At 51.3% G+C, this 62,500-nt stretch overlaps 2 protein-coding genes and 1 long non-coding RNA gene across 3 annotated transcripts; 2 read left to right on the plus strand and 1 right to left on the minus strand.

Annotated features, from left to right (window-relative positions):
• Positions 1-8,626: 8,626 nt before the first annotated feature.
• Positions 8,627-15,863, plus strand: Trnp1 (TMF1 regulated nuclear protein 1). The gene is made up of 2 exons (XM_052717066.1): positions 8,627-9,554; positions 15,124-15,863. Exon 1 carries the CDS (start codon positions 8,741-8,743, stop codon positions 9,410-9,412), a length of 672 nt encoding a protein of 223 aa, XP_052573026.1. The 5' UTR covers positions 8,627-8,740; the 3' UTR covers positions 9,413-9,554; positions 15,124-15,863.
• A 1,701-nt stretch (positions 15,864-17,564) lies between these two features.
• Positions 17,565-27,985, minus strand: Tent5b (terminal nucleotidyltransferase 5B). Its single transcript, XM_052718254.1, has 2 exons — positions 26,028-27,985; positions 17,565-20,714 (listed from the first exon to the last, which is right to left on the minus strand). Exons 1-2 carry the CDS (start codon positions 26,289-26,291, stop codon positions 19,695-19,697), a joined length of 1,284 nt encoding a protein of 427 aa, XP_052574214.1. The 5' UTR covers positions 26,292-27,985; the 3' UTR covers positions 17,565-19,694.
• A 10,788-nt stretch (positions 27,986-38,773) lies between these two features.
• Positions 38,774-45,735, plus strand: LOC128097751 (uncharacterized). Its single transcript, XR_008213972.1, has 2 exons — positions 38,774-41,145; positions 45,246-45,735. It is a non-coding gene; the product is annotated as an uncharacterized LOC128097751 (long non-coding RNA).
• Positions 45,736-62,500: the final 16,765 nt, after the last annotated feature.

Raw genomic sequence — 62,500 nt, forward strand, 5'->3', positions numbered from 1 at the left:
AAAAATCCATGTAGTAAAGGCAGGCCTCAAACTCATGGCAGTCCTTCTGTCTCATCCTCCTAAGTGCCTGGATTATAGACATTAGCTACTAGACCTGCCGTCTTTGTCTTCTCTGTTTGGAGATCGAAGGATCAAGCCTTTAATCCCAGCATTTGGGAGGCAGATCTCTGAGTCTGAGGCTAGCCTGATCTACAGAGCGAATCCCAACACTACCAAGGCTACACAGAGAAACCCCGCCTCAAAAAAACCAAAAATAAAATAAAACAAAAACATGTATTTACTATTGTGTGTTGGGGGGTGAATGCCATGGTGCTCATGTGGAGGTAAGAGGACAGTTCTATGGAGTGAGTTCTCTTTTCCACATTTTCTTGTGTGTGTGTGTGTGTGTGTGTGTGTGTGTGTGTGTGTGTGTGTGTGTGTGTGAAACTCAGGGGGTCAGGCTTTTATGCAGTGTTACTGGAGCCCACTCACTGGCCTATATTGCTGTGGTGATATTTGTAACGTAAGAAATAAAGCTTGCCTGAAGATCAGAGGACAGAGCCAGCCACAGAGTTAAACATAGAGGTCAGGCAGTGGTGGCACACACCTTTAATCCTAGCACTCAGAAGTCAGAGATCCATCTGGACCTCTGTGAGTTCAAGGACACACTGGGCTACATGAGATTGATCCAGTCTAGGAGAGAAACAGAGCCAGGCAGTGGTAGCACACACCTTTATCCAGGTATTTGGGAAATACCATGAAAACCATTTCACATATGCCATGAATCCCAGCACTAGGAAGGTTGAGATAGAAAGTGAAATGGCTGGGCGGAGAAAGGAATATACGATGTGAGGAACTAGAGAAGAGCACCCTTTCGGCTGAGGACTCAGAGGCATTCAGTCTGAGGATTCATGGAGACAGGAGCTTCTCTTTTCGGCTGAGAAGTTGGCGAGGTGAGAAGTAGCTGTGGCTTGTTCCTTTGTCTCTCTGATCTTTCAGCATTTACCCTAATGTCTGGCTCCAGGTTTTTATTATAAGACCATTAGGATTCGTGCAACACATTGCCTTATTTCTTTTGTTGGGTTTCATCTTTCCAGGTTAGACTGGTCCGTAATGAACACCATTTTGGAAGCCAGATACTCCTTTTCTGGTGCCCAGTGACTCAAGAGTTTTATCTGACCTGAACTCGTTGTGTAAACTAGGCTGGCTTCCTTCAAATGTGAAATCTTTCTGCTTCCATCTCCTCATTGTGTGACAGGGCAAGACAGTGTAGAGCAATGGTTCTCACCCTGTAGATTGAGACCCCTCGGGGATCCCATGACCCTTTTCACAGATTGCTTAAGACCATCGGAAAACACAGATGTCTACTATTCACAACAGTAGCAAAGCAAAATTACAGTTATGAAGTAGCAACAAAAATAATTGTATGGTTGGGGGTCACCACAACATGAGGAACTGCAATAAAGTGTCGCAGCATCAGCAAGGTTGAGAAGCACTGCTCTGACCTGGGTCTGGTGGTCTCTGGAGTAACAAGTGCTGGGATTACGGTGGGCCACCACATCCCAGCCCCTCCTGAAAGCTGTTTGCTGCTTTCTGTATACCACGCCGTTAGCCCATGTATTTACATCGTGGACACTAACTACTCACCCTCTCCCAGGGACAGGGTCATGCAAGGCACAATGTGCGTGTGGAGGTCAGAGGTCAACCACGGAGTTGGTTCTTTCCTTCCACCTTCACACGGGTCGGTTCCGGGGATGGAGCTTGGGCCATAAGGCTTTCATGCAAGCGCTTTTACCTGTGGAACCATCTCATCAGCCAGCCCTAACATAAATTCTTGACCTTGATTTCTCCCCCGACCCTGTTTTCCTCTCTCTACCAAGAACACCATAATCCAGCTGCTGTTTTTCCAGCAAAACTAGAGATCCTGCCCCAGCCCCACCCTCACTAATCCGTTCTCAAGTGCCCTCCTTTCCAAACTGAACCCTAACCCATCCTCTTCCACCCTTTGCCATTAGGTCTGCCGCGGTCCCCTCTCCCATGGATTACTGCAGTAATCTCCTAGCTCATCCCTTGCACCCCTCCCTTGCCCCCTTCCAGTCCAGGCCCTTCACACTACCTAGCCAAAGCTTCATCTTTGAGAAACAAATCAGAGCACGTTAATCCCCAACCTAATGGCTCCATCCCAGAGCTCAGTCGGTCCTCCCACTTCCCTGCAGGCTCACCAGATAAATGAGCCCACTGACCTTTCTGCCCCGGGTCTTTGCACACCCTATTATTTTTTTTCTGAGAAATTTCTCTCTCCAGTTTACCCATCGTAATTTTTCAGGTCTTAGATTAAATGTCACCTTTGCAGAGGAAGCCCTCACTGACTCCCTTCTCTAGGGAGTCTCTAGTTTCTTCCCCAGTTTCCCCAGGAAGCAAAGATGACCTGGGGTTGGTTCCAACACTCCTTGGCTGTGACACCCATCACTCCCCTCTGCCTTCTGTTGTTTTACCTGTGGAACACCACACACAGCAGCATCTCTAGGAGCCATTCCTGGCGCAGAGGGAACATTCCGGAAATATCGTCAGCTATTTCATTATCTTTAAGGCACATTTCCTAGGATTTGTTATTATTTTTTTTTTCCTTCTGAGATTTGTCAAACAGGATCTATCTGCTAGCATCACACCGTGGCTGTTTATATAGGAAGTGTTTAATTGGGTTGATGAATGAGTACAAGAGAGGAGGCGTTTTATCACCCCTTTTGTCCTGGTTATCTTTCAACACCAGGCTGTTTTAGTGATGTGAAAACTGGAACTCTGCCTGGGGAGGAAGCTCAGTGGTAGAGTGCCTGCCTAGCATGCAGAAGGCTGAGTTCGATGCCCAGCCCTGCCAAACAAAGAGGCAATAAAAAACAATGCCCTCCCTGGGTGGAGGAGTGGGGATGGGAAGAAAGAAAAAACAAAAAAACTCCTGCGATCCTATTGGGGCATTTGAGGAGTGCCTGCAGAGGGGAGGAACATCTTGTCAGGAATGTGACAAGCTATCAAAAGCATGTGGCACCTGCTGCCGCTATTGTGAACAGTCACAGCCTTTTATTCCAGGAAAAATAAGTAGGGCAGAATTTTCATCGCAGAAGAGATTAAAAACAAAGAAAGCCTGAGCTCCCTGGATGCAGCAGCAGGCAGATGAAGGCTGTAGGCTAGATGACATTGGCGGTGTACTTGTGGCTTGCTGGGAAGACACCCAGTCTCCTGTCCAAGTACCCTCCTCCCCCTGACATTTAGGAACCGGAGGCTTCATATTACCAATGCAGGAACAGAGAGAAGGGCCGTGCTCAGGCCACGGTGAGTGAAACCCAAGGCAGGAGTCCTGTAAGCCTTAATGGACTGAAAGCTCTTCACAGGAGATGGAGAAAGAGCAGGGGAGAGAAAGGAGGGGAGAGGGGGAGAGCAGGAAGGATGAAGTGTCCACTGGCAGGTGGGGGTGCTGACAGGTGTGCAGGGCAACCAGAGACCTTGGGGACATGTACAGGAAAGGGGAGCTGGAGGCTGGGGCCGGGCGGCCTTATTTTCAGAACTGCTATCTTTGTCTGCATCTGCTAAATTATTAAACTGCTATCACATCCTCGAGGGTGTCAGGCCAGCTTGCCAGGAAGATGCAAAAGGGGAAAAAGGGGGAGGGGGCCTGGAGCTTTGTGCTGGGGCCTCGAATCTTCTAAGCTGGAATAGAAGCAAACTCCTCGGGCCTTGATCCCTTGTCCTATCCCACGCTCAGCTGACTGAGGGACCTGGCCGGGGCCACAGCCACACTTGCCACACCCCACCCCACACAACCTCCTCCCTGTAGGTTCATCTGGGAGAGACTGGTCCATACTGGGTGGGACTCTGGAGGCTAGTCTGATGGCTCCTTTGCCTCCAGTGTCCTGAACTCAGACCACAGGCTTTAAGCCAGGTAGACAGGAAGAGCCACAAGGTCTTGAACAAATCCTGAGTCCTTGTCTGTGCCATAGGCACTTCCAGTTCTCAGACAGGACCTGGAAGTTGAGAGAAGGTGCCGTCCTCAGCGTTGAAGAGCCAGGGAAGGACTGAACCCCATCCAAACAAGCTCCCTGCTCCTCTTTTCTCTCGTCATTATTTTTTTGTTGTTGTGAGATAATACTTGTTTTGAGACAGAATCAACTCTAAGTAGCTAAGGATGACCCTGAACTTCTGATCCTCCTTCCTCTACCTCCTGAGAGCTAGCATTACAAGTGTGTACCATCCTACCACCATACCCAGTTTTTGTTGAACCCAGGGCCTTATGCATATTAAGCAAGCATTCCAGCAACTGGTTTATAGCCAATCTTTTTTGTTTTTTTACTTTCATTATTCTCCATTTTAATTTATTATTCTCTACTTTCCTACAAGAAAACTATAATCTTTATAAAGATCCGAGAAAATGTAATAGTCGTGATAGGAAAAAAACGCAGTTCCGAGCCGGGCCTGGTTGCAAACATGGTCCTTTCAGCACTAGGAAAAAGGAAGTGGGGGGTCAGGAGTTCAAGGCCAGCTTCGTCTAGCATAGGCAAAGCAGCCTGCGGTACATTAGACCCTGCCTCAAAAAGACAAACACAAGGGAAGTTTGTTTTTGTCTTTTTGATCTGCTAGCATCACACAGTGGCAAAGCACTGGCTGTGTCAACCTGACGACCGGAGTTCAGTCTGCGGCCACATGGTGGAAGGAGAGGCCCAGCTCCTACAAGTTGTCCTCTGACCTCCAAATGAGGGCAGTAGTACGTGCACACACCACACATACTCATGTGCAAGCATGCGTGTGCGTGAAAACACACACACACACACACACACACACACACACACACACACACACAGCAAATAAATAAAATTTTACCTCTTAGAGCTTTAACAATAATTAAAAGTCACTTTGTCTGGTTGGGTATGGTGACACACGCCTTTAATCCCAGCACTAAGGAGGCAGAGGCAGACGGATCTCTGTGAGTTCAAGGTCAGCCTGCTGGTCTATGTAGTTAATTCCAGGCTACCAGAGTTGCATGGTGAGACATTTTTCTTGTCTCAAAAAAGAAAAAAAGAAGTGTCGTCCTGGTTTGAATTACCTCCTGAATGCTGGGACTGTAGGCTTTGTCACTCACTATACCTGGCTAATGTGTTCGGTTGATGCTGGGATCTAACCCAGGACCTCAGGCATGCTAGCTGGGCACTCTCCCAACTGAGCCACATCCTCAGGCCCCAGCTTCCTCATTCAAAGTACTCAGCTTGTTGGACTAGCAGTGTTCTCATAGGTGGTTGGCTGTGATCCCTGTCCACTCCTGGGAGTGTGGCGTTAAACACGATGGCGAGAATATGGGCATTGCCACCCTCTCTCTCTGCTGGTCTGCACATGGTAGTCCTATCCTGAACCTGCCCCCACCGCATCTCTGTGTTATTCACGTTGACTCATCCTGCCGCTCTCAGTTGAAATACCACCTCCTGCACCTCATCCTCCCCAGCTGGCCTCATTGGGCAATGTGTTCCTGCACTCTGCCTGTCTCCCATGCAGGTACAAAGGGTACTGAACTGCCATTCAATCCCCCGTCTGTGTGCCACGGCCCCGCAGTCACCGCCGCAGGACTTACCCCATTATGGCTGTACCTCCCATCCCATCAGTCAGCCCAGCAGAGGAAGAGATCGTCAAAGTGAGGAGGGAGGGAGAGAAAATGAAATGAAATGAATGAATGAATGAATGCAGAGGGGATGTCTCGGTTCTGATGGTGCCTGCTTCCATTGTTTCCCAATTCAAGCAAATGTTTACTATGGTGGTATAGCTCTGTGGTAGAACTCTTGCCTAGTGTTCATAATGCCCCAAGTTTCACATATAGCACATAACACACACACACACACACACACACACACACACACACACACACACCATGGACACCACCACACAATCACTTGTTCTCGGCATCTTCATCAGCTGCGGTTCTCTGTTGCAAAGAAAAGTTTCTTTGACAAGGAGAGAGAGCTGCACTTATCCGTGGGGAGAAGGATAAATATTTAGAATGCAGTTGGAAATTCTGCTGGTTTAGTAAAAGGCAGTTGTAGACTCTCCTCAACGGTCTATGACCTCACTAGCCTGAGGTCGCTGGCTAGGTTTCCAGAAAGCTATTGCTTCCGCCAAGATATGTGTGCTACTACTGCGCCCTTAGTGTTAACAGTCCTCAGGCATCAGAGCTGGATAGGACTGTTGGTTTCTTCCCTCCCTTGGAAGCTTTCATGGGACCTTCTGGTACCATGAAAGTTACTTCTCAGGGAGGAGGATTTCGTGTCAGACTTAGCTTGGATATTTTGGGTCCTGTGTCCAAAGTGCAAATAGTGCCCTCAGAATAGTGACTTACCTTCAACCCCTTGGAAGCAACCAAGGGCAAAGGCTATAGCCTACAATGTTTTAGGAGTCTCTGGGACTACCCTGACCAACAACTCGGAAGGAGCTTCTCAAGCTTAGTATTGGGGTATTTGTTAGATCGTCTATGACTCTTGGGATAGCATTGTCAGACCAGGTGGGAAATTTTCATTTAAACTATGTATGTATATATGTATGTGTGTAGATACATAGACTTATATGCAATTTTAGATAAATAGAAAATATGATTCTTTATTACTGATTTTAGATAGCCTTACCATTACTGTGTCCTCCTCACTCTCTCTCCATCTTTATTGTTTGTTTGAGACAGAGTTTCTCTGTTTTGTTCTGACTGCCCTGGAGTTCACTATGTAGACCAGGATGGTCTCGAATTCACAGACATCCTTCTGTTTCTGCCTGCCAAGTACTGGGAGGAAGGGCATGGGCTGCCATTCCTGGCCTTTCTCTCTTTAGCCAGGGTTTCATGGGGCTCAGGTTGGCTTTGAACTCTTGATCCTCCTGCCTCCACCTTGGAAATGCTGGAATTACCGGCTTGTGCCACCATAAAGGAATGGGGGTGGGGGTGGGGGGTGGCGTAATAAGGGTTTGTCCACCCCTCACCTCCATTCACCTGGGGAATTGGCAGCAGATATTTACCTGATGCAGAAAACACCAGTCTAGCTTCTCCGGGTGGGGTGCTTTTGCACGGAGAGACCCAAAGTTGTTCTGAAAAACAGGCCCATGTTTAGGATGCCACCGTGGGGGAGGGAGGGCATTCCTTCTTGCTGGGGACAACCGGACAGTCCCTGAGCCCCCCTCATTCTCGATGAAGTTCCCATGTTCTGGGCTTCCCTGTCCCCACTGTGCCGTGCCCCACCCCCGTCTCTATGTCTAGGCATCGATTGGCAGCCTTGGGTCCTGTTACTGGGCTGAACTCATTGAGCTGAACGGTCCCTGCCCCTTCCTCTTCCTCTCGAGGAGACATCTTGCCAGTCTGTCTCTTCTCTGAGAGCTACTCCGGTTCTCTAACACCCTTCAGTACCTGTGAGTCGTCCCTCTTCTCTGAATCTAACTCCCCTCACCCTCTCTCCCTTCTCCCTCACTCCAGGAGCTGACTCTCTGGAGACTTGTTGTCATGCCCACGGGTCTGCAGTAATTCAATCAAAAGGTGCCTGTAAGCACTTAGAGAAGAAGGTCAGGGGAAGGGAGGGCCCGAGGCTTTTCTCCTCCCCTAGCCAGACTCCTCTTCAGATTCTTTGAGATTCAGGATGCTGGCCACACCTTAGGCAGGTCCTCTGAAACCCGGGGGGCCCGCTGCAGTCTTTCCTAATGGGGTTCAGAGCTGCTTTCTCGCCCTGCGGACCTTGCTCTCTCCCACCACCGACCCCTCCCCTCTTTGATGGCACATTCAAACAGATACCATCATTGGGGTCTGGGCCAAGGCGAGAACAGCAGGGCTACTTCTGTTGCGGGCAAAGAAATTGGGCAGAGCCAGGATGATTACAGTCCTAGATACGGAGTCGAGCACCTGGGGGAAGGGAGGAATCCAAGCATCAAAGGGCTCTGATGAATGGCTGAGCTTGTTCATTTCCGTCCAGACTCAGCCGCTATCCCGCAACGTGACCTTGAGCAGGGCATCACGGCTTCTCCTGAGTTTCCCCCTCCACGTAAAAGGTATTAGGGAGGTGTCTTGTGTGCTGGTAGGTGCACACACAGGCAGGAGTGGAGCTGGAAAATAATTTTGCACACCTTGGGGGTTCTCTAAGGGCCCCACAAAGGTCGGCGGACCCAGCAGCAGCGGCTGTGGTGCCTTCCTGCTGTGCAACCAATCCAATCATATGTCCATCCTTCTATGGACGCCTTAATCACCCCACAACCCCAGAATGATGGGGGAGGGCGTCCTAGCTAGCCTAGTGGCCTAGGAGACCCTGAGCGCTGAGTTCTAGGCCAGGCTCTCGCTGTCGTGCGAGCGAGAAGGGGGCGGGGGTGACGCTCAGCCCAAACCCTCCTCTGGGTGGAGACTGAAATGTCTGACTTTTAAGCATCACTTCGAAGTTTACCGCTGCGAGAGTCCAGGCGAGGAAAGTGACCCGCCACTGATCCACCCAAAATTTGGGGTGATGCCCAGATAGGGCCAACCTGGGAGACGGAGCGGGAACCCGAGGCTCTTGGGGGGACACGCTTCTTGGTGGAGGGCAGGGCCGACTGAGGACATGCAAGCCTCGGATTGGCTGAGCTGCCCATGGCCCCGCCCACGCACGCGCTATAAGTTGCTGGGCGGCGCGTGCGGCCTGGGTGTGGGCTCTGCGGCCGCCTCTCCCTCGTCCCGTGCTCCGCGTCTCCGGTCCCTGCGTACCGACCGCCGGGGGCCGCCGCGGGGCGGGGGATGCCGGGCTGCCGCATCAGCGCCTGTGGCCCAGGGGCCCAGGAAGGGACGGCAGAACCGGGGTCCCCCCCGCCGCCACCCCGGGAGCCCCTGCCGTCCCTCCAGCCCCCGCCCCCATCGCCGACCTCGACCCCGACACCCACTCAGTCACCGCCGTTGCCCGAGGCGGCGGAGACACCGGCGGAAGGGCAGGAGCTGCAGCGCTGGCGCCAGGGTGCTAGCGGGGGCCCCGGGGGCGCCGGACCGGCGGGGGGCGCGGGCGCGGCGGCAGGGGCGGGGGGCCGCGCGCTGGAGCTGGCCGAAGCGCGGCGGCGACTGCTGGAAGTGGAGGGCCGCCGGCGCCTGGTGTCGGAGCTGGAGAGCCGGGTGCTGCAGCTGCACCGAGTCTTCTTGGCTGCCGAGCTGCGCCTGGCGCACCGAGCCGAGAGCCTGAGCCGCCTGAGCGGCGGCGTGGCCCAGGCCGAGCTCTACCTGGCGGCGCACGGGTCGCGTCTCAAGAAGGGCGCGCGCCGCGGCCGCCGGGGTCGGCCCCCCGCGCTGCTGGCCTCGGCGCTCGGCCTGGGGAGCTGCGTGCCCTGGGGCGCGGGGCGGCTGCGGCGCGGCCACTGCCCCGAGCCCGACTCGCCCTTCCGCCGCAGCCCGCCCCGCGGCCCCGCCTCCCCCCAGCGCTGACCTCCGAACCCCGGACCCCTGGGCTCCCGAGACAGGCGGAAGGACGGAAGGACCGACAGGTCTGGGTGCTGGCTAGATGGACGGCGTCATCTACGCGGAGGAGACAGTCGGGGGGCCGGGGGGCCCTGAAAATGAGACTGAGGTGAGGTGGTGTTGACGGGTGCTCTCTGGGGTACGGTGTGTCAGTGTCGAGGGGTGCAGTGCCCGGGATCTCCCATCTCTGGGGCCCTGATAGAACTGTCCGTTTTGTCGTGGCTTCTTCTCTCATGCCGGGTTAGATGGCAGTGCCCAGTCCCCTTACGGAGCGGAACTAGTGGAGGGTGGTAGGCTTCAGGAAGGATTGGGTGGCAAACTTTAGCCCGCTGGAGCCTGCTGTAATATCGCAGCATCTGCCACCCTCACCTGCGCTTGTGTGGCCTCTCCTGGGTCCCCTGGGACCGCAAGTGAAGTCCTGCCCTTGAAGCTGCTGGCTTCCACACAGCTCAGCTCCACCTCTTTGGGGAGGGAAGAATAAGGCCCCAGGATGGAAGAAGGGGCTGCCTCAGGGCTGTATGACCGGATTCTCCTCCTCTGAGCCCCTGTCTCCCATTGGAGGACGACAGAATCCCATAGAGGTTGAAGATTTGTACCCATCGTATGTAGGCCTCTCTGTTTCTAGGAAACAGCTTTTCTCATACTCCTAATAATTTTGTTACCTGTGTTTGTAGCCTGATGGAGATGACCAGAATGGAATGTTTATCACCTGCTCACCTAGCAGCCCTCCCCAACGTATCTCTAAGATGGCTCTGCCAGGGATGGAGCCAGGTGACACTCTTTAACAGCCCCAAGGGGGCAGGCATGGCATCAGCATCCAGAAAGGGGGGCCTTAAAGGGCCAGCCTGGAAATGCCACCTGCTTCTTCCTGACGAGATGCCCTTCAGGCCCCCATTCCTCTGTCCCTACCCATTGGCCAGGCCTCAGCCTTGCTCCCTGCATCTGGTGGCAGCCCCCTCGTCAGTGGTAACGTGGGTATATCTGCCTCTCAGGAGAGCTGTGGGGAGGCTACCACGGGGCATAGGATTTTTTTTTCCCCCACTGTAAGTCATGGTAGGATACTTCACTCATTTAAATCACACATACAGATGGGTGCTGCCTGGTCTCGGGAGCTAATTTAAAGTCTTCATTTTACCGGGCGGTGGTGGCACACGCCTTTAATCCCAGCACTCGGGAGGCAGAGGGAGGCGGATCTCTGTGAGTTCGAGGCCAGCCTGGTCTACAGAGCGAGATCCAGGAAAGGCGCAAAGCTACACAGAGAAACCCTGTCTCGGAAAACCAAAAAAAAAAAAAAAAAAAAAGAAAGTCTTCATTTTATAGAATGGAAAAGGGATTTCTCAAGGTCACATGCCAGAGAGAGCGAGGGAGCCTGATCCTAGGCCTGTGTGTGTGTCCTTTTCATTGTATTAGGGACAGTTAGGGAGAGCTGACCTCTATTCCCTGTCTACAGCGGCCCAAAGCAAGGCTGCCCCCTCTCTGAGTCATTCTCTGAATATTGTCCCTCCTGTCAGGCTTGAGAAGGGAGTGAAGGAGGAAGATGTCAGAGTCACAGCACTTTAGTCCTGCCATTCAGGTATATTGTAATAGGCAGGGGTCCTCAGCTGACCCTACCCCCGTCAGGCCTTCCCCTCCAAACCTAACAGACTCCTGGCTGGGACCAGTGTTGTAGGACTCTGGCATGTCCCGGCCTCCCCAGATAGGAGGACTTATTGAGGCCTCTCAGGTTATCTAGAGTGCTGAGGTCCAGTGAACCCAGGACTTCCTGGAGGTGATATAGCCGGTGTTCAGGCTGCGGCGCTGGACTGCCGCCAGGACCGCCCAGTTTCTGGTCTGCAGGGATGGCAGCGGATCTGGAGACGCTTTTAGCTAATGGCAGAGAGTGCTTTCTGCCATCACAGTCTCTGGGAGTCACTGTAATCAGCTTTGACCTGATTTAGAGGTGGGGTGGGTGGATACATAGAGAGACACTTGCTGGAGAAGGTGGATGGGTAGGTGGGGGCACAGGCAGCCATGGCCCCTCCCTCCACTCCCCTTCCAGATGCCAGGCTCCCCCCCCCCAAAAAAAAAATTATGAGCCAAGGCACACAGAGCTCACTGACTGGAACCTCAGGTTGTATGTCTGCTGTGTACTTTTCAACAATTAAAGTCACCTTCTCAGCCTGCCTGGCCGTCCTAGGGCCCTGTGTACGTTCCAAGGTCTGACTCCAATCTCTCCTCACCTAGCACACCGATTCCACTTACTTCGTGGGTTCAGGAGGAAACATGCAGCAGAGGGTCTCCACTTTAAAGGGCTTGCTTTCCAGACCTCCTCCAGCAACCTTTCCCTGGATGTCACCATCCCAGGGGACCTAATTGGGGCCCAGATTACTTTCTAATTTTATTTTTTGAGACAGGTTTGCCTTAACCTCCATAAATAGCTGAGGATCACTTTGAACTTTTTTTTGACTTTTCAAGACAGTGTTTCTCTGTGTAGCTTCGCACCTTTCTTGGAACTCACTCTGTAGCCCAGGCTGGCCTCGAACTCACAGAGAATCACCTGGCTTTGCCTCCCCAGTGCTGGGATTAAAGCCGTGCACCACTGCCACCTAGCGACTTTGAACTTTTTCTTTCTTTTTTCTAGACAAGGTTTCTCTGTGTAGCTTTGCACCTTTCCTGGAACTCACTTTGTAGCCCAGGCGGGCCTCAAACTCACAGAGATCCACCTGCCTCTGCCTCCTGAGTGCTGGGATTAAAGGCGTTCATTACTTATTTGTGGGTGGGTGAGGGGCATGCCTGTGCCAGAGTGCTGTGTTGAGGTCAGAGGAAAACTTGCAGGCATCCATTCTGTCTTCCACCAAGTGGGTCCCAGAGGTTGAACTCAGGTGGTCAGACCTGGCGGAGGCATCTTTACTTGCTGAACTACCTGTCTGGTCCCAACTGTGAACTTCCGATCTCTTGCCTCCACACCTCAAATGATGGGGTTTCAGGCGCATACCCCACCATGCTGTATTTATGTAGTGTTGATGTTGGACCCAGGGCCTAGTCTAAGAAGGGCAGGCACTGTGTCGACTGAGCTACATCCCCAGCCCCTGGAAATTGCGTTTTAGAGTCTGGCTAATATTACTCTACCCCTGAGCAGAAAGCACTCTTTTTCACATGACTTCCCAACTTCTTGAACACTTTTTTTTTTTTTTTTTTGGTGAGACAAGGTTTCACTGTGTAGCTCTGGCTAAATACTTTCTTGATGGCCCCAAGCCTGCAGACTGGGCGAGTTCAGGGACCCTGGGGATCTGTGCAATGAGGACACTATGTCAACCAGTGAATCTGGGTGCTCAGTAAACAGATAGGAGAGGAACATAGCCCCTTTGCTTCTTGGCTGGTCCCAGCAGCTGCCATAGCAGTGCCACCAGAGGGCAGTGTGGAGCTGCTCTGTGAGAGTTGGGGGCGTGGCCTGGAGCGTGTTCTGTTTCGGGTGCCCAGTCCTCAATTATCCCCCTCCCTGTGGTCCTGGGGCTTGCTGGCTTCGGGCTGTAAGGGTCTGCAGAATAAGCAGTGATGGCTCCCAGCGTGAGGAGGCTGGGGTTCTCTGATCTGCATCCATCACCCCTGGGAGCACAACTCTAGAAGAGGCTCAGAGGGGACCCTGACTTCAAGGAGAGAATCCAGTAGGAAAGACTTCTTGGAAAGAGGCTTCCACTGTTGACTGTCCCCACCCAGTCAGTTCTGTATTTACAGATTTGTTACGCTGATGACAGAACTGGATTCTGCCACCACCCAACAACCAAGGTGGCTGAAGTGACAGGTCTAGACTCAGGTGTCCCATTGGGCAGCGTCTTGTGCCGACGGCTTGATTCCATGGGAACCACTCAGGTGCCCTGGCGGCTCAGCTAGAGAGACTCTAGGCGGGGGAGGAAGTGTTTGGGAAATGTGGGAAATCCCCAGCCTATTTCTTCCCCCATTATTCCTTGACTACACCCTGGTCAGAAGTGATGAGAGAAGAGAACCCTTAGTTCTGGGATAAATGAACCACTTCCTTCACACTGGGCGCCATGCTAAGCATTCTATACCCATTGTTCACATTCTCTCAAACACTCAGCAAAGCAAGACTCTTATCCCCATGGCCACCGATGAGTCTGAGGGCCAAGGTGGGCAGATGGCTTCCTCAAAGGTGTAGAACCTGTAAGTTCAGTGGGCTAATGACAGCACCATTTGGGGAGACTTCTGAGTTCTCGTTTCTAATGGGTCCAGTCCTGGGAGAGAGGTATAAGTTGCTGGAGAGGTGGCGAAGTGTGTCTTGTACCCCGTCCCCCAGGACTGGACACACCCTTGGTAGGTTGTCTGGGTTCTGGGGGTGAGTCAAGCTGACTCAACATACCTGGCTTATGGCAAGGGTGGGCCAAGGATGTTCAGGGCTGTATGCACGGCTGAGGATTGCCTCCAGCTGTCTCCCCTCCCTGAAGACCTGGCAGGATGTGTGGTGCCAAGGGAGCAAAGAGCCTGGGTGGCAGGAGAGGAGGATGACATGTTCTATGACAGGCAGAAGGGCCCAAAGCAGAACAAAACAGACCTGAAATTTGGTCCTGGGTGAAATGAATTGTCTCAGCTTGGGGCAATGACTTTCCCTTTTTAAGTCTTTTGTTTTTTGTTTTGTTTTGTTTTTGGAGCCCTACCACTGAGCTAAATCCCCAACCCCTTTTTTGAGACAGGGTTTCTCTGTGTAGCCTTGGCTGTCCTGTAACTTGCTCTATAGACCAGGCTAGCCTTGAACTCTTATCTGCCTGCCTCTATCTCCCTAGTGCTGGGATTAAAGGTGTGGATGATCACCTTCTGGCTTTAAATCTTTTTTTTTTTTAATTTTTATTTTAAATTTTGTGTGTGCATGTGTGCGTGTGCGCGTGCAGGTGCCCTTGGGGGACACAAGTGTGGGGTCCCCCTGGAACTGAAGTTACAGGCATTTGTAGGCTGTTTGATGTGGGTGCTGGGAACTGAACTTACATCCTATACAAGAGCAGTACATGCTCTTACCCTCCATGCTCTTACCCTCCGAGCCATCTCCCCAGCTCAAGGAACACTAATGGAGAGCTAACTTCTGGGTATAACAAGTCCTACTCAGTGCCTCATAGTGGGGCTGTGAACGGTTGAACCACTCTGCCTAGGACAGGAGAGAACACCGAAGAGAACATTCCATCAGAAGAGCAACGCGGCCTTGGTGGCACCAGAGCAGGGGTTCTCAACCTATGGGTCTCGACTCCCTTAGGGGTTGCCTAAGACCATCGGAAAACAGATACGATTCATAGCAGTGGCAAAATTACAGTCATGAAGTAGCAACGAAAATAATTTTATGGTTGGGGGTCACCACAGCATGAGGAACTGTATTAAAGGGTCGCGGCGTTGGGAAGGTTGAGAACCTCTGCTCTAGAGCATCACCATATTGGGAATCTCTGGAACAGCCCTGGGGAGCTCCGTAGAGGAGCGGTGGGGGAGGGGCGGGCCCTTCATTCCTGGAACATTCCATTCCAGCTGCTCAGACTAGTGGGGATCCCAGCCAAGGACAAAGACCCAAGGGAACCTCTGCTTCTCTGAGCCCCTTTCCACAGCAAACCCCAGGATAGTCCCGGAGGATACAGCTGTGGGAGGTTTGGGTGGGGTGGGGCAGCTTCTGGAAAAGGTAATTAAGGCTCTTGGCATTGTTCTTCCAGCTCCCCAGTGCCTCCACTTTATGGGTCTGGACTTCTGCATTCTGCTCCTTCTCTGGATACCGCCCTCAGGAAGACTTCCAGGATTGACTGTGCCCAGTCACCCTGGGCACCCTCGGCACCCTCCTCTCAGGAGCCCTTACAGTGGCAGGGGCCTGGGGCCTGGGAACTTGCTATACTCTGAGTTGCTTTCCATACACCGCATTTGACTTTGCTTATACGGGGACCTGTTACGTTGTCAGTTAGCCAAGAGTGCGGCACACATGGCCGGCTTTCTTTTTAAAGATAGACTCCTCATTCTTCAACAAGTCACAGTGTAGCTGGAGTCCCCATCATGACAAGTCACAGTGTAGCTGGAGCCCCCACCATCACTTTTATGTCCGTAGCTCCAGAAGGCCTACGTAAGGCAAGTCACTGGTGTGGGAACCCCCATTTCCCTCCCCACTGTGCGTGTCCTCCCCATGTGAGCGAGGACAGACATACCTGTGGCTCCTTGCAGACAATCAGCTGCAGCCTCCTAGGGGGACACCTCTTTCTCAGGATGAGGTGGTGGCAACCACGCTTCCAAGCAAAGTTAAATGCACAAAGGAAATCCACTTCACATATCCTGATGAGGGAAGGAGGCACATTTACTCACACACCGCCCGAAACTTATAGGCTTCTGTAGAGTGGCTGTATATCGACTCAGTCCCCAACTATATACACAGACAGGAAGAATAAATCTTAATAATATGAGGCTGAAACGTGTGGTTTTGGGGTTCATGCTGCCAGTGTCCTTGCGCCTTTCCTTTGGGTGGGTCATGCCTCTCTTCAGTTGACGGCTTCTGGAGGGCTTCTGTTTGGTTTGGCAGTCTGGGCTGGGGCTGGGCTTACAGACCTATTTGTCCCTTGACTTGGCTCAGAGCTGACCCTCAGGAAGTGTCTCCATTAACAAGGGTGTGATGAGGAAGCCCAGAGACGGAAGTGCATGTGAATGACCCCTGCAGAGGTTGGGATACTGTGGCGGTGGATGACGACAGCCTGTGTGAGACTGCCCATTGAGGTCTCCTCGGGAGATAGGTACATGAAACTGGGAAGAGCTTTTTTTTAAAAAAGGGACTCTTGCCGGGCGGTGGTGGCGCACGCCTTTAATCCCAGCACGCGGGAGGCAGAGCCAGGCAGATCTTTGTGAGTTCGAGGCCAGCCTGGTCTACAGAGCGAGATCCAGGAAAGGCGCAAAGCTACACAGAGAAACCCTGTCTCGAAAAACAACAAAAAAAAAGTGGTAAAAAAGGGATTCTACAGGTGAGGGATGTACCTAAGAAACTAATAAAGGGGAGCCAGGACTGGGGGCACATGGCTGTAATCCCAGCACTCAGACTGAGGCAGGAAGATGTGAGAATTTAAGGCTAGCCTGGGCTACACAGGAATACCCCATCTCAAAAAAAAAAAGACTGGAGATGTAACTTCAGTAATAAGATGTTTGTCTAGAATGTGGAAGGCCCTGGGTTCCCGAGGGAGTTGTGAAAATAATTGACAGGAATGGAAGCTCCCCACTGTTGGGCCTTCTGGAGGCAAGTGTTAAAGGTCGCTGCCATTGCTTGAGGGGTGTGAACCATGACAGCCTGAGAGGAAGGAGAAGAGTAAACACCCTCTCCTTTCTGGCTCCTGCTGGGGCCTGTCATTGTCAAGAAGAGCAGGAAACTGGGGAACAAGGGAGCCATTGATGCCGTCCAACAGCCTCCCCAGGGCCCTGAGCAGAAGGGTGGGTAGTGGATCTGGAGGGGCCAGCAGACCGTGTACCTGCCTGGGGGTCTCCATCACTGTGACTTTGGCCCTCTGATTTGTATGCTGGTAGGGAAGTGGAAGGTGGGTTGTTGCTGGTACAGCGGTTAAAGGACATACTCTCCCCTCAGCTGTCCTCTGATTCCAAATTCCTGTTGCCTACACATCCTAGCATCCCTAGATGGCGACAGGGAAGGTCCACAAGAACAATGTCAGGTACAGAGTGTTTTTCTCACACCCGGAAACAAGGCACCACACCCACAGGCTTACTGGTGCGCTGTTGCCACAACAGGTCCCAGACAGTCACCCCAAGCCATGACTACTGGCACAGATACATCAAGAAAATGTATGTCTTGCCACATTACTACACTCTGCCAGTCATACAGAAAATAGCCTGAGCCTTGCCACATAGGCACAGGAGACAGACTAGTTACCATCATTCATGTGGAATTACAGGGCAGGGGTGGGATGCAGCATCTTGAGTCTGACAAACCTCTGTGACCACTTTGGCCTCTGTTTGTCTCTAAGATGGAAATAATACTGTTCTCTGGAGTTGTTACAAGGATGCAACTCCAAGTGTTTGGGCATACCTAAGTATGGCCCCTGGCATGGAAGAAGTCATGCTAGATAGCTATTGCTATCAACTTTCCCCACCCCCCACCCCCACCCCACCCCCCACCCCGGAGCGCACTTCCTCACATCCATGCACGTGTGCGTACCGGCTCCAGAGAGTACCCACACCCACACAGGACCGGCCAGACATCCTCAGGCACACGTGCCCTCCTTCAGACATGCCTGCCAGGGCACGTGTACATTCACAGACAAGTTCCCTTGGCCCAGAACACTTTCTCCAGACAGCTACATGGCTCACTTCCCAGAACCTGTAAGTCTGTTCAATCAAATACCATCTTTCAATGAGGGGCACCTTGTCTGAATTAAAGTCCCTTGTTACATTTTTATGCATTGCTGACCTTCTAAGACCACACTGTTTACCTTATTAGGGTGTAACTGTCACAGGGTAGGGATCCTAAAACCCAGAACCATAACAGGCAAAACCCAGAACCATAACAGGCATACGGTTGAGCTCAGACAGTGCACGCACACCAAGACCAGGACCTCTGGGTCTCTCATCTGAACCAAGCACATCCGGGTGAACCCTCACCCCACCCCACTGAACCTGCTGTGCTTACACTGTTCCCAGCTCAGGTCCAGGCTCCTGATTGTGGCTAAATCAGGAGGTAGGATAAGTTGTCTCTCTCAGCCCCTTAGGTGACCACAGCTGCGTGGGGTAGGAAAGCCTTTTCAGTTGCCCTTCCAGCCATTTAGAGGCATGAGCAGAAGGAACTGAGGCACCTAGCCAAACCCACAGAGCAGGTGAGGACTCCCTCTGGTGACCCGGGGTCTCCTTTGCTGCCTTTTTTTTCCACCCTGACTGGAACTATCAAAGCCACCACTTCAGAGGAGCCTAATGAGGCTGAATATGTTAAAAAGCTTTGCCATCCCCAGATCAAAGAGGCAGGGTAAACAGTGGGCAGCGTTCAGAGGTGAGTGGCCAATGCCCTGAGGGAACAGCTCCCCAAAAGCTGGCACTGCTGGGTTCAGAGAGACCGCAGCCCCTCTCCAGGGGACCTATTTACAGGGACCTGTTTACAATGAGCTAAAGCTTGCTAGGGAGACCCTACATGGACTCTGGGTACCCTCCAAGTCCCCCAGCCTCAGTTTCCATTCCAGTTCAGATTCACCCTGCTTGCTTCCTGGGGAGACGGAGTGGGCAGACCTGCTCACCAAAGGCCAGTTTCAGGCTGGAGAGATGGATATATAAATCCCCTTGAACATGAGAGGTCTAGACTTGCTGAGGCAACATGGAGACCAGCCACACTCCCATATCTTAGCTGTCAGGCTGTGGACAGGAGGGACACTCCACAGCCACTCCTTGGCTCCTCCCACAATACGAGCCAAACAGACTGGGGAGGTAGTGCCACCCCCCTGTCACAGAGATCCTTACCCCAGGAGAAAGCGTACAGTTATGCTCAGTGTCGACAATTTTTATTGGCGGGAAGAGTGTGCAACACAGCAAATCTAGAGAAATGGGCAACGAGCCGGGGTGTGCCTCCCTCCCCATGTGAAAACCCTATAACCGAGCAAGTGAACCCAACAGCCTCCGACGTGTAAGTGTGCAGATGGCGGGGTTCCTGGGAGGTGTATGGGTTGCATCCTATCGTGGCTGTTTAGAACCTGTCCACTATATATATATCTCAGCACCTCAAGAAGTCCATATAAGTTGCAGGAGACTAAATTCCCATCCCTCCAAACACCCAGGGAGCTGCCTCATGCCTCAGTTGACCTCTTCCTAATGGTCAGCGAGGCTGGGCCACGAGGCTCTGAGTCATTCAGCTAGACCCCAAGTGAGTGTTCCTGTTACATGATGTCATATTTTAGCCAGTGTAGGGGCTTCTGGGTCCCTGTGGGCTGACCTCATCCTGGCCATGGAAATCCACCCAAGGTGTTGCTACTGAGACTGCCACCCAGCTGACTTTGTTCTTTCCAGGCAAGTAGCCTCAGTGACCCACGTCACGCAGGCCCAAGAGTGCGGTGCAATGACCAGACGGCCCTCCTGTCAAGAACCTGACTTGGCTCTAAGTCCATAGGAGCCTCATGCAGGAAAGGCCTGGGCTGTTCACAGGTCCAACCCTATAGTACTGGGCCAGCTGGCACAGGCAGCCTGTGTCTGGTCACATCCTCCACATAATATACCTGATGACCTTGCCCCACCCCCCATGAAGCTCCTTCCTTTCTGGCCAGGATCAGAGTCAGTTGCAAGGCAGCCAGGTGGGATAGGAGTGAGCCCGGGGCAGCAGAGGCTGCATGGGGGTCACGTAGTAATTAACAGTGGCTGGTACAACCCCATCAGAGCCTGGACGTCGCCAGGCCAAGGCAGCGGTGGCAGCAGGGCCCTGCTCAGCCAGCGCCTGGAGGGCTAGCATGGTGATGAGGTCCAGGGTCTGGCGGCGCTCGTGGCTCATGAGGCACACGGTACTCTCATTGACCACCTGGTGCAGCGTCACAAGGCAAGCATACCGGCGGGCGGCGTCTGCTCCGCCGAAGTGGGCCTCCAGGTAGCGCTCCAGAATGCGCCTCTGCTCCACCAGGTCCGGAAAGTCGATGAAGAAGCGGGAACACATGTATCGCTGTAGGGCGCGGACGTCAGTGCTGGGCCGTGGCCGGAAGCCCCGCACCAGGAGGTGGCAGTACTTGAGGAGGCCACCGCCACGGATCTCCTCAGGGCTGCGTGTGGCAATGACGCGGTGCTGCAGGTGCTCCAAGGCCTCGGCAAAGTCCCCGTAGAGGCTCTCGCCTGTCACGGTTGGGTGGAAGTCCTCTGACATTGGTGTGGAGGAGCACTGGCCGAAGAGCAGCAGGGAGTCCAGGATGATCTGGAAGGAGTCAACGCTAAATTCAAACTGGCGCCTCACGGAGTCCACGAACTTGAGTTCCACGTTCTTCCCACTCTTGTTGGATAGCGAGATGAGGCTCCAGCGGTCCAGGTCTGTGCATACTTTCACCAGCTTCTGCACATAGGCCTCCTTCAGTGTCAGTGGCGTGATCTTGGCCCGGCTCACTCCCACTGGCAAGAAGTCCAGCAGGCAAGCCAGGACCACTGCCTTGGTTAGCTGGAAGGATGCCTCACTCTGCAGGTCCATCTGGAACACCAGGTCCAGGTCCTTGTAGCCTAGGCCACTGTCCGGGTGCAGCACGTGGCTGGCGGCCGAGCCGTGCAGTCGAACGCTGTGCACATGCAATCCCTGTTCTTCCAGACTGCTGCGGACCACCTGCAGGGGACGGTGGGGGAAGGAAGAAGGTCAGGTGCCTGGGCCTCTCAGGTCTGCACCAAGGCCTTCCAGGATTAATCATCCTACCACCCATCACTGTGGACCTCTTACCAGCTTCTGTGTCTTTGTGAAGTCTTTTAACTTACAAAGCCTTGATTTGCCAATCTGGAGAAGGGCCCAGTTGAAAGGAATGACTCAGAAGAGCAATAAAAATAACAAATGCAAGCTGAGAACTTACTAAGCACTTTACATTAAAATACAACCTCACTTAATCTTCATAATAACCTGATGAGGCAAGGTATATTCCTGCTTCACAAGTTGGGAAATAGAAGCCCAGAGCAGCCTGAGAACTGTCCAAAGTCACACAGCTGGGAAATATAGAGCTGAGCTTTCAGTTGAGAGCCTAGGTCTTCGCACTGTACTACCCGACCTTCCTCACACAGCCAGGCAAACACTTGGTATGATGTCCGGCATTGCATGATGGGCTGGCCGCTTAGCACCCCTCATGCCTTCGCTCCTTACTCCCATGACAATCAGTTTTGAGGACTACTGCCCCAGTCAACAGATGAAGGGGTGTTAAAAAAAAAAAACAACAACAGCCGGGCGGTGGTGGCGCACGCCTTTAATCCCAGCACTCGGGAAGCAGAGTCAGGCGGATCTCTGTGAGTTCGAGGCCAGCCTGGGCTACCAAGTGAGTCCCAGGAAAGGCGCAAAGCTACAGAGAAACCCTGCCTGGAAAAAACAAAAAAAAAAACAAAAAAAAACCACGCCCAATTGCTGTAGAGTAGGCAGGCTAAGACCAGAACCCACGTTGGTTAGATTCACAAAAGTCCATCTATGTTCTCTTGAATTTTTAAAATTTTGATTTAATTTTATTTATCTTTTAATTTTTATTTATTTATTTATTTTTCTTTTCTTTTCTTTCTTTCTTTCTTTTTTTTTTTTTTTTTGAGACAGGGTCTCACTATGTAGCTCTGGCTGTCCTGGAACTCATTCTATAGACCAGGCTGGCCTTGAACTCAGAGATCTGCCTGCCTCTGTTTCCTGAGTGCTGGGAATCAAGAGGTGTTCCACCATGCCTGGCTATTTTTAAAAGATGTTACTTGTATTTTATGTATATGTGTGTTTTGCCTGCATATACACATGTGCTCCACCCATGGAGGCCAGAAGCGGGCTTCAGACTCTTGGAACTGGGGTTACAGGTGGTTGTGGGGCTGTCCTGTGGGTGCTGGGATAGAAGCCAGGTTCTCTGCAAGAGCAGCAAGTGCTCTTCACTGCTGGGCCTTCTCTCCAGCCCCGTTCGTTCTTTTGACTATGACATACATTTTTTTTTTTAAACAAAGAACCAGGGAAGCAAATCCTACACAAGCAGAGGCCATTCAGAAATGACTGGGCTGGGGGTGGCAGAGCAGGCTGAGGCAGGAGAATATGGAGGACTCCACCTGGAGCCCCAGGGTTGATGGCATGGGAACAGGACAGGGACACCTGTAAGTCTTCTGGAACTTGGTTCTTGGCTAGAGCCCTGGGCAGTGGCACTCGTGGGAGAGAAGTGAAGCTGGGGGTGAATACAGACATTTGGTTTCTCGGCAACCCCAAACCCTTCACACAGTGTCCTGAAAGTGACCAGGCAGCATTCCTGCCCTCGGTGACTCTGCAACCCCACCCCCTTGCCAAGCCAAGTCAGCGCGGGCTCTGGGGCAGGTTGTTCTCCAGCCTCCCAGGGAATTACTGCGAAGAATGCATGTAAATGCTGAGGAGGCAAGCTGCAGTGGGGCAATCTGAGGCGGGCGGCTCCCTCCAGGAAGACTTCCGGAAGGAGTTGTCATGGTAATGGGGGTGGGAAGGAAAGGACATTCAGCACAGGGTGGGAAAGGGAGGAGTACCACAGTCAGGTATTTAGTAAGCATCAGATGCAGGACCTCAGCAGAATCTGTGGTGGGGGAGGGGACTTGGGTGTGGCTCAGCTGCAGAGGGCATGCCTGAGATGTGTAGAGCTCTGGGCTCCATCTTCAGCACCAAAACCTAACCAAAGTAACCAATCAACCAAACAAGAATCTCCGGGGATAGATCTTCATGATCTCTATGTTATAGATGGAGAAACTTGGGTTCACAGGAATGAAGTCACATCCTTAAACCCAAGAATGGCCAATTCCAAGCCTGTCTGTTTGTTTTGCTGCTGAGTGAGGATTGAACCTGGAGGTCATGTATGCTAAACTCACTCTCTACAGCTGGCCCCTAGCCCCCAGCAGAGCCTGCTCGCTCTCTACCACATTCAGGCCCAGGCTTCAGAAGCAGCAGACTATACACTTGTGTTCTAATCTCGCCTTTTCAAAACTTCAGCTGGGCAGGGTGGAGAATGCCTGTAATCCTAGCACTTGGGAGGCAGGAGGATTACTGAGAGTTGGAGACCAACCTGGGATATATAGCAAGACCAGGTGTCAAAATTAAACCAATTTTTCTACATCTATCTATCTATCTATCTATCTATCTATCTATCTATCTATCTATCTCATATATATATACATACACATACATAACACATATGTGTGTGTATGTATGTATATATATATATATATATATATATATATATATATATTTTTTTTTTTTTTTTGAGATAGTGTTTCCGGTAGCCCAAGTTGGCCTCAAACTGGCTGAGTCTGGCTTTGAACTTGTAATCCTCCTACCTCCATTTCCTAAGTGATGGAAATGCAGGTACACCACCACACTTTTTTTTCCCTCTCAAAGTGAGAATGAATTACGAGGCCCAGCACTGTTGGTGGTGGGAAGGTAGGGGCTGGGGATGTATTTAAGCCAAGCAGGGCAGTTGCCTGCAGCCAGCATGTGATTCTTTCATTCCACACCTTGGCAACTGTCCCCAGCCAGCCACCAGGTGAGCTACCTGGGGCCTTAATGTCAACTCCTGCTCCCCAGCTGATGCCCACCCCAGGGCATGGCATCTGGCCAGGTGAATGAGTAGGCAGCAGTCCCCTCATTACACCCGCTGTGTCAGGGCCATGGGGCCAGCCGTGTCAGCCAACCACTGGCTGGTGTTTCTTTCCCAGGTGTGACTATTGCCAGTCTGACAGGCGGTCCCGGACACTGCCCCACCCAAGGACTTCAGGACGGCTTGCAGCCTCGGAGGGGGCAGTGACTGTAGCCTCCTTTCTCCTGTGCTGAGGCACCCGTTCCCCAAACTGCTCTGTCCAGTCTTCTGCTGAGACCGACCTTAGGAAGACGGAAGACTTGCAAAGCTTGCAAGAGCAAGTCCTCTGACTGCAGCTGGAGAGATCAGATTGTTTAGTTCATCTCTGGGCCCAGAGAAAGCAATTGACTTGTTCAAGGTCACAAAGACAGTGGGTGGCTGAGTTGAACGAGAACCTGGTCTCCAGAGCTGGAGAAGGGGCTCCTATAATGAGGAGGGTCCCTCTAGCCAGACACAAGCAAGGGTGTATTTTTCTAGCTGCTCAGATTGTTGCTGTAGAGAAGATTTGGTTGGGCATAGAGGTAGAAGGCTTCCCGTTCTTGAACCATGAGACAACTTAGCCCTGAAAGCTCCGCCCTTCCTCCCACCCCCAACATCCCAACAGCTTTTAAAGCTGCTCACTGTGGATCCCCACCAGGAGACAGACTGGCTGCATAGGCAGGTGAAGGCGCGTGTTCTCTCGGGAGTCTGGAACCAGCAAGGATATTGCTGAGTAGTTGAATCCATTTCCACTGCACAGATGGGGCTGCTAAGCCCAGCAGAGCAGTGAACCCGGACACCCGACTCTGGGTCTAGCCCTGAGGCCTCTGCCACCTCTCTACTCCACAGCCAACAGTTCCCTGTTCTGGGGTGTCCCTAGTTTAGGACATAGTTTAGAGCCATGAAATTGGCTCCCCCTGACTCCGTCTCCCTCACATGTCTAGGAGACGGCAGTTGGTGCCCAGTCACATTTATGCCCTTAGTGTCAGGTTAGATACTTGTTTCTGCAGAGGTGTGATCGATCACGCTGGGCACCACCTTTCCATCCCTTCATGCCTGGGATTATGGTATTTCCTCAAGAGAAAAACCAGCATAGTGGTGGCATGCACCTGTAATCCCAGCTACTCAGGAAGCTGGGGCAGGAGCAGCATTTGAGCCTACAAGTTTGAGAGGAGCCCAGGCAAAACAGAGGAAGATCCTATCTCAAAACAAGCCAAAGCGGGTTTACTAATAATCCAGACAACAGCGGGCAAGTGAGGAATGCTTTAGCCAGCTCCACTGAGACAGCCAGTGAGTCAGCCCAGGAGAATCTGTCTCCACCCCCTCCATCTCATTCCTTGTTCCTAGGAAGGGAGGGTAAGACCATCAGCCAGCAGCCACCCTCCCTCTGTTGGAGGCTATAGTAGCAGGGGGATGTCCAGTTTTACCTGGTTAGTGTGTAAAGCCCATAATTGGCAGTAACACACAGAAGCATCGCTAGACTCTTCTGGTTTCCATTTTGGAGACGCCCCTAAGATCTAGGTGTTGAGCTTGGGAGCCAGGGGAGAGGTGGGAAACTCTGGAACCTCAACCATCTGCTCCCGGGGAGCTCCAGGATTCCCTCAGCTTGATCTCCACCTCACAGGGTAGCCTTAGGTGGCTCACAGTCCCACCTGAGGCCTGAGCTAGAATGGCTATAGCCCCAAAGAGTAAGTTGAGGTCATATAGGGTTAAATAGAAGAAAAGCTGGACTTTGATGGAGGGAGCATTTGCCAGAACCTTCCCCCTCCTGATCGGGGATGGTGCTTTGGGGTCTGAACCTTGGACTGGCCTTCATTTCCAGTCTTAAGGGAGGAGGAACACCTAAAATGGAAATGTGATGCTATCTTCAAGGGTGGGGTCTCCGGTCTGGCCGAAGCACGTGGGAGGCAGGGAGTCTTCCCAAGGATTTCTGAGCTCTTTCTTGAGCCAAGGGCTGTGGGAACACAAGGACAGAGTGCCCTTAGGATCCTGGGGGTGCAGGAGGTCCAAGAATGTGGAGTAGAGGAAGAAAGCTATTTTGGAACCAAGCACAGATACTCCTCATTGGCGGAGGCTCGTATCTTTTGCCTTTGCTTGCAAGAAGGGACGATGCCCCATCTAGTGCTTTCCTAATCTCCCAGCCAGGGTCTTGGTGAGTGGTTCCCAGGGAAAAAGGAGTCCCCAAGACTGTGGACAGGAAAGCTCAATAGGGTGCAGGAAGAGCAGAGCTGGTAGCTCCGGTTCCCGTTCCTTGGATTCCCTAGTTGCCGAGCCAGTCGCAGGCTCCAGGTGTCTTGCGGCAGGGCATCGCCCGCCCCCTCCCCCGACCCTGCCTGCCAGCGCCCCCTCACCTGCACGATCTGCCGGGGCTGCACGCTCAGCGTGGGGAAGTTGCCGCGCCCGTGAATGGGGATCGGCTCGCTCAGCAGCGCGTCCAGCCGCTTCACCTGTGGCCAGCTCAGTCGGCTCTGGTGCCGTCCCGGAGAGGCCGAGGAGGCCTCCGGGTCCGGGCCGCCGCCGGCCGCCCCAGCCGTGGCCACTGCCGAGGCCGCATCCATCCCCACCTGCGCAGCTGGCCGCTCCAGGCTCTCAACTCCACTCTCCGACGGCATCATTCGCCCGGCCCCGGCGCCCCGACGGCAGAAACCCGGGAATGGTTAAAGGCGAGGAGAGCAGTGAGAGCGGCGGCGCACCGGCCGAGGCTGGGGGCGGGGTGCGGGGACCCGGCGGCGGCGAGGCAAACCCAGGGGACACCTCCGACGGCGGCTAGGACTAACAGACCTTAGAGCCAGGTGGCGGTGGCCCAGCTGACTCTTATAGGCAACGGGCCGCACTCCCATTGGTCGGCACAGCTGTCACACAGCGGGAGCCGCCCCGCCTCCCATCCCACCCCCTACCATTGGCCAACAGAGTTTCGCACAGACGTGCGGGCTCCCAGGGATTCTGATTGGTTGGAAGGCACGCCCCTTCCCCGCCCCCTCTCTCGGGCTGAACTCCCTCCTTTGGGCTTTAAAGAACTTCTGCAGCACGCGATTGGCTCCAGCCTGCCGGGACTTAGAGAGACAGCGCCCTCCAGCGGCAGGAGGAGGGAGGTCTCTGTAGAGTAATGTTGCAGTGTTTAATGAGACGGCTGCTTCCTAATTTATTGCCTTGATTGGCCCTTCGAACCACAGCATGCCTGCCGTACATGTTCCATTTTAGGTGAGGTGAAATCTGCTCAGAGAGGGCGTTATTAGCAATCATCGCATAGTGTGTGAGTGTCCGTTATGGTCCTCCTCATGGAGGTGTAAAAAGTCAGTGCAGCATCCTCTCTCCGCCTTTCTGGGATAGATATTTCTGTTTTTCCTCTCTCTCTCTTTGCAGATCATAGAGGCTGAGACTTATTGCTACTTTTGAATTTGCTCACTTTGTTTTTCAGATTTTAAATATAAGTGTCGTGGGGAGGAGGAAGAATCGTAATCGAGTCACCCTGATTCATAACTTCAGTGTTTTTTCTTCTCATTCCCCTAATAATACAACAAATTCCATATCCTCCCATCCTCCTATAAGGCAGGCTGAGGAGTAACGTGACATTGAAGGAGGAATCAGGACTTAGAAGCAGCTACTACATCCCAGGGTCTGACAGGACACGGCTTGGCCCGCCTCAGACCAGAACACACATTTCTTCTTCCCGGAAGCCAGCCCCACCACCATGCTGCCCTTGGTTTCCTCTCTGGGAAACCCCGAGAGAAGGCACCATGTGCTCGGCTGGAAGAGTCTGAGTTCTTGTATTCTTCCCAGTGAAGTCGGTTGCTATTTTAACATTTTTTTTTACATTTATTTACTCTTTTATTTATTTATTTTTTGTTATTTTATATTTTGGAGACAGGGTCTCATTAGCAGATCTGTAACTCACTATGTAGATCAGGCTGCCCTTGAACTCAGATCTGCTGGCCTCGAACTCAGAAATCTGCCTGCCTCTGCCTTCCAAGTGCTGGAATTAAAGGCTTGCACCCCCACCATTCCTTACATTTCTTTACTGTATATAAATGGGGGGGGGTGGGTATCCAGGGATCAAATTTAAGTTCTCAGCCTTGGTGACAAGGCCCTTTACTCCCTGAGACATCTTTTCTTGGTTTGCTTGGTTGGTTTTTTGAGACAGTTTCTCTGTGTAGTCCTGGCTGTCCTGGAACTCACTCTGTAGACCAGGCTGGCCTGGAACTCGCAGAGATCCACCTGCCTCTGCCTCACAAGTGCTGGGATTAAAGGCGTGTGCCTTCACCACCTGGATCCCTAAGTCATCTTGACAGCCCATTATTTTGTTATATATACTTTTTTTTTTTTTTTTTTTTTTTTTTTAAAGATTTATTTATTTATTATGTATACAATGTTCTGTCTGCATGCATCCCTGCAGGCCAGAAGAGGGAGCCAGATCTCATTACAGATGGTTGTGAGCCACCATGTGGTTGCTGGGAATCGAACTCAGGACCTCTGGAAGAACAGCCGGTGTTCTTAACCTCTGAGCCATCTCTCCAGCCCTATATATACTTTTGATGGACACAAACAGATAAAGGGATGGGTGTGACTGGATTGGTAGGAGTCATGTCTAGCATGTATGAAGCCCCGAGTTTGATCCCTGAACTGTATAAACTAGGCATGTAATCCCAGCCTCCCAGAGAGGGTTAGAAGCTCAAGGTTACTCATATTGAGTTCTGGGTCAGCCAGGGCTACATAGTGAGACCTTATCTTCTTCTGCTTCTTCCTTCCTTCCTTCCTTCCTTCCTTCCTTCCTTCCTCCCTCCCTCCCTCCCTCCCTCCTCCTCCTCCTCCTCCTCCTCCTCCTCCTCCTCCTCCTCCTCCTCCTGGCTTCTTCTTCCTTTTCTTTTCTCTTTTTTTGGATTTTTGAGACAGTTGCTGTCCTGGAACTCACTCTATAGACCAGGCTGGCCTCGAACTCACAGAGATCCGCCTGCCTCTGCCTCCCAAGTGCTGGGATTAAAGGTGTGCACCACCGCCACCACGCCGCAAACCTGTCTTCAAAAAATAATAATAATAAAGGAGAGCTGGAGATGTAGCTCAGTGACCGATTGCCTGCCTAGCATGCTGGAAGCCCAGGCTTCAACCTCTAGTGCCACAGAAGGGGAAAGTAAAGGTGAGCTCCTTTGGCTGAGTTATCTCTGAACCCTGGGCTCACCGAACCCCCTGAGGCCACTGATGAAAGCGTTTGAGGTCCAGCCATAACGCTCTCCTGCCTAGGGATTTGGCTCAGTGGCTCAGAATACTTGCCTAGTGTGTGCAAGGGCTGGGATCTAATCCCCAAGCACCAAAACCAAAACCAAACACCCCTAAAGCCCACAGCATAGCACTGTCACTCACTTTCTCTCATATCCCAGTAGAAGAGGGGGGAGAGAATTAACATTTCTAAACCTCTACTATGCACCAAATCATAATACATATGTGACTATTCATTCCCGAAAATATGCCTCAGCAGGTGAGCTCATTCCTCTAGATAGGCAGATGAAGAAACTATGGTTCCAGAGGTCAAGTGATGTGCCCAAAGTCATACAACCACTAATTGGCAGTATAGGGCCTGAATTCAGGCCTCCTGATTATGTTTCCAGCCCCTCCTCTTAGAAGTCGGCACAGGTCACAGGGTCAAGACTGGCACAGCCCTGGCACCACCCACAACACCCATTCATCCATTTATTCATTCTTTTTTTATACAGTTTTGTTTTGTTTTTGGTTTTTCGAGACAGGGTTTCTCTGTGTAGTTTTGGTGCCTGCCCTGGATCTCGCTCTGTAGCCCAGGCTGGCCTCAAATTCACAGAGATCCGCTTGGTTCTGCCTCCCGAGTGTGGGATTAAAGGCGTGCGCCACCACCGCTCGACTCATTTATTCATTCTTTAGTCAACATATGCTCACAGGGAACCTACTAGGTACCAGGTGCTAGGCTGGATCCAGAGATGGGGCAGGCAAAGTCCTTGTCCTTCTAGAACTTTTGACTGTAGAAAGACAACAGAGAAATAAACAAGACATGTCAGATGGCAGGCTGAGATAAAATAAATAGGGCCACAGGAGAGAACAAAGGAGAGGTGTGGGGAGTTGAAATGCTTGACCAGGGGCAGCCTCTTGGCATGGTGTATCTCTGCCGGGCCCCCTTCTGCCCTCTCTCTCCGTGTTTGACCCTGAATAGCCAGGGCAGCCAGAGAGATACCAGGCCGCGTAGTCCTAGCAGCCTGAAGGGCCAGCTAAGCAGGCTGTTGGCGTTCACTGTCTTGGTCTTTTCAACTTTATAAATGGAGAAAGTGGGGTATAGAGAGCAGGCGGGATTGGCCCCAGGTGGACCAGCTAGGCTGAAAATCAGTGGGGGACAAGCCAGAGTCGGGCCCCTCTTACACGCTTGATCAAGTTTTCCAAGGAAATCCGAATCTTTTTTTGTCTGTCTCCTTCCTTCTAGGGAAGAGCAATTAGCCAACACTTGTGCTATGAATCACCCTTCTGTCCACACTTCCATCTGCAAAGCTGATGCCTTCCATGTTTGCCCAGTGGGGCTAGGGGTGACCTGGGGAATGTAGGAAGCCAGGAGAGAGAACACAGGTGTGCCCAGTAAGAGCGTTTGTTTCCACTAGAACCAGCTTTGAAGTATCCCAGTGAATGGAGAGAATGCACTCTGGGTGCATCTCAAGTCCAGTCGGCTTCAGGATGGGGTAGGTGAGCCTCCACCAGGTACTTGTACACATTTCCCTTCTTAATTATGACTCCAGCTGATTTTAAAAGGGAACTGTTCTCTGTGATAATGGAGCCATAGTGATAAAAAGCAATCTCTTCGCCTGTCTGGACCCCAGCTTCTTATTCTGTGAGATGGGGTGAAGTAGGGGCAGGCTCTCCCGTTCATACCATCTCATTTGAGGACTGGAAGGGAGAGGCTGGATTGCTACAGTGGCACCCCAGAAGAAAGCATTCTGGGAACTGATGTGTGGCTACTTGGTAAAGGAAAACGAGGCCAGAGAAAGGAAGTCATTTGTGCGGGGCCTCAGAGATGGAAAGAGAGACTTGATACCCAGGTCTGTCTGAACCCCAGGCTTAAGTCCTAATGACGACCTCACCTGGGAGGGTGACTTTGGGAAGCCAAATTACACACAGGTGATCCCACAGCGGCGGCGGCTCACCCATCCCCTCTTCCTGTGGCTCTTGGCCTCCAGCCTACTTCATGTCCTCATGGCCAAGGTAATGAACATTGTCATTACAGGTAATTGTGCCTCTACACTGCACACTGTTGATACCAACCTCGCCTCTCATCCCTTCTGTTTACACATACAACCCCAACGCCATCAGCTTCTTCACCCACCAGGTCCTTCAATCCACTGATCCTCTTTTCTCTCACTGTTCCTGGACTCCATCACATCCTTGATTTCCCCCCTTAACCAGCTCAGAGTCCGTGACCATCGCTGTAATTACTCCGCCGCGTACACCCTCAACCCCCTTGTTCCCCCGATCATTAAATCGCCTGCACCTGGCAAAACCACACCCTGACTAATCCTCCACAGCTGACGGGGGCTCAGAGGGACACAGCCCTGCTGACCTCACTTCAACACTGGACCCACCACCTACCATGTGACTCAGGCATTGTTCTCTCCAGTCCTAGAGAACAGGGTCGGGCCTTGTTTCTCCCCAACTCCAGCTTCTCCTCCTGTGTCCTCTTCTCAGGGGATGACCCTGCTTCTCGCTTCCCTAGGAAAAGAGACCAATCCCGTGGATATTTCCTTCCACCCTCAACACCTGTTCCACCCATCCCAGCCTCTGTGCGTGGGTTCAGCCTCCCTTCCTGCTGCACGGATGCACCTGTTCGCTCCTCCCCTGAGCATCCCGGGCCCCTTCTTCTCACCTGTGGCAGGACTTTCCTCCACTGACTTCCCCTCTCTCATTGACTGGATCGTTCTAATCTGCATTAAGACATAATTCCCAAAGAGTTGGGGTGTGGTGGTACATGCCTGTGATCCCAGTATGAGGGAGACATTTGGTTTCACCTCTTCACCTAAACTGTCGGGGTTAAGGTCACATTGCTAAATCTAATCCTCAATATTCTTTCTTACCTCCCCCTCTCCTTTTTTTTCTTTTTGGTTTTTCGAGACAGGGTTTCTCTTGCTGTCCTGGATCTCGCTCTGTAGACCAGGCTGGCCTTGAACTCACAGAGATCTGCCTGCCTCTGTCTCCCAAGTGCTGGGATTAAAGGCAGCCTCAGGCCCGGACAAACGTCAGGATGCAGCAGGGGGAAGAGGAAAGGGTGCTGAAGAACGAACCCAGAGCCCGCAGGCACGGATTGGAGGGCGTCAATGGACACCTGGACCCCTCATGGAGCAATGCCACATCCCAGGTCACGGGGGCCTGATTATCCGCTTCCCTTCTCCTCTTAGCTTCAGTTGTGGGGCAGCATCAGGGAAAGCAGGGGCAAAATCTGAGTCTCCTTTGGCCACTTTGGCATTTTCTAGAAACATTTCTCCACACGTGCTTTTTCAAATTGCACCAGGCATCATGGAGCACGCCTTTAATCCCAATACCCACTCAAGAGGTAGAGGCAGGCGGATCTCTGGGAGTTCAAGGCCAGTCTAGTCTATATAGTGAGTTCTAGGCCAGATAGAGCTATAGAGGGAGGCCCTGTTTCAAAACAAAACAGAACAGAACCTGAAACCAACAATAGAAAACACCACAAAATTAGACTGTCCTTTTACTCAGCCGTGGCTTCTGGATAGCACTGGAATATAAATCCTTTTAGTTTGGACTGCAAAGTTCTGGATTCATCTCAGGGACATTTCTGTGTGAGTAGTGTCTTGAGTTGCATGTCACATGTCAAGGCTAGCCAAGCTGTCTTCATCTAGATAATATGGCAGACTCCGGACGATGACATAGATGCTCATGCCACCAGGGCCTGCAGGGCACACCCCTGCCAGAGTGTCTTCGGGATGACAGCTCATTAAAGGAATGATCTCCTTTAGCTTGAGACTTGGGGGTGCTGTTCCATCTAGTCCCTGCAGAAGTGACTGTCAGCTGCATGGATTTCAGACTGCTCTTCGGCCACTTGACAGTAAGATATACAGCCTGGGCGGTAGCACGGCCACCTAAGGCAAGGATAGAGCATAGGTCTTGTCCCTTCCCTAGCCTGTGACAGCCTTTCCCATCAGTATGCTCCAAGTCTGCCAAGGCGGGCATTACCACTTGACCACAGATCCTCCCTCCCTCCCTCCCTCCCTCCCTCCCTCCCTCCCTTCCCCCCTCCCTCCCTTCTTCCCTCCCTTCCATTATGTTTTTTGAGACAAGGTTTCTCTGTGTAGCCCTGGCTGTCCTGAAACTCACTCTGTAGACCAGGCTGGCCTGGAACTCAGAGATCCACCTGCCTCTGCTTCCTGAGCGCTGGGATAAAATGTGTGCCACCACTGCCTGGCTGATCACAGTTCTTACATACGGGAGCCAGGCATGAGTGAGCTTCACAAACCCTCAATCCAGGGCCTCAAAACTGTGTGTTCAGGGTTGGAACATCAGGCGATGCCTATTGGCATTCCTGGCCGAGGAACACCTTGTGAGTGACCGGGGAAGGGTGCAGAGAATTGAATGGCTGTGGTGCGAGGGCCTGGTGTACCGCCCGAGCGTTGACCTGTCTTTGTTGCTGGTAGGAGCAGTCTCTGCTAGCACAGACATTGGAAGAAAAAGTCATAGGACAAAAGCCACATGTTGGATTCATATGTCAACTGCAGAATAAAGCAAAAAGATGATATTTAAAAAAAAATTCACCTGTAGTGTAGCATGTAACAGGACCTTGTTTATTTCCAGGGCAGGTGATTGAGCCCCTCCCCCATCTTCCCTCCCCACCACACCGAGCTACACCCCAGTTCTGTTTTCCTTTACTGCCAAGTATATACATGATACATGATAGTCCGTGTTTTATTTACCCGTTCAGCAGTTGATGGACATTTGGCTTGGTTCCACTTCCTGCCTATTATGAATGCTGTGAATGCATCACTGTGTTTTTTTAATTCTTTCTTTTTTTTTATTCTTTCTTTTAAAATGATTTTATTTATTTGTATTTTATGTGTGTTGGTGTTTTGCCTGGTGTGTCTGTGTGAGGGCGTCAGATCCCCTGGAACTGGAGTTACAGACAATTGTGAGCTGCCGTGTGGGTGCTGGGAATTGAACCCCTGTCCCCTGGCGGAGCAGCCAGTGCTCCTAAGTGCTGAGTCATCTCTTTGTGTGTTTCTGTGTTACATGTTTTCATTTCTTTTGGGTGTGTTCTCAGAGGTAGAGCTGCTAAGGCAATTTTTGTTAAGCCTTTTGAGAAACTGCCAGACTGTCTTCCAAAAGCAATCCCGACATTTACCTTCCCATTAGCAGTGTACGATGGCTTTAATTTCTCCACCTCCTCGATAGCACTTGTTACTATGGGTCTTTTTTTATTATAGCCATCTTAGTTATTTGAGATGGTATCTCATTTTTTTTTTTGTTGTTGTTGTTTGTTTTTTCTGAGTCAGGGTTTCTCTGTATAGCTTTGGAGCCTGTTCTGGATCTCGCTCTATAGACCAGGCTGGCCTCGAACTCACAGAGATCCGCCTGGCTCTGCTTCCCGAGTGCTGGAATTAAAGGCGTGCACCATTGCCACCTGGCCTGGTATCTCATTGTTTTAATGTTTTTGATTGCATTTGTTTATTGAGGGGAAGAAGGCTTTGCATGTGGAGGGCATAGGACAACTTGTATGACTTGGTTCTCTCTTCCATTATATGGAAACTAGGCAGCAAACGTAGGTGGTCAAACTTGATGCTGAGTGCCTTTACCCTCTGAGCCATCTCACCGACCTTTATGATGGTTTTGATTTCCATTTTTCTTTTTCTTTTTTTTCTTTTTTCTTTTCTTTTCTTTTATTTTTTTGAGCTGAAGATCGAACCCAGGGCCTTGCGCTTGCTAGGCAAGCGCTCTACCACTGAGCTAAATCCCCAACTCGATTTCCATTTTTCTAAAGCTGATAATGTTTTTTCAAGTGCCCATTGGTTATCTGTGGTTTTTAAAGGAATGTCTTCAAACCCTTTGTGTTTCTGTGTTTCTGGCAATCAACAAGTTCCTCCCGTCTCTGCCTCCCACACTGCTAGGGTTACATGTCCAGCTTTTTGCATGGGTTCTGGGGATTTGAACTCAGGTACTCATGATTGTACAGCAGGCACTAAGCCATTTCCCCTCCCTCCTTTTTTCTTTCATTTCTTAAGATGTGTATCTAGGCTGGCCTTGAACCCACTAAGTAACCAACACTGGCCCTCAGCTCTTGACCCTCCTGCTTCCACTTCCAGAGTGCTGGAATTGCAGGTGTGTCCCACGAGGCCTGCTTTCTTTTTAATATTTCTATCAGCACATTATTGTACATATTTATGGGGTACAGGTTGTACTTTAATATATATATTATACAATGATAAAATCGGGGTTATTAGCATATTTTTCACATGCAACATTCCTCATTTCTTTTTGCTGAAATCATTTGAAATCCTCCTCTTAGCTATTTGGAAATGTCTATTACATGATGTAACAAGGTGGTGGTGGCGCACACTTTTAATGCTGGCACTTGGGAGGCAGAGGCAGGTGGATCTCTGAGTTCGAGGCCAGCCTGGTCTACAGATCAAATTCTAGGACAACCAGAGCTACACAGAGAAACCCAGTTTCAAACCAAACCAAACAACAACGTCAAAACAAAAACATAATCATAATACATAATAATCTATTACATAGTCTGTTAACTGTGGTCCATAACTGTGTGAGTAGAACACCAGAGCTTAATCCTCCTGTAACTGTAAGCTAGCCTTTGTACCCACTGTCTAATCTCTGTTCTTCTTCCTTCAGTTTTCCTAATCTTTAGTAACTACTGTTCTATTTCCTACTTCTATGAGAACAGCTCTCCTTTTTAAAAAGATTTATTTAATTTTTATTTATTTTTGTTTTTTCAAGACAGGATTTCTCTGCATAGTCCTAGAACTCACTCTGTAGATCATGCTGGCCTGGAACTTACAGAGATCCCCTGCCTCTGCATCGTGCGTGCGTGCGTGCGTGCGTGTGTGCGTGTGTGTGTGTGTGTGTGTGTGTGTGTGTGCATGTGGTACCCAAGAAGGCCAGAAGAGGGTCCAGGATGCCCTAGTGCTAGAGTTACAGGAAGTTGTGAGCTGTGCAATGTGAATTCAGGTTTTCCGGAATCTCAGGCTGGGCTCTGAACTGCTGCGGCATCTCGCTCGCCCAAGGACAGCTCTTCAGGTTCCATATTTTAAATGAGATCATGTGGTTTTGTCTTTCTATCCGTGTAGTGACAAAGACAGGGTGTCACCTTTTCATGATATTTTACTGAGTATATAACTGGGTTTTCTTTATCCATTCTGCAGATGGCTCTTTAAACAATGCTGTAATAAACATGGAGTGCAGATAACTCCTGACATGCTGGTTTCAATTCCATTGAACATTTACTTTATTTTAATATAGTTACCCTTTTTTTTATATGCATTGGTGTGAAGGCATCAGATCCCCTGGAACTGACGTTATAGATAGTTGTGAGCTGCCATGTGGGTGCTGGGAATTGAACCCTGATCCTCTGGAAGAGCAGCCAGTGGTGCTCTTAACCACTGAGCCATTTATTTGTGTGGAACAAATAACCACTGGAACATTTATTTGTGTGTGTGTGTGTGTGTGTGTGTGTGTGTGTGTGTGTGTGTGGTATTTATATGGGCACGTGTGCCACATTCCTGTAGAGGTCAGAGGGTGACTTGTGGGAGTTGGTTTCCTCCTTCTGCCTTGTGGGTCTTGTCCTGAGGCTGTGGACTGAACTCAGGACGTCAGGCTTGTAGCATGAACGTTCACCTGCTCAGCTGTCTCCCCAGCCTCTTTCATTTTTTTTAATTTATTTTTATTTTATGGTATAGGTGTTTTGCCTGCATGTATGTGTGTGCTATATTTTCATGCCTGGTGCCCATGGAGGCCAGAAGCGTGTGTCGCATCCCCTGAAGTGGGAGTTGCAGACAGTAGTGAGCTGCCTTGTGGGTGTTTGGGGTCTGACCTGGGTGGGTCCTTTGAAGCAGCTGGGCTCTTAACTCTTGCTCCATCTCTCCAATTAAATTCATTTGAGGAACTTGCATATTGTATTTTTTCCCCATTTCTGCTCCTCCTTTGTCTTATGGACAGTCTCCTGTAGCCTAGGCTGACCTTGAATTTGCAGATAACCTTGAACTTCTGATCCTCTGCCTCTACTTCTGGGAGTGCTCGGATTACAGGTTTGTGGTTCATGTGGTGCTGGTGATGGAACCCAGGCCTGACCTATGCTAGGCAAGCACTCTATCAACTGAGCTCCATCCCCTAGCCCCAGAAGTAACCAGATTTTGCAGGGAATGGTGACATGTGGCCTTAATCAGATCTCCTTAAAGTCAGAAAGCTCACTCCTGTTTTCCAGTCAGGGAACCTGGTAGAGTGGGAGCCCAGTGTTCCAGTCCCTATCTCACTTTGACCTCCTGAGGGCTCTGTGGCCTGGGAGCAGATCACTCCCACTCCTACGCCTTGGATTTTTTCATCTGCATTGGACTGCTACTTCCAGGACTGGTGTGGAACATCCGTGTATCAGCGTTCAGGGGACTGGTGTGAAACATCTGTGTATCAGCATTCAGGGGACTAGTGTGGAACATTCATGTACCAGCATTCAGGGGACTGTGGGAGCCCACTTTCGGGTTCCTCGTGGCTTTACCCAGCAGGTACACATAGAGGATGATTAGGACGACGGGCCTGAGTGCAGGTGTCTGGGATGGTCTGCACTTGGCTGTGCTGGGGGAGGAGGTCTTTTGCTCCACCCCTTGGCGTCTCTATAAAAACCCTGAGGCAGAGACAGTCAGGGCCTGTTGGAAAAGGTTCCAGGTCCTCTCGAGGCTATCCTTTATTTTCTATCTGTTTATCTCCGCAATAAATCCTTCTATCTAATATTTCCTGCTGCTCGCAGTCAAGAAAACTCTGGGGAGCTGTGGGGTTGGTGGGTAAAAAACGCCCCACAGGGGACTAGTGTGAAACATCTGTGTATCAACGTTCAAGGGGCTGGTGTGGAACATCTGTGTATCAGCGTTCAAGGGGCTGGTGTGAAACATCTGTGTATCAGCGTTCAAGGGGCTGGTGTGGAACATCCATGTATCAGCATTCAGGGGACTGATGTGAAACATCTGTGTATCAACGTTCAAGGGGCTGGTGTGGAACATCTGTGTATCAGCGTTCAAGGGGCTGGTGTGAAACATCTGTGTATCAGCGTTCAAGGGGCTGGTGTGGAACATCCATGTATCAGCATTCAGGGGACTGATGTGAAACATCTGTGTATCAACGTTCAAGGGGCTGGTGTGGAACATCCATGTATCAGCATTCAGGGGACTGGTGTGGAACATCCATGCATCAGCATTCAGGGGACTGATGTGAAACATCGGGGTATCAGCATTCAGGGGGCTGGTGTGGAACATCCGTGTATCAGCACTCAACACTGCCCACACTCTCCAGACAGGACCGACTTGCTGATGTGGGGCAAGTTTCAGACAGTTGTGCTGTGTCTGTTAATTTTGGTGGAGAAGAGGAGAAAGTAGGGAGAAGGAGATGAGAGGGAAAGATGGGGTCCTGAGGAAGCACAGGAGGGGTGAAGGACATGAAGGCGGAGTGGCTGGCAGGGCCAAGGACAGGAAGGAGTCTGACCTCACTTCCCTCGGTTGGGCAGCTAGGAAAAGCCCTCCTTCCCAGGAGCACTTCTCAGGCCATCCAGTCAGAGAGGCAGGTAGAGAGACTAGGTGTGTAAGGTGAAGAAACAGCCTCCTGAAGGCCGCAATTCTCACCTACCTCATAACCTCTCCACCCCTCACCCCCACTGCCAGTAGCTTGGATGCTCATTCCTCAGGCTCAAGGGCTGAGGCACTGTCTTCTGTTCCCTCGGGGCCTGGGCGGCTGGACTGCAAACGGGAGCCAGTGTGCAGGAGTGGGTTCCCTGGTCTTGGTGATCTCCCCCCTCCCCCCACACCGCTCCTTCACTCCGCCCCCAACCCCACCCGCCCCAGACAGGGTTTCTCTGTGTAACAGCCCTTGCTGTCTTGGAACTTGCTTTGTGGACCAGGCTGCCTCTGCCTCCCCAGTGCTGGGATTAAAGGTGAGCCACCAACCTGGCTCTGCGCCCCTCTAACAAATACATGGCAACCTGGTCTTTCATGAGTAGAACGCAGTTCATACATGACAGCCTATGGATACACTTCCAATTTGGGGTGTGGCGTTGGAGGAGGCAAGGTCGCAGGTGGTCCCACAACTCTGATCCTTCTGCCTCCACTTCCCCAGCTACTAGGATCTCAGGCCTATGTCACCACACCGGCTCAATAAGGAGTGGGGGTGGGGGGCGGTGAGAACGGAGAAGAGGAAGAAGAGGAGAGGGTGGAGGAGAAGAAATTAAGGTCTTAACTGAAATGTAAAGAAATACTGGAAAGTAATGACAGTGTCCCTCTGTCTCAGACTTGTATGTACTCGGGTTGACTTTTGTCACATGCATGCCTAAAAGTCACATGGGGGCCGATTGATGCCGATTCTGAAGTTATCCGCCAGCGGAGGGAGCTGAGAGTACATTTCCACTCGCAGCTGCCCAGCAGCTGCTCCGCTAGCTGGAGGCAGAGCCACTTCCCCCACCGACCTCGTCCCCCCACCTCCTCCTCATCCCCCAGCCCCGCTGCAGCTGTGGGTGACCACGGCACTCAGTCCCCGGTAAGGCCCGCGGGCCAGAGCCGTCCCCTCCCACAGTGAGGGGCAGTGTCGCCCTGGGCCCGCCCTGCCGCGCCAGCCTCATTCCCCGCACCTACATGGCTGGGCACCAGCTGCAGACACAGCAGTTCCCACGGGATTCGTGGGTCCTAGGAACGCACCGCAGGCAAGGGAGGGAGGCCCGGGCATTGACGTCAGAGGGGCGGGGCCTCGGCGCCCCACCCAACCGCTCCCCTCCTGCCTGGTCCCAGCTTGGGTAGGTGAATCCCGGTGGTGCTGGCGTGGATTCCCTTGGCTCCCTTCTCCCGTCTCCCTTTCCTCGCTCATCCTCTGCACTGTCTAGTCTTGGTCCCTGCAGCGGGGAGCCCGAGGAGACCCAGCTGTCACCCTCCTGATCTCCCTGCAGGAAGGTGGCCTCGGAGAGCTAGTGCTGGTCCTGGGGAGGGACGCGGGCGTCCTGGGGAGGCTCTGAGCGCGTCAGAGTGAGGCGGGAGAAGAATGATCCCCGCCCTGAGCTCTGCTGGAGGATGAAGCTTTCGCCCATACAACATCGCCAACTGTTGCTGTTCCCTGCCAGGAGAATTGCTCTACAGTTTACAAAGTGCTTGCTTGCTTGTTTGTTTTCGAGACAGGGTTTCTCTGTATAGCTTTGGCAAAGTGCTTGTGTTAATTATAAAAATGTTTGAGGGGGCTGAAGTGATGACTCAGTAGTTAAGAGATCTTTCTGAGGACCTGAGTCCAGTTCCCAGCATCCACAATAAGGGGCTCACAATCACCTCTAACTCCAGATTCAAGGCATCCAAGTCCTTCACAGGTATCTGCACACACATGCAAACACCCACACTCCCAACACAAATACGTATCATCTGAAAAAATAAAATACATCTTTGAAATGTTTTATTTAAAATACTTTGTTTTTTAAATTATATGTCTAAGCCAAGGGGTGGTGGCCACATCTTTAATCTCAGCTTGGGAGGCGGAGGCAGGTGGATCTCTGAGTTCAAGACCAGCTTGGTCTGCAGAGTGAGTTCCAGGGCAGCCAGCGGTACACAAAGAAACCCTGTCTTGAAAAACCAAATTAAGGGCTGGAGAGAAGGCTTAGAGGTTAAGAACACTGGCTACTCTTCCAGAGGTCCTGAGTTCAATTCCCAGCACCACATGGTGGTTCACAATCATCTATAATGAGATCTAGTGCCCTCTTCTGGTGTGCAGATATACATACATGCAGGCAGAACACTATACATAATAAATAAAAAAAAGATTCATTAAAAAAATAATAAAAGTTAATAATAATAAATCTTTTTAAAAGAAAATTATGTGCATGCATGATGGGTAAGCACTCTCCGTGGCTAGCGTGTGGAGGTCAGAGGATGGCTGTGCCGTTCGGCTCCATCTCTGTCTTTTCCAGCTGTGGAACTTGTGTCTTCGGGGCTGTGTAACATAGCGCGCGCTTCGCCCATTTTGCTGCCCCTCGGGCTTTCTTGCCCTCATCACATTTTGTCCTCACAGATTTGCTGTAACTGTCATTTGACAGACAACAAAGTTGAGGCAGACACACCGAGTATCCGAGCCGGGAAGTGGCTCCGGGATCGGAACCTCACATGCTGGGCTCTACCAAGATGTTTCCTGGGTGTCCTGCGCTTGCAGTTGGGGCTCTGATGGCCCAAGGCGATCTTTGGACGTCAGAGCTGGAGCACTGAGGGGAAGAGGTTGCTCTCGGGTCAGGTGAGGCACCACACCCTCTCAGACAGACTCTAGGTCACCGGTCTGTCTCCTACCAGCTCCCAGGGGGCAGTTTGGGTACAGGAGGTCAGGAGGTTAGGGTAAGAGTTCTTCAGATCAAAAGAGGAGCCTGACAGGGAGGGTGAGGAATCTAATGCCTCAGAAAATGGACTTGGCCTTTAGGCTTTATTTCCTAAGATAAAGATGTGTCACAAAGTAAGAAGGAGACGTAAGGGATTAATCGGTCCTTATTTGTTTGTTCATTCTGTGATGCTGGGGATCAAACCCAGGGCCTTAACACATGCTAGGCAGGCAAGCACTTGGCCACTAAACCACACCCCAAGGCAGGCAAGCATTTGGTCACTAAACCCACCCCAAGGCAGGCAAGCATTTGGTCACTAAACCACACCCCCAGCCCTTGTTCTTTGCAGACTTAGGTTACTCTGTAGCTCAGGCTAGTTTCTAACTACCAATCCTCCTGCCTCCATCTCCAAAGTACTGGGAGTACAGGTGTATGCCACCACAATGTTTTAATTGGCTTTAGTTTTCCGTGTTTGGTTTTGCAGACAAGAGACAGGCCTGAACTGCAGAGATGCTGAGCCAGCCACCCTTGGAGCTTGTTTGGGCTCATGGGCCAGGTTTTGTCATAATTGTAGAGTTGAGCTGGGGCATGCTTTAGGTTCAGATAGGTAGGAACATTTTCTCTGGACCCATCAGGTCCCAACCTGGAACCGAAGGGTCTAGGTCTGGGCTTCGGATGATCCCGGCTAACATGCTCAGGCTCAGAGACCAAGGTCAGGGTTCATCCTAGGATAAGGGAACAGGAAGACTCAACCTTGCTTGATCCCTCCCAGTCCAGATCCAGCCCGGGATTCCTGCTCAAGATTGAGTCAGGCAGTGGCCTGGAGCCCAGAGCCTTAGGCTCCTGGGCTGGAGAGCCAGCTCTTGGTGAATGGGCTGGAGGGCGGTGGGGGAGGGGTGGCTCAGCATGGGGGAGGGTTAGGACCCTTCTCCTCTCCATAAGCACCCACTCCAGAACATACCTGCCAGGACTCCATCCCCATTTGCTTTCCCACTCAAGGTGCTACTGCTTACAGAGACCGGTGAGATCGCTCCCGCTCGGCCTAGGGACAGCTGGCTGAGTGTGGGTCAGCTCTGCCATGGTCTGCGGTCTGCAGGGACTCTCTTCAGAGGCATGCATCCTGAGAAACCACTGGTTGAGGGCACTAACTGAAAGTCCCTGCCCTAGCTGATTTCTATCATCACATCCCAGCATGCCTCCTGTTGTGTCCCAAGGACAGCTCTGGGAGGGGCTGGGTCCCTTGGTGACCTGTCTGGTCAGGGTGCTCTTGCCCTGTGCATGTTCGTGGGAAGGTGGCTGTAACCACGTTACTAGGGCTTTAGTTGTTCTTATGGTTGTGGTACCTGAGGCTCTCCTTTCTGCTCTCAGTGACAGGAAGTGTCTCTGTTACTCAACTGACAATGTCCAGGCCAGTTGAGAGCCAGGTCACTTAGGCCCATGCTGTGTATCCAGATAAGACACTTGGCCTGATACAACCCTAATGATATTATCCATCTCTCCCCCGCCCCCCCCCCCCCCCACTCTGTGCAGTGATGTCCTGGCCTCCCGCCGCACTGAGGAGACAGGAGCCCACCTCAGGCTGCTCCCCTTGAATCCATGTTCTCTATTCCTGTCTTGTTCTTACCCAGTCATCCCCAAGGACGTGTCCTTTAGGACACCCTTCCTGGCTTCCAGTGGACAGGAGCAGAATGCTAGGTCTTTCACTGCCTGTCTTTTGTCCTTCTCTTCCCCCTGCTCCTGGCTTTTTATGCATTGAGTCTGCTGCTGTGTTTCCGATCTGCGGATACAGCAAGCTTGCTCCTGCTCTGGGGATTTGAGACACAGCTGCCCCCAGTTTCCCCACCTGTCTGGTTCCTCGTTCTCCCAACCTCCTTAGTTTAGAAAGGCCTTCCCAACCCCGCCCTCTCCGTAGGGCTCCCCAGCCCCTCCCACTTCAGTTACTGCTGGCTCAGTATCACTTCCTGTCCCGAGTCACACTGTCTGGTCCACTGTTTTTTTATTGCCTCTTTGGAGACAAGATCTACCTCTTTAGCCCAGGCTGACCTCCAGCCTCTGATTCTCCAGCTTCTGATCCTCCTGCCTCAGCTTTCTGAAGAGCTGCGATTCCAAGCCCAGCTGGTAGACAGGTATTTAATACAGAGAAGTAGGAATTCACACACAGCGGGAGAGGCTGAAGGAACCGGTCCTCCGGCAGTGAGCTATATCTAGATCACACAGTGCTGACCCACCAAGAGAGCCACGAGCAACACCAGAGCTCCGAGCTGACCCAGACACTTCTCTCCAGGACCCTGAAAGCTGGCACTCTGAGACCCCCACCACTGCTTTCCCTCTAAACCTGGAGTTGGGCAGGCAGGAAGCAGGAAACCTAAAATGCCACACTGATGTCACTAGTAACCGCCGGGTGGCTCTGCAGAAAAGCTGGCACTTGCTGGCTGGTAAAACAGCTGGAGGGAGGCAGGAAATGACAGAAGATAAAATCCCAGTGGCTGCAGCAGACAACCGTGATGGGCCGTCAAGGAGCTGATGCCGTTTGAGGCCAGCCTCCTTTTCTAGTCATTGATTTTGGAGGCTGGCCTCAAACACTCTGTGTAGCTGAAGATGACCTTGAACTCCTGATCCTTCGGCCTCCACTCCGGAGTGGTAGGACTGTCACATGTGTTCCCTGCTGTGCTGGGGATAGACTCCAAGGCTTCAACGATGTCCAGGCAAGCCGTCTAGACTGCTGCTACTCAACTATCCCTATTTTACGACAAAGAAAGCACCTGAAGGCGAGTGCCCCGCTTCCGCCCTCTGCTTCTTGCATGAGCCACTGCAAGGGAGGAGATGGAGTTGTCAGCTGTCCAGCGGGGAGGGTTTCACAGGAGTGTCAAACACTGAGCCACACTGCCTGCCCCATGTCACCGGTCCATCAAGGCTAGGGTGTGCCATCGCCAGAACCTCCACCTACTCCTTACCAGCTTGGCCCCTTCTGACTGACACCAAGATCTAACAGCCATCACCTTTGCCACCACTGGATCGCGTCACTGCTGACGTCACCACTGCTGCCACCCTGATTGTTCCCATTATGTCCCTTCACAGCAGCGGTGGTATCCAGCTGGCCGTGAGGTCACTTCCTGGCTGTGGCACTCACATGTAATTGCTTAATGAGATGGTTGTGCCCCAGCACGCTACTTACCTGCGCTCCGTGGGAATCGTCACAGGCTCTGGGCTCAGTGGCTGTGACTATGACTTCAAGGATCCCAAGAGCCCCCAGGAGGTCATTCTGTCTATCCTCCTGCCTCACTATCACTTTGTTTTTGTAGTGGAGAAAAACAACATCCTGGGACAGTTCAAGAGTGCTAGCAGAAGCCGGTCCTGGTGGCTCATGTCTGTAATCCTGGCACTTGTGAGGCAGAGGCAGGAGGATTACTGTGAGTTCCAGGCTACCTTAGCTTATATGACCCTGTCTCAAAAACTAAAACCAAAGCTAAAACAACAAACAACGAGTAATGTTGAGTTTTCTAGTCCAGCAAGTGACCCTCACCTTGAAACCAGAAACCCAGCCTCAGTTAGGTCATCTGTAAGATGGGGACTCAAAGAACTGTCATACAGGGTAATAGGGGTCTTTTGGAGACGTAAGTGAAGAACCTGGCCGTGTCTGGTGCCAAGAAGCCCTCAGGTAGAGTCTGCTTCTGTAACTTCTGTAATTTTTTTTTTTTTTTTTTTTTTTTTTTTTTGTCAAACATTCAGATTTTGACTTGGTTTGTTTTTGAGACAAAGTCTCACAAGGTAGCCCTGGGTGTCCTGGAACTCACTCTGTGGACCAAGCTGGCCTAGAACTCACAGAGATCCACCTGCCTCTGCCTCCCACTCTGGGACTAAGGGAGTGTGCCACCATGCAGACAGGCTAAAATTTATTTTAATTAATTAATTTTAAATTTTGATTTAACTCTAGTCTAGTTCTAAACTCGGACTCTTAACATTGACCAGCAGGTACCTCCTCCTCTCTGACCTGTGACCCTGTCCTTCCTGTCCTGCCCAGGCGGAGACTCGGAAGAAAGGACTGCCGACCCTTGCAAGACAAGGCAGAAAAGCTCTTTAGAAAATCCTGCTTCACAGATGAGTCTGTCAGATATGCTAGGCCTGTAGGCTGAAGATAGGGTGCCCCAACGTTGCAGAGGAACTTTGGGTGACTGTCCAGGCAGCCAGATGTCTCTGTCATTCTAGATTTTTGGAAGTTGCTTACAATGCATTTCCTGTTTACTCAGGTGATATTATATCCTTCTGGGGTCTTTGATGTAGTTGAAGACTAGATAGAATATTTTCTTTAACTTTGCCAAATATAAATAGACTAGATGTTATAACTGTAATTCCTGCTTGATTACTGTTCTATTGTATGTAATTTTATTATGTTAAAGTTAAAACCTTCCTTTTTGATTAGACAGAAAAGGGGAAGTGCTGTGGGATGTCTTTCTGTATGCTGTGAATATGTGTTGCTCTGACTGGTTGATGAATAAAGCTGTATTGACTTATGGCAAGGCAGCCTAGAGGCAGGTGGAAATACAAGCAGATAGACAGGAAGAAGAGAGGAGAGGAGGGAGAGATGCCAGCCTGCCGCCCAAGGAACAACATGCCAGCAGACTGGTAAAGCCATGGAACACATGGCAAAACATAGATTAATAGAAATGGGTTAATTTAAGATGTAAGAGCTAGCAAACAAGAAGCTTGAGCCATAGGCCATCCAGTTCATAATTAATATAAGCCTCTGTGTGTTTACTTGGGTCTGAGCAGCTGCAGGTCCGAGCAGGACACAGGAAAGCTTACAGCTACAAGCATATGCATGGAAGAGAGCCTCCAGAAGTCACTGAGACAAACTGTTCCTTTTCTTGGAACAGTTTCCCTTGTCCAGGCCTCCCAGCTCTCCCAGTCAGGAAGTCCTTCCTGTTGTCTGACTTGAATGTGGGCTGAAGCAGCAGTTTCCAGGGAGGAAGCTCCTCAGGGGGACGTCTTGTGAAAGGGGCCTCAGGAGACTGGGTTGTGGGATGTCAGGGCTTATAGGGGTGAACCCGGGCACTCAAGGAGTGGAGAGGGGTTCCAGACATCGGCACAAGGGCAGGAAGGACACTGGGGGATGCCACATGGTTGGCTGTTCCACAGAGGTCCCGGTTTCCAACCCCTCCTTGACTACCCAGTGGAGTCGCAGATCTCATGAGCCTCCCCTCCCTTGAGCAAGCCTCGCCCAGGCAGCTCTGGACTTCTGTCCTCTCTGTGCTCTTGGACCTCGTCTACCTGTCCCCACAGGCGGTTCCTGAGGTCCTAAAGCACCCCTCTCTGACTCCCCACGCTCTTTGCTCTCTTACGTCTCTCCCCTGGTCCTGGAGACTCTTTGGGAGCTGATACTAGACCCATGGCCTGGGCATGTCCCAAGCCGACCTCATCTTCTCTCTCTAACTTGGTCTCCATCTTGGCCAGGGGCCCCAACCACAAAGGAAGCAGAGAGTCTCCTGAGAGCAGTCCCTTTCCCATCTACCCCCTGCCCCAGGCTTCTGACATTCAGTGGGTGGCCACTGTGTACCAGGATGAGTAGCATGCACAGCTGAGGCTGACCAGGGCGGTTCCTCGACGCGCATGATTTCCATGAACAGAGAGCTTTGCAATAAGTCTACAAAGTGTGTCCAACATGTGGCCCTGGGGCCACATATGTCCCAGGATAGCTATGAACGTGTCCTAACCCATCTGTAGATGACAATAGATTGTCATAATTTCAAAAGACTGTTCCTCCCCCTCCACGCCCTGGTAGTCTTTCTTAAGGTTTGCAGGCCTGGCTTCTATCTCTCCACTGGGGTCCCGACTGAGGGCCATTTCAACCTCACGGTTCCTGCTATGGGGGCTCCTCTCCAGTTTCACCCTCCCTGCAGGGATCCCTGGGCACAGGCACAGGCTCTGGAGGAACATCTGGCCCCCTGTGGGTCCGGCACCGCCTTTTAGTGTGTAGAGGCCTGGCACCCACCGGAAGAAGATTCCTCAAGGCACCAACTTCCTGGTTTCTGCCCCTTCCCTTTCATTTCCTCAGCCAGCACCTCAGGCACAGGCTTCATCCTGCAGCAAACCTCCCAAGTTTCGCTGTGGTCTCTCCCCTCTCCCCTCAGCACAGCTCTTCTCCCACTTGAAAATAAAATATAGGCTAGATGTGGTGGCGCACGCCTTTAATCCCAGCACTTGGGAGGCAGAGGTAAGTGGATCTCTGTGAGTTCAAGGCCAGCCTGGTCTACAGAGTGAGTCCCAGGACAGCCAGGAAGGACTGCACAGTGAGACCCTGTCTCAAAATAAAGTAAAATAAAATAAAAAAATAAAAAGTGTGTATAACTTGCATGCGTACATATTCATGAGTGTTCATATTTCTACATGGATGTCATGGTGTGCATGGGGAGGTCAGATCTGAGCACCTCAGGTGTTGGCCCCCGACTCCCACTTTATTTGAGGCGGGGTCTCTGGTTCACCACTGCTACAACGAGGCTAGCTGGGCCTTGAGCTCCCAGGAATTCTCCTGTCTCTGTCCCCTATCTCACCACGGGAGCACTGAGATTCCAGATGTGTGCCACAGCCTCTGGTCCTCTGCGGATTCTGGGAACCTGACCTCCAGGCATAAGTACCTTATCTCTCAGCTGTCTCCACAACCCTTCTTTCCCCGGGAACACCAAGCTGATGGGCCGCCTCCCAACGGAAGCCCCTCAAGGCACTGAATAGATTTGAGGATAGACTAGGCTCCCGACTCCTGGTACGCGGCCCTTCTTAGCTGGTTTCTGGCACCTCTGGCACCGTCATTCCCAACCCTCCCTCCCCGACCTGTTCCCTCTACCTGCAAGGCTCTTTCTCAGCCTTTACAATTCAGCTCAGTGTCCCTTTCTCAGGACTAGGGCATGCCCTCTTCCCTAAAGACGGTATGGCTGATAAGTGGGGAGGCTCAGAGGCCTCATGCCTTGCCTTAGTTTGGGTCAACTCTAGACCGGCCCTCAAGCTCTTCAAAGAATCTATGTAAAAACCTGAAACTCAGTGATGGAGGTCTGCTTCCTGCTCCCGGGGGGCTTCCTGCCCTGTTCCCCGGGGTTTCCTGTCCTGTCCTCCACAGCGCTCACCTTAGCATGGCCTTCATTTGGTCACTGGGTCACTTTACAGGACCCTCCTGTGTCCAGGTGTGCTCAAGCTCTGGCCCATTAGCACACAGGAGACAACAGGACCTGGGTGCGGCTGTGGCCGCCAGCAACGGTACAATCTGAACCCCAGAGGGAGCCGAAACTTAGAGCAGCGATGGAAAACAGTAGGCATGGGTGCCCAGGCTGGTGCCCGGGGGAGGGTACAGGACACCCTGCCCCACCCCCAGGAGCCGCAAAGGGGGGGGACACAGAGCTCCAAGCAGGTTCACCTCCTTCCTGCAGACCTTTCTGGAGGGCAGCTGATGGGCTCTCTGATGGAGCGCGCTCTCCTCTCCTGCCTCGCCCACTGGGCCCGGTCCCTTCATCTCACCTCACCAGGGACTTCAGGCAGGAGCCTGGCTGCTGTGAGATTCGGGGCCTCTAAGCTGCAATGGGGTGAGGGCTCTCCAGCTGGGCAGGCTAGCTGAGATTAAACTTGGACCCTTCAGAGCGTCTCTCTGGGACTGTCTCTGGTTTTCTTCACCCGCACTTTGCCTAATTTCTTCCTTCCTTCCTTCCTTCCTTCCTTCCTTCCTTCCTTCCTCCCTCCCTCCCTCCCTCCCTCCCTTTCTTTCTTTCTTCCCTCCCTCCCTCCTTTCTCTCTCTCTCTCTCTCTCTCTCTCTCTCTCTCTCTCTCTCTCTCTGTCTCTCTCTCTTCCTTTCTTTCTTTCTTTTCTTTTTTTTTTGGGGGGGGCGAGCGGGCGGGAGTTGAGACAGGGTTTCTCTGTGTAGCCCTGGCTGTCCTGAAATTCACGCTGTAGACCAGGCTGGCCTCGAACCCAGAGAGCCACCTGCCTCTGCCTCCAGAGTTCTGGGATCAAATGGTATGCTGCCACCACCCTGCTCTGTGCTTAATTTCTATGTGTTACGTGTGCCTATCAGCCCTCTGGGGTGGGGACAGGGCCTGCCATGCTCTCCAGGAGAGGGTGGGAACCCGGCCCCATTGCTGGCTTCACTCGGGAAGCCTGAGGACAGGAGTGGAGGATGAGTGGAGGCGAGCCCAGCGGGGTGGCTGCGGCTGTGCCTCGGTTCCTAGAGCGCTTGCCTAGTGCGCACAAAGCCCCGGTTCGATGCCCAGCACACCCTAAACCAAGCATGGAGGCTCACACCTGTAACCCCAGCCTCTGGGGGGTGGAGGCGACAGGGTCAGGAATTCAAGTTCATCGTCTACGAAGCAAGTTTCCGGCCAGCCTGAGACCCTGGTTCCAAAAGACAGAGAACCAAACCACATAGACAAAAATACCTGCAGGAGTGGTTGCCCAAGAACCACCGTCCGCACAGCCGGGTGTGGCCAGGCTGGGTCTGACCCGAGGGGCCACCTCCCATCCTGTCTGCCGCCGCTCTCCAGGATCACGAGACTCGGTAAGACTGAATAGCAATAATAATAATAATAAAATAATAATAACAACAAGGGCAGCGGTTTCACTGCGACCTCTCAGCACTATGGAATCACAAGGTAGGAGCCAGTATCACTCCCACTGTGGACGCTGTGCCCGGGTTTCATCCTTGAGCCAAGATAAATAAATGTGGGGTAGGGACTTCAACCCAGACTGGCCTGAGGTCTCAGTGCCCCAGAGAGTTGGTGTCAGCTTTTTTCTGCCCTTCTCTGCTTCATTTTATTGTCTCGTTGAGGACAACTCTGGGCCCCACAAGCCTTACAAAACCGAGTCACCTCCTCACCCCCTTTCTATTCTCCTTTACGTCGTAGAGGCTTCCTAACCCCTACCTATCCTGCCTCCAGACATCATGCTCAACAACTTTGAGCAGATACCTCCCAGAACCTCAGTTTACCTGTCTGTGAAATGGGCACACTAATCTCTGCCCATTTTGTAGTTAAGGATCATGGATGTCAAATGAGTTGCATTAGAGTGTCAAGGGTTGGGAGAGAGAGAGAGAGAGAGAGAGAGAGTGGGAAATGATGTTGTGACTTGCCCAAGGTCACCTTGAGCTGGCCAGGAGCTAGGTCTCAGCCCTCAGCTCTGGCTGGGCTCTGTGGGTGAGTGAGGGTTAGTGTGAGGGTGGGAGACTGTGTGTTTGTGTGTGGGTGTGAGTGCCAGCCTCCCCCGCCCCCCAGGGCCTCTTGGAGGTCAAGAACAGCTCCCCGTGGCTTCTCATTTTAGGTTTCCATCGTATTAAACAAGAAAGTAAGGAGACGGCGGAGAGCACAGCGCATTTTAAATGTTTACACGTAACAAACGAATGCTTCGAATGGGCACAGAATGTAATGCAGCATAATTGTGCTATTCACGGGATAATTACAGGATTTATAGAAAATATTAATTCCTCTGCGCTGCGGGAGGTGTGGTCGAGGGATGGGACACAAACTCCGAGCTGGCGACGGGCGGTCCCGTGCCGCCCCTTTCCGTAGGGTCTTTGTCACCCATGCCACAGCTTCCCCTGGGCACCCCGGCCGTCCACGCTTGGCACCGTCCTTGCTTTGCTGACCCAGCTCCACCCACTCAGAAGCTAGCCCCCCGGCATCAGCAGGCTGCCCCAGGGCCTTTGTGCCTCCTGCCTCTCTGAGACGCCCCTCCCCCACATCCTCCACTTCCTGTTCAAAGGCCCCCTCTCCCTTTCTCTCTTTGGGAGAAAGACCTGGAACTTGTTATGTAGACCAGGCTGGCCTCGAACTCACAGAGACCCGTCTGCCTCTGCCTCCCGAGTGCTGGGATTTAAGGCGCGCGCCACACGCATGGACCAAGGTCACTTTGCAATGTCTTCCATGCCACCCTGTTTGAAGTTACAACCTGTTTCCCCCTTTTCTTCTTCTCTTTCTCTGAGACAGTCTTACTATCCCCTCCCCCCCACCACACGCACACGCACACGCACACACCCACACACACACACACACAGAGGCTCCTGATCTGAAGCCCCGGCCTCAAACTCAGAATTTTCCTGCTTCGTGCATTTACATGTCTGGCTGGTCCTCCCCCATCTTTAAGAATTTGTCAGAACTACAGACAAGTGGGCTGGCTCACTGGGTTAAGCCGCTTGCCTCCAAGCCTCACAATCTGAGTTCGAGTCCCACGACTTGCACAGTGGAAAGAGAGAACCAACTCCAGAGAGTCGTTCTATGACCTCCACACCAGGGAATGGCGCACATGCCCCTCTCCTCTGCATGCACAAAGTAAGCAAATAAAGTGCAATTAAAAATAAATAAAAGCCGGGCGGCGGTGGCGCACGCCTTTAATCCCAGCACTCGGGAGGCAGAGCCAGGCGGATCTCTGTGAGTTCGAGGCCAGCCTGAGCTACCAAGTGAGTCCCAGGAAAGGCGCAAAGCTACACAGAGAAACCCTGTCTCGAAAAACCAAAATAAATAAATATAAATAAATAAATAAATAAAAACAAATAAAACATCCGGCTGCATTTTTCAAAAACGAACGTGTCCGGAATTCATACATCACAAACACACAGTGAGTGTGCGTGCCCACGTAAGCACACGGTTGGACTGTGGCCTGCTGTTTCTCCTGTGCCCCTGACTACGGGAGCACAGCAGGCGCTTAAGACGCGCTTGCTGGGCAAAGAACGAGCTACACCTTAGCAAAGCTCTCAAAGCGGGTCCCTGGGGCCTCTACTGCCCCCTGGTGGCCATGCCTTGGAGATGCATCCAGTTTCTGTGCTCAGGTCTCAGGTTTTCTGGGCTATGGTCCACGCAACATTCTTTACAGGAGTCACAGCACCGTCAAGGGAAGAATTTGTTTTTTTGTGTTTTTAGATCAATCACCTGCTGGTTTTCCCTCCCTGTTTTTTCTTCCTTGACTCGGGAATCACAACGGACATCTCCCCTCCAGGCTCATACCTTTCCCTGGAGTTCTCCTACTTTCTTTTAAATTTTATTTCATCTATTATTCATGTGTGTATGTTTGTCGGGGGAGGTGTATGTGTGGAGAAATGGCTCAGCAGTTAAGAGCGTGCACCGCAAAGCCAAGTGTAGAGACACATACCTTTAATCCCAGCGCTCAGGAGGTAGAGGCAGGGGGATCTCTGTGAGTTCAAGGCCAGCCTGGTCTGCAGAGTTCCAGGACAGCCAGAGCTACACAGAGAAACCCTGTCTCGAAAAACAAACCAGGAGCCTTTACTGTTCATCCAGATGCTCTCAGGTCATTTCCCAGCACCCATGTTGGTGCATCACGACTGCCTGCTGGTCTAGCTCCAGGGAATCTGACGCCCTCTTCTGGCCTCTGCACACACCTGCATTTGCCCACACACTGACACACGTGACTAAAAATAAAACAAATGTGGCTGGAGGGATGGCTCAGCAGCTAAGAGCACTGGTTGCCCTGGTGGAGGACTCAGGTTTAGTTCCTAGAACCCACGTGGTGGTTCCTAACCATCTGTAACTCCAGTTCCAGGAGGTCGGATGCCTGATTCTGGCCTGTGGAGGCACCAGGCATGCACATGGCACCAAGACATACGTGCAGGCAAAACACCCATACACATAAAATACGAATTTAAAAGTCCTAAAACTATAGTGGCTGGTGTGTGTGCTCCCGAGTGGGCCTATGTGTGCGGGTGTGCGTGCATGAAAGTCAGGGGACAGTTTCTGGGAGGTGGTTCTCACCTTTCACCATGTTGTATTTGGTTTAGATTTTTGAGACAGGGTTTCTCTGTGTAGCCATGTAGACCAGGCTGGCCTCGAACTCACAGAGATCGGCCTGGTTCTGCCTCCCAAGTGCTGGGATTAAAGGTGTGTGCCACCACCACCCGGCTCGACCTTGTTTTGTGCAGGGTCTCCTGCTGTTTCTGTGGCTGGGCTGTGTGCTGCCCGCTGACTGATTCTCCTGACTCTGAGCCCCGTCTTGCCATAGGAATGCCGTGGTTGCAGATGGGTGCCACTGCGTTCTGCGTTTCACCCGGGTTCTGGGGACGAAGTTCATGTCCTCAGGTCTGTGTTGCAAGTGTTTTTACCCCCTGAGCTCTTTTTAGCCTCTCCATCTTCCTTTGAGGGTGTGTGTTCTCGAGTGTGCACATGTGTGCTGGTGCACACACATGTATGTGTTTGTGGTGGTTTTAGTGAGATGCGCCCCGTACTCTCAGGTTTTTGAATACTTGATTCCCAGTTGGTGGCGCTGTTTAGTTACTCACACCGTTCCCAGTTTGATACCTCTGCTTCCTGCTTACAGTCTAACTGGGAGCTTTCATGGTCTTGTATCCGTGCCCGTCACCTGTTGCCACAGTTCCCACCGTGATGGACTCCTCCCCCTCTGGAACCCTAAGCCTAAATGAAAACTTCCTTCCAGGAGTTGCTTTGGCCACAGTGTTTTATCACAGCCATGGGAACGCAACTCATACAGTGTACACGTGTGTGCAGGCCAGCGATGGCAGCGGGTGCCTTTCTCAATGGGCTCCACCTTATTTCTTGAGGCAGGGTCTCTTACTGAGTGAACATTTAGCTGGGATTGGATCCTCCTGTCTCTGCCTCCCCAGCACTTGGCTTCACAGGAGCACGCAGCTGCCTTTGCTTTTTTCCGTGGATGCTGGGGACCCGAACTCAGGTCCTTATGCTTGTGTGGCAAGCACGTTACCACCCGAGCCATCTCCCCAGCCCTCTACCTTTCCTTATGGATCTCTGTTCCACTCTGATGCTCTCCAGTGAGCCTGCCCCAAAGGTTCTGCATCCCATCATGCCCCTTCTGGTTTCCCAAAACTCCTGTGCCTCCCTTTTGCAAAGCACTCTGGGTTAGGTGGGTGTTTGGTGTCTTTTCTAGACTGTGAAGGCCTCTTGGGTAAGGACAAGTCATCCTGTCATAATTTATCTTACTTGTTTATTCACAGTGTTTACTGAGAACATACCATGAAATCTATTTTGGGTTTTGGGGACAACATTGAAGGAAACAGATAAACCTCGGGCTCTCAGGAAGCCTAGAGTCTTGAGTTGGCGACAGACACATAAGGGAATTCCCAGGGTCTGAGGCCAGATGATAGGACATCCCAGTGTCCAGCTTAGGGTCTTATCTAGCACCCCAAACACTTGGATTTGAGCCCAACTGTCCCAAGCTCAGACATGCAGGACCACTGCCCCTCTCCGGTACAGAAAATGCTTTTGCATGTGTTTGGGAAGACGTGTCTTTCTGTGTCTCATTTTCTGCATCTGTAAAGTGGTCACATCAGTGGCCTTTAAAGGCTGTTCTAAAGTAAACATATGTGCACAGAACCTAGCATATAGTCAGCGCTCACTAAATGGAAAAGAAGGCTGGGTGGCAGTGTAGCTCAGTGGCAGAGTACTTGTCTGGCAAGTGAAGAGAGAGGCCCGGTCTTCGTACCCAGGGCCACAGGTGGAAAAGAAACGGAGAACGGGAGATGAGAAAAAAGAAAACGGGCACAAGGAAGGTGCAGGACCTGACAGTTGCCCTCTCTCTTGCCCTGGGAACTCTTGCTGATTCAATCTGGACTCGCAGTTCCAGAAATAGGCACAAGGTGGCGCCAAGATCCCGGGTGGTGTGGGAGTCCGAACGTAATTTTTAGCAGAGGAAGTTTTTAGTCCTGAAGTTGAGACAGAAGAAGCAGGTAGCCTGCTCCAGCTAGGGGTGTGTCCTCTGGGGCCAGGAGGACGTCCAGCCATTCCAACCTCTCTCCTCCAGGCCCCTGACTTCCCTCTCAGCCCTCCAGTGTTGGGGACCATTTTCTGCTGAGCAGACCCTATTCCTTGCCCATCTACCCCTCGAGACACTTCCCTCTCCTCTCACTCATGAGCCAGGCATGAGGATTTAACGCTTCCTGTGTGACTTTGGGAATAGAGGAAATGACCTGTTTCCTGTTCTTGGTGTCCCGAGGATGGGGTGAGAAATGAGAACAGAAAGTTAAAGAGACAAATGGAAAGCATAAGACTTCCTTCCGAACTACGCGTGCGTGCGTGTCTGAGGCAGGAGGATCACAAGATGGAGGTCAGCTTCAGCTGCATGTGAAGATCTTTTCTTAACAGAATAAGACTTTCGGTGTCTGCGTCCAGCACACGGCATTTCACAGAAACGGAGACTTGAGGCTCAGAAGCGTTACATACACCGTGTACATCAATGGCACTTCATGTCTAGCTGGCTGTGTTACCAGTAGTGAGACTTGATCCAGCCATCTATGGAGTTCTGCCGGTGCCTCGCCCTTCCCTCAGGAGCTGGCTGCCTGCAGGGTTGGGCTGGGTTAGAGCACAGAGGTGACAATTGTCCCATCAACAGACTGGGGGTCAGGAAGGTGTGGATCACTCTGCAGATCTCTTCAGGACCGAGGGTCTCAGCATGTAACATAAACACAAACTAACTTCTGTTCTTGTCTCTTTTTAAAGATTATTTTATGTGTCTGAGTGTTTCGCCGGCATGTATGTCCGGGCACCACGTTCATGCCTGGTGCCCCTGGAGGTCAGAAGATCGATGAGACCCCCTGGAACTGGAGTTGCAGATGATTGTGAGCTGCCATGTGGGTGTGAGAAACCAACTCTGCAAGAGCAGCCAGTGTCCTTAACTGCTGAGCCGTCTCTCCACCCCCGACCTTTCTTTTCATTTTGTGAGACAGAGTCTTATGTATCCCAGGCTAGCCTCAAATTTGCTATGTAATTGAGGATGACCTTGAACTCCTGATCCTTTTGCCTTCAGCTTCCAAGTGCTGGGATTATGGGTGTGTGTCACCACACCTGTCTCAAAACAAATATAATTTCAAAATGGTCAAATCACAATATTTATACAAATAAAACAGTGAACTCATGCCAAAGACTTTTGTGAACTTGCTAATTAATAAAGAGCCAGAAAGACAGTAAAACAATTTTAAATGAGAATTTGACCTTTCGGACATGTGATCTCCCCTGGGAAGGAGTCATTTACATTATGTCTTTTTGTTTTGTTTTTAAAGACAAGGTTTCTCTGTATAGCCTTGGCTGTCCTGGAACTCTCTATGTAGACCAGGCTGGCCTCAAACTCAAAGATCCATGTGCCATGATCTCTCCTGGGTGCTGTGATTAAAGGCGTGCATCTTTAAGATTTATTTATTTATTAGATATACAATGTTCTGCCTGCATGTATGCCTGCACACCAGAAGAGGGCACTAGATCTCATTGTAGATGGTTGTGAGCCATCATGTAGTTGCTGGGAATTGAACTCAGGACCTCTGGAAGAGCAGCCAGTGCTCTTAACTTCTGAGCCATCTCTCCAGCCAATGCATTATGATTTTTTTTGGGGGGGGGGAATGTAAGTATTGTACTATTTAGTTCTTTTTTTTTTTTTTTTTTTTTCAGAGACAGGGTTTCTCTGTGTAGCTTTTCCTGGAACTCACTTTGTAGACCAGGCTGGCCTCGAACTCACAGAGATCCTCCTGCCTCAGCCTCCCAAGTGCTGGGATTAAAGGCGTGTGTCACCACCGCCCAGCTGTATTATGATTTTTTAAAAAGATTTATTTATTTATTATATATACAGTGTTCTACCTGCACGCCAGAAGAGGGCACCAGATCTCATTGCAGATGGTTGTGAGCCACCATGTGGGTGCTGGGAATTGAACTCAGGACCTCTGGAAGAGCAGTCGGTGCTCTTAACCTCTGAGCCATCTCTCCAGCCCTGTATTATGATTTTTTAAAAAAGTTTTTTTTATTGTGTGTGTGTGTGTGTGTGTGTGTGTGTGTGTGTGTGTGTGTGTGTGTGTGTGTTTGCATATATGCAGTGCCAGTGGAAGCCAGAAGGGGGCAGCCAGTGCTCTTAACAGCTGAGCCATCTCTCCTCTCCATCCCATGATTTGTTTTCTATAAGTTGGTTCTAACCCTACACCGTTGTGGACTCAATCAGCCCAAAGCTCATCCCTCTCCTACAGAATCAAAGTCCTGAAGGTCAGCAGGGTGGCAGCAGCGGCAGGGCATACCTCTAATCCCAGCACTTGGGAGGCAGAGGCAGGTGGACCTCAGTGAGTTTGATGCCAACCTGGTCTACAAAGTGAGTTCCAGGACAAACAGGACAGTCCCACAGAGAAAACTTATCTTGAAAAACAAACAAAACAAAACCCCAAACAACAACGACAACAACAACCAATTCCTGAAAGTTACCTGGATGACATCCAGCCCTTCTCCAGGAGGACACACCCGGATACCTCTTTGCCTGTTCCAAGGCGTATATTTGTTTTATTTTTGCGTTATGAACAGCCTCGCTATGTAGCCCAGACTGGCCTTGAACTCATTATCCTTCCCGATTCAACCTCCCAAGTGTTGGGATTACAGGCATGCACCAGTTCTTTTGCTTGTTTTGGCCGGCCCGATCGGGATGAATCAGGCACTAGCTGTTTCTCTGGGGTGGGGGGTGGGGGGCAGGTCATCTCAAGGGAGTCCCCTTCTCCCAGCAGCCCCTTCCCCACTCAGGCAACAACTTCCAGTTCTGGCCACAGTCAGTGCCAGCCAGCAGGTGGCGCTGTGCCAAACGCTCAGCTGTACGGGAGGGAATTCATGGACTGGTACCTAGCAGGCCTGCCCAGTTTTTGACCCTTGCCGACCTCAGGGAGTCTGGTTGCACGACTGCAGGACTACCCAGAGCTACAAACCTGGCTGGTCACGGATTCAGTCCTTCTTTTCAGCGCCAGAAACATGCGGATGCACACATCACACTCCCGAGTTCTCCCCAAGATGTCTGCCTGCAGCCCCTGTCTACGCGGCCCCGAGACAGCAGGTCCCCGCTCCCTGAATTCTGCCATCTCCTGGTGTCACCCACTCAACCTCTGCCTGCCTCCTTGGGTTTCTCTTTCTGGAAAATTCTCCTCACTGGAGGTTGACTAAAGGACTTTACTTCTGTGACCCCCCCCCCCCCCCCCCGAAGCTCTTGTCACCCTGAAGTCACAGGTGTCAAGCACATTCCTCTGCTCACCTGCAGGCTGTCCAGACTGTGGGAGATGCCACCACTCGGCTACAAAGACATTGATCTCCAACTCACAGGTGGTCTTGAACTCACAGCAATCCTCCTGACTAGCTTCCCGAATGTTGAGATAGCAGCATGAACCACCACACCTGAGGTCAGAGTCTCACCATTTGCCTGCCCCAGCCTGGCCCTGAACTTCCTCTGAGCCCCACAGCATGAATAATAGCTCTCTAGTGCCATGGAATAATCTTTGTACACTATAAATATGTAGTACTCTTGTTGGTTAATATAGAGTTGACTGGCCTATAACTGGGCAGGAGAGATTGGGTGAGAGAGCCAGACTAGGAGAATTCTGGGAAGAAGAAGGGCAGAGTCAGAAGAGCAAGACATGCTGGAGGACAGGTAAAATCATGAACTATGTGGCAGCACATAGATGAATAGAAATGGCTTAATTTAAGTTGTAAGAGCCAGTTAGTAACAAGCCTGAGATATCAGCCGAGCATTTATAATTAATATTGCATCTCTGTGTTGGTTATTTGGTGAGCGGCTGGCAGGACAGAACTGATCGGTGGGTCCAGAGGAAAACTCCACTTACACCCCAGGGTCCACCCAGCTCTCCAGAAGGCCTCAGAAGGTCAAACCAGTCCACCTCAGTTCAGCAGGCAGGGCGTGCTGGAGTGAATATGTTCCCCTCAGCCAACTCAGGGATGGTGGCACCCATAGAGGTAGTGGGCAGCCGTCATAGTCTGAGATCTGTGCTGGGGTAATCACAAGGGTCTGAGGGCAGCTGTGGAATGGGGTTCCTAGAGGAGGCGCGCATGTGCTCTCTCTCTCTCTCTCTCTCTCTCTCTCTCTCTCTCACACACACACACACACACACACACACACACACGAACCAAAAAGACTTTTAGAGGATTGGCAGGCAGAAGACAAAGAACCATGAAATTCTCTGTGCCTGCCTTTCCCTGAGGGAAATGGCGCCGGTCCATAAGTGCCCACATGATGAGCATAGTCTGAAGCTCGCTTCCTGCTTTCTTTCCTGAGAGGCATGCCTCCTGACCAGGGCAGGAGGACAGCTCTGGCCAGAGCCCTGGGCTCCTTTGTGGCTTGTTTTTGTTTGCAGAACTTGGGCTTGAACCCAGGACCTCATGCATAGAAAGCAAGTGTATTGATTCTGAGCTAAAGCACAGCCCCACCTCAGACACCCAGCAGGAGGGCCCCTGGGTGCTTTGCAAAGATGACAGTTCATTTCTTCAAAAAGGCTCTAAGAAACTACTGGAAGTTCTGGTCTGGGTTCCGGGCCGGGGTCTGGTTGGGCTCTGGTCTGGGCTCTGGTCTCATCTGGGTCTTTCTGTGGTCTAGATGAGATTTTTTTTTTTTTTTCTGGTTTCTTTGCTTGGAAAGCCTACATTGGATGGCCTCTTTGGAGGCCAGGCAGACTCCTCCTCATCAGAGTAGGTGCTGTCAGAAATCCTGGTAACTTGAATATTAAAGGAGTTGTTGATTTCTTGTGGATCTTGCAAGGATGAAGCAGGACACAGCAGGAGCGGAGGAGGAAGCTGGTGTTTGTTCTCAGTGGTTTGGACCTCTTCCCTTGCATGCACAGGGACTTCCCTTCTGCTTCTCCTCAGTTCAGGAGAAGGTGTGGATTCTGTGTGGTTAGCCTTGGTCCCTGAAGTCCCACTGAGGCAAGGCTGAGCCACACCTGTTATGATAAATCCATGTGAGTCTGTTCAATGGGTAATTGGGATTTATTAAGATATAAATTGGGGATTACACTCATGAATGCAGAACCAAGTAAACAGCTCAGGTTGTCCTTTGTTCCGTCTGTGAGGGAATGCATCTGACCATCTGGATCACTCTGAGAAGCCAGTGTGACCCCTGCCTCTTTCCTTTAAAGAGGTCACGTATGAAGGCAAGAAGTCTGTAGGCAGGTAAGAAGTACCACCTCTTTGGGGATGGATAGCCCAAGGTCATGGGCAGAGCAAATACCTACTACACTTCCCTTTTTTGTCTAAATAAGAAGGTACTAAACCTAAGCAAACTATATACAATAAGATCTGTAGACAAATTTTTTTTTTGGGGGGGGGTTTTCGAGACAGGGTTTCTCTGTGTAGCTTTGCGCCCGCCTTTCCTGGAACTCACTTGGTAGCCCGGGCTGGCCTCGAACTCACAGAGATCCACCTGCCTCTGCCTCCCGAGTGCTGGGATTAAAGGCGTGAGCCACCACCACCCGGCAAATTTCTAAATGATCTTATTAAATAAGAAACAGAGCCAAATATAGGGGTGAAAACCTTAGAGATCAGGGAAATAGTGAGAGCCACCAGCTAACCTTAACTCACCATGCCAGCATAGCTTCCCAAGAGAGCTACTTCCTGTCTACCCAGGCTTTTATTGCCTTGCTGTTCTGTGTTCTCATTGGCTCTCAGCCCAGCTACCACACTTCCTTGTCACTGCCTGTCTGTACAGACCTCCAGGTCTCTATAGTTGGCACTGGGATTAAAGGCGTGTGTCACCACACTTGGCTGTTCCCTAGTGTGTCCTTGAACACACAGAGACCCTGCATGCCACGTGATGGGATTAAGGGTGTGTGCTACCACTGCCTGACTTCTGTGTTTACTTAACAATGGCTGGCCTTTTTCCCCTTGATCTCCAGGCATGTCTTATTTATTAACATACAAATAAAATATCACCACATTTCAGCACAAATAAAATATCACCACAAAGAACGATTATCAAGTATTGTCCAGGAGAAAGGAAAGGTAATAACATAAGCAAAAATGGAACCAACAGGAACATCATCAAGCAAGAAACACATGCTAAATGTCCAGACCATAGGTAAATGCAAATTAGCTGTCCTATCCTGAAGAATCTAACTCTAGTACCTGATATGTTCTTAGCTAAGATATGAGAGGATTGCAACTGTAACTATCTAGTCTTCAATCCCATCAAAGACCTGAGAAGGAAAATAATATTACCTGAGTGAACAGGAAGTGCAAGCAAGCAACTTCCAAAAAAATGGCAAGAAATGACAGAGACTGCTGACAGCCTGGACAGTCACCCAAAGTTTCTCTGTAACATTGGGGCATCCATTTTTTGTCTATTGGCCTAGAATATCTGACAGACCATCTTCCAAAGCAGGGTATTTTGAAAGGCCATCTTACCCTGTCTTGGCAAGGTTCAGCAGTTACTTATGCTTTGTCCTGTTTGTCCGGATTGGACAGCGTGCATACTGTCAGCAGTAGAGGCAAGGGCACTTCTTTGCTTAACAGGCCATTTTTAGCCAAGAAGGAGACAAACTCTGTATGGAGTGTCTTCGATACCCAACATCCTCTTGGGAGTAGATTGGTGCTGCCAGGAGCAATCATGTCTCATATCAACAGAATTTTAAGTTATTAGAACATTTAAATGCCATATTCTCTAGGTCTATGAAGTGTTTGAAGATTGCCTATCCATCCAACATATATTTCTTTTTTTTCTTTCTTTCTTTTTTTTTTTTTTTGGTTTTTCGAGACAGGGTTTCTCTGTGTAGCTTTGCGCCTTTCCTGGAACTCACTTGGTAGCCCAGGCTGGCCTCGAACTCACAGAGATCCGCCTGGCTCTGCCTCCCGAGTGCTGGGATTAAAGGCGTGCACCACCACCGCCCGGCCATATATTTCTGTATATCTAGAAAACCTAACTAACATGACTATAAATATGACAAGCATGGGTGAAGATCAACTGTAGTTCTTATATCCTAAGTAATTAATAGAATTTCCTCTTTGTATTTTTTTCAATAGTAATTTGTAATCCCCAGTGAGGCAAAACTTATCTACACTTTGCCATGTGGCTTGGTACCTTCTCTCAACCCAATATGCCCATCTTGCCTCTCTCTGCTTCTGCTTGTGACTCCTGACTCCGCCCTTCTATCTCTTAGCATTCTCTCTGTCTCAGGCTATCTCGCCCAATCTCTTCCTGCCCAGCTATCAGCTGTCAGCTTTTTATTAACAATGAGAGCAATCCATATTTATAGTGTACAAAGATTGTTCCATAGCACCCATCTATATACATGTACCTGCACACGCATGAACACACTCCCACACACATACACACTACACATGCACATTCAAGACACTCCACCACTGCTCCAATTTACTGGTAGAAAGAATCTGATTGGTTCAGCTGATCCAGGTGTCTACCTCTAGTTCAATCCACAATGGCCAGGGAAGAGGTGGAACCAGAGGGGTGTGGTTTATGGGTGGGCAGGTCCTGAACAGGTTTCTTCTCCATGGTCATGAATGATCTGAGCCGTC

Source organism: Peromyscus californicus, unplaced genomic scaffold (assembly GCF_007827085.1).
Source record: "Peromyscus californicus insignis strain IS unplaced genomic scaffold, ASM782708v3 Scaffold_5__1_contigs__length_169319896, whole genome shotgun sequence".
In the NCBI taxonomy this organism is placed as follows: Eukaryota; Metazoa; Chordata; class Mammalia; order Rodentia; family Cricetidae; genus Peromyscus; species Peromyscus californicus.

What these genes read in the sequence shown, in the direction of transcription:
- Trnp1 (XM_052717066.1), top strand. Translation starts at nt 8,741, where the DNA reads ATGCCGGGCTGCCGCATCAGCGCCTGTGGCCCAGGGGCCCAGGAAGGG.
- Tent5b (XM_052718254.1), bottom strand. Translation starts at nt 26,291, where the DNA reads ATGATGCCGTCGGAGAGTGGAGTTGAGAGCCTGGAGCGGCCAGCTGCG. An exon ending in AGCCCCGGCAGATCGTGCAG is followed by an intron (nt 20,715 to 26,027) that starts GTGAGGGGGCGC and finishes CGTCCCCTGCAG; the next exon opens with GTGGTCCGCAGCAGTCTGGA.